This window comes from Hordeum vulgare, chromosome 2H (assembly GCF_904849725.1).
Source record: "Hordeum vulgare subsp. vulgare chromosome 2H, MorexV3_pseudomolecules_assembly, whole genome shotgun sequence".
Taxonomy (NCBI): domain Eukaryota; kingdom Viridiplantae; phylum Streptophyta; class Magnoliopsida; order Poales; family Poaceae; genus Hordeum; species Hordeum vulgare.
In genome coordinates this window covers 590843805-590915893 of record NC_058519.1, presented here as the reverse complement: position 1 = coordinate 590915893, position 72089 = coordinate 590843805, and the positions used below count along the sequence as shown (strand labels likewise).

At 45.7% G+C, this 72089-nt stretch overlaps 2 protein-coding genes across 2 annotated transcripts in view; both read left to right on the top strand.

Annotated features, from left to right (window-relative positions):
* The first annotated feature begins 37052 nt into the window (after window positions 1-37052).
* Window positions 37053-38481, top strand: LOC123430667. The gene is made up of 3 exons (XM_045114517.1): window positions 37053-37306; window positions 37522-37664; window positions 38101-38481. The coding sequence occupies exons 1-3, from the start codon at window positions 37193-37195 to the stop codon at window positions 38252-38254; spliced, it is 411 nt and encodes a 136-aa protein (XP_044970452.1). The 5' UTR covers window positions 37053-37192; the 3' UTR covers window positions 38255-38481.
* A 31131-nt stretch (window positions 38482-69612) lies between these two features.
* Window positions 69613-72089, top strand: part of LOC123430666 (mechanosensitive ion channel protein 5-like) — a 3343-nt gene continuing 866 nt past the window's right edge. The window contains exons 1-3 of the mRNA XM_045114515.1: window positions 69613-71500; window positions 71579-71702; window positions 71811-72089. The exon at window positions 71811-72089 is cut by the window's right edge and continues 15 nt beyond it. Of these exons, the coding sequence (XP_044970450.1) occupies window positions 69732-71500; window positions 71579-71702; window positions 71811-72089 (2172 nt within the window). The 5' untranslated portion in view covers window positions 69613-69731. The remainder of the gene's footprint in view (window positions 71501-71578; window positions 71703-71810) is intronic.

The window sequence follows — 72089 nt, the reverse complement described above, 5'->3', positions numbered from 1 at the left end:
CATTGGAGGAGCGATGATGATGATGAAGAAGCCCTCCAACTCCGAAGTCCCCTTCGGCAGGGCACCGGGAAGGGTCTCGAGATGAGATCTTGCGGAAATGGAAGCTTGCGGCGGCGGAAAAGTATTTTAGTGGATCCCTTGATTTTTTTTCTGATTTTTAGGGAATATATAGGCGCAAGATCTAGGTCAGGGGGGCGCCAGGGAGGCCACAAGCCTGCCCACCGCCGCCTTATTGGGGAACGTCGCATGGGAAACAAAAATTTTCCTACGCGCACGAAGACCTATCATGGTGATGTCCATCTACGAGAGGGGATGAGTGATCTACGTACCCTTGTAGATCGTACAGCAGAAGCGATGTGAGATCGCGGTTGATGTAGTGGAACGTCCTCACGTCCCTCGATCCGCCCCGCGAACAATCCCGCGATCAGTCCCACGATCTAGTACCGAACGGACGGCACCTCCGCGTTCAGCACACGTACAGCTCGACGATGATCTCGGCCTTCTTGATCCAGCAAGAGAGACGGAGAGGTAGAAGAGTTCTCCGGCAGCGTGACGGCGCTCCGGAGGTCGGTGATGATCTTGTCTCAGCAGGGCTCCGCCCGAGCTCCGCAGAAACACGATCTAGAGGAAAAACTATGGAGGTATGTGGTCGGGCAGCCGTGAGAAAGTCGTCTCAAATCTGCCCTAAAAGCCCCATATATATAGGAGGAGGGAGGGGGACCTTGCCTTGGAGTCCAAGGGACTCCAAGGGGGTCGGCCGAGCCAGGGGGGAGGACTCTCCCCCCCCAAACCGAGTCCTACTTGGTTTGGTGGGAGGGAGTCCTTCCCCCTTCCCACTTCTTCCTTTTTTTTTCTTTCTTCCTTTGATTTTTATTCCTTGGCGCATAGGACTTGGTGGGCTGTCCCACCAGCCCACTAAGGGCTGGTGTGACCCACCCAAATACCTATGGGCTTCCCCGGAGTGGGTTGCCCCCCTCCGGTGAACCCCCGGAACCCATTCGTCATTCCCGGTACATTCCCGGTAACTCCGAAAACCTTCCGGTAATCAAATGAGGTCATCCTATATATCAATCTTCGTTTCCGGACCATTCCGGAAACCCTCGTAACGTCCGTGATCTCATCCGGGACTCCGAACAACATTCGGTAACCAACCATATAACTCAAATACGCATAAAACAACGTCGAACCTTAAGTGTGCAGACCCTGCGGGTTCGAGAACTATGTAGACATGACCCGAGAGACTCCTCGGTCAATATCCAATAGCGGGACCTGGATGCCCATATTGGATCCTACATATTCTACGAAGATCTTATCGTTTGAACCTCAGTGCCAAGGATTCGTATAATCCCGTATGTCATTCCCTTTGTCCTTCGGTATGTTACTTGCCCGAGATTCGATCGTCAGTATCCGCATACCTATTTCAATCTCGTCTACCGGCAAGTCTCTTTACTCGTTCCGTAATACAAGATCCCGCAACTTACACTAAGTTACATTGCTTGCAAGGCTTGTGTGTGATGTTGTATTACCGAGTGGGCCCCGAGATACCTCTCCGTCACACGGAGTGACAAATCCCAGTCTTGATCCATACTAACTCAACCAACATCTTCGGAGATACCTGTAGAGCATCTTTATAGTCACCCAGTTACGTTGCGACGTTTGATACACACAAAGCATTCCTCCGGTGTCAGTGAGTTATATGATCTCATGGTCATAGGAATAAATACTTAACACGCAGAAAACAGTAGCAACAAAATGACACGATCAACATGCTACGTCTATTAGTTTGGGTCTAGTCCATCACGTGATTCTCCTAATGACGTGATCCAGTTATCAAGCAACAACACCTTGTTCATAATCAGAAGACACTGACTATCATCGATCAACTGGCTAGCCAACTAGAGGCACGCTAGGGACGGTGTTTTGTCTATGTATCCACACATGTAAATGAGTCTTCATTCAATACAATTATAGCATGGATAATAAACTATTATCTTGATACAGGAATTATAATAATAACTATACATTTATTATTGCCTCTAGGGCATAATTCCAACAGTCTCCCACTTGCACTAGAGTCAATAATCTAGCCCTCACATCACCATGTGAATTACATTGTAATGAATCTAACACCCATACAGTTCTGGTGTCGAACATGTTTTGGCCGTGGAAGAGGTTTAGTCAGCGGGTCTGCTACATTCAGATCCATGTGCACCTTGCATATATTTACGTCCTCCTCCTCGACGTAGTCGCGGATGAGGTTGAAGCGTCGTTTGATGTGTCTGGTCTTCTTGTGAAACCTTGGTTCCTTTGCTAAGGCAATGGCACCAGTGTTGTCACAGAACAAGGTTATTGGATCCAGTGCACTTGGCACCACTCCAAGATCCGTCATGAACTGCTTCATCCAGACACCCTCCTTAGCCGCCTCCGAGGCAGCCATGTACTCTGCTTCACATGTAGAATCTGCTACGACGCTTTGCTTGGAACTGCACCAGCTTACTGCACCCCCATTTAGAATAAATACGTATCCGGTTTGCGACTTAGAGTCGTCCGGATCTGTGTCAAAGCTTGCATCGACGTAACCTTTTACGGCGAGCTCTTCGTCACCTCCATACACGAGAAACATCTCCTTAGTCCTTTTCAGGTACTTCAGGATATTCTTGACCGCCGTCCAGTGATCCACTCCTGGATTACTCTGGAACCTACCTGTCATACTTATGGCCAGGCTAACATCCGGTCTAGTGCACAGCATCGCATACATGATAGAACCTATGGCTGAAGCATAGGGGACGGAGCGCATATGCTCTCTATCTTCATCAGTTGCTGGGCACTGAGTCTTACTCAATCTCGTACCTTGTAACACTGGCAAGAACCCTTTCTTGGACTGTTCCATTTTGAACCTATTCAAAACTTTATCAAGGTATGTGCTTTGTGAAAGTCCTATCAGGCGTTTTGATCTATCCCTATAGATCTTAATGCCTAGAATGTAAGCAGCTTCTCCTAGGTCCTTCATAGAGAAACTTTTATTCAAGTAACCTTTTATGCTCTCCAAAAGCTCTACGTTGTTTCCAATCAGTAATATGTCATCCACATACAATATTAGAAACGCCATAGAGCTCCCACTCACTTTCTTGTAAATACAAGATTCTCCAACCACTTGTATAAACCCAAATGCTTTGATCACCTCATCAAAGCGTTTGTTCCAACTCCGAGATGCTTGCACCAGTCCATAAATGGATCGCTGGAGTTTGCACACTTTGTCAGCATTTTTAGGATCGACAAAACCTTCGGGTTGCATCATATACAACTCTTCCTTAAGGAAACCGTTAAGGAACGCCGTTTTGACATCCATCTGCCAAATTTCATAATCGAAAAATGCAGCTATTGCTAACATGATTCTGACGGACTTAAGCATCGCTACGGGAGAGAAAGTCTCATCGTAGTCAATTCCTGGAACTTGTGAAAAACCCTTTGCCACAAGTCGAGCTTTATAAACGGTCACATTGCCGTCAGCGTCCGTCTTCTTCTTAAAGATCCATTTGTTCTGAATAGCCTTGCGGCCCTTAGGTAGTACTTCCAAAGTCCACACTTTGTTCTCATACATGGATCCTATCTCGGATTTCATGGCTTCTAGCCATTTGTTGGAATCTGGGCCCACCATTGCTTCTTCATAATTTGCAGGTTCATTGTTGTCTAACAACATGATGGATAAGACGGGATTACCGTACCACTCTGGAGCAGCGCGTGATCTCGTCGACCTGCGTGGTTCAACAGAAACTTGAACTGGAGTTTCATGATCATCATCATTAACTTCCTCCTCAACCGGCGTCGCAATGACAGGGGTTTCCCCTTGCCCTGCGCCACCATCCAGAGGGATGAGAGGTTCGACAACCTCGTCAAGTTCTATCTTCCTCCCACTCAATTCTCTCGAGAGAAACTCCTTCTCGAGAAAAGTTCCGTTCTTAGCAACAAACACTTTGCCCTCGGATTTGAGATAGAAGGTGTACCCAACTGTCTCTTTTGGGTAACCTATGAAGACGCACTTTTCCGCTTTGGGTTCCAGCTTTTCAGGCTGAAGCTTTTTGACATAAGCATCACATCCCCAAATTTTAAGAAACGACAATTTTGGTCTTTTGCCATACCACAGTTCGTATGGTGTCGTCTCAACGGATTTCGATGGTGCCCTATTTAAAGTGAATGCAGCTGTTTCTAATGCATAACCCCAAAACGATAACGGCAAATCAGTAAGAGACATCATAGATCGCACCATTTCTAACAAAGTACGATTACGACGTTCGGACACACCATTACGCTGTGTTGTTCCAGGCGGTGTCAACTGCGAAACAATTCCACATTGTCTTAAGTGAGTACCAAACTCGAAACTCAGATACTCACCCCCACGATCAGACCGTAGGAACTTGATCTTCTTGTTACGATGATTTTCCACTTCACTCTGAAATTGCTTGAACTTTTCAAATGTTTCAGACTTGTGCTTCATCAAGTAGACATAACCATATCTACTTAGATCGTCAGTGAAGGTGAGAAAATAACGATATCCGCCGCGTGCCTCCACGCTCATTGGACCACACACATCGGTATGTATGATTTCCAACAAGTCATTTGCACGCTCCATTGTTCCGGAGAACGGAGTCTTAGTCATCTTGCCCATGAGGCATGGTTCGCACGTGTCAAGTGAATCAAAGTCAAGTGACTCCAAAAGTCCATCAGCATGGAGCTTCTTCATGCGCTTTACACCAATATGACCCAAGCGGCAGTGCCACAAAAATATGGCGCTATCATTGTTTACTCTAACTCTTTTGGTCTCAATGTTATGTATATGCGTATCTCTATCAAGATTCAATATGAACAATCCTCTCACATTCGGTGCATGACCATAAAAGATGTTACTCATAGAAATAGAACAACCATTATTCTCAGACTTAAAAGAGTAACCGTCTCGCAATAAACAAGATCCAGATATAATGTTCATGCTCAACGCAGGCACTAAATAACAATGATTTAAGTTCATCACTAATCCCGATGGTAGTTGAAGTGACACGGTGCCGACGGCGATTGCATCAACCTTTGAACCGTTTCCTACGCGCATCGTCACTTCGTCTTTCGCCAGCCTCCGTCTATTCCGCAGTTCCTGTTTCGAGTTGCAAATGTGAGCAACAGAACCGGTATCGAATACCCAGGCACTACTACGAGAGCCGGTTAAGTACACATCAATAACATGTATATCAAATATACCTGATTTTTCTTTGCCCGCCTTCTTATCTGCCAGATACTTGGGGCAATTGCGCTTCCAGTGACCCATACCCTTGCAATAGAAGCACTCTGTTTCAGGCTTAGGTCCAGCCTTGGGTTTCTTCGGCGGATTGGCAACAGGCTTGCCGCTCTTCTTCGAATTGCCCTTCTTGCCTTTGCCGTTTCTCTTGAAACTAGTGGCCTTGCTCACCATCAACACTTGATGCTCTTTACGGAGTTCAGACTCTGCGACTTTCAGCATCGCAAACAACTCGCCGGGAGACTTGTTCATCCCTTGCATGTTGTAGTTCAACACAAAGCCTTTATAGCTTGGCGGCAGTGATTGGAGGATTCTGTCAGTGATAGCTTCTTGCGGGAGTTCAATCCCTAGTTCAGCTAGACGGTTTGAGTACCCAGACATTTTCAGCACATGTTCACTGACAGACGAGCTTTCCTCCATCTTGCAAGCATAGAATTTATCGGAGGTCTCATACCTCTCGATCCGGGCGTTCTTCTGAAAGATAAACTTCAACTCCTGGAACATCTCAAATGCTCCATGACGCTCAAAGCGACGTTGAAGTCCCGGCTCTAAGCCATACAAGACTGCACATTGAACTATTGAGTAGTCCTCCTTACGTGCTAGCCAAGCGTTCTTAACATCCTGATCAGCCGTAGCGGGTGGTTCATCTCCTAGCGCAGCATTAAGGACATAATCCTTCTTTCCAGCTTGTAAGATTAGCTTAAGATTACGAGCCCAGTCTACAAAGTTGCTTCCATCATCTTTCAACTTAGCTTTCTCTAGGAACGTATTAAAATTGAGGATGACACTTGCGTGAGCCATGATCTACAACACAAATATATTCAAAGTGGACTTAGACTATGTTCAAGATAATTAGAGTTCAACTTAATCAAATTATATGCTAAACTCCCACTCAAAAAGTACATCTCTCTAGTCATTTGAGTGGTTCATGATCCACTTACACTATCCCAAGTCCGATCATCACGTGAGTCGAGAGTAGTTTCAGTGGTAAGCATCCCTATGCTAATCATATCAACTATATGATTCATGATCGACCTTTCGGTCTCATGTGTTCCGAGGCCATGTCTGCACATGCTAGGCTCGTCAAGCTTAACCCGAGTGTTCCGCGTGCGCAACTGTTTTGCACCCGTTGTATGTGAACGTTGAGTCTATCACACCCGATCATCACGTGCTGTCTCGAAACGACGAACTGTAGCAACGGTGCACAGTCGGGGAGAACACAATTTCGTCTTGAAATTTTAGTGAGAGATCACCTCATAATGCTACCGTCGTTCTAAGCAAAATAAGGTGCATAAAAGGATTAACATCACATGCAATTCATAAGTGACATGATATGGCCATCATCACGTGCTTCTTGATCTCCATCACCAAAGCACCGGCACGATCTTCTTGTCACCGGCGCCACACCATGATCTCCATCATCATGATCTCCATCAACGTGTCGCCATCGGGGTTGTCGTGCTACTTATGCTATCACTACTAAAGCTACATCCTAGCAAAATAGTAAACGCATCTGCAAGCACATATGTTAGTATAAAGACAACCCTATGGCTCCTGCCGGTTGCCGTACCATCGACGTGCAAGTCGATATTTCTATTACAACATGATCATCTCATACATCCAATATATCACATCACATCATTGGCCATATCACATCACAATCATACCCTGCAAAAACAAGTTAGACGTCCTCTAATTTTGTTGTTGCATGTTTTACGTGGTGACCAAGGGTATCTAGTAGGATCGCATCTTACTTACGCAAACACCACAACGGAGATATATGAGTTGCTATTTAACCTCATCCAAGGACCTCCTTGGTCAAATCCGATTCAACTAAAGTTGGAGAAACCGTCACTTTCCAGTCATCTTTGAGCAAAGGGGGTTACTCGTAACGATGAAACCAGTCTCTCGTAAGCGTACGAGTAATGTCGGTCCAAGCCGCTTCAATCCAACAATACCGCGGAATCAAGAAAAGACTAAGGAGGGCAGCAAAACACACATCACCGCCCACAAAACCTTTTGTGTTCTACTCGAGAAGACATCTACGCATGAACCTAGCTCATGATGCCACTGTTGGGGAACGTCGCATGGGAAACAAAAATTTTCCTACGCGCACGAAGACCTATCATGGTGATGTCCATCTACGAGAGGGGATGAGTGATCTACGTACCCTTGTAGATCGTACAGCAGAAGCGATGTGAGATCGCGGTTGATGTAGTGGAACGTCCTCACGTCCCTCGATCCGCCCCGCGAACAATCCCGCGATCAGTCCCACGATCTAGTACCGAACGGACGGCACCTCCGCGTTCAGCACACGTACAGCTCGACGATGATCTCGGCCTTCTTGATCCAGCAAGAGAGACGGAGAGGTAGAAGAGTTCTCCGGCAGCGTGACGGCGCTCCGGAGGTCGGTGATGATCTTGTCTCAGCAGGGCTCCGCCCGAGCTCCGCAGAAACACGATCTAGAGGAAAAACTATGGAGGTATGTGGTCGGGCAGCCGTGAGAAAGTCGTCTCAAATCTGCCCTAAAAGCCCCATATATATAGGAGGAGGGAGGGGGACCTTGCCTTGGAGTCCAAGGGACTCCAAGGGGGTCGGCCGAGCCAGGGGGGAGGACTCTCCCCCCCCAAACCGAGTCCTACTTGGTTTGGTGGGAGGGAGTCCTTCCCCCTTCCCACTTCTTCCTTTTTTTTTTCTTTCTTCCTTTGATTTTTATTCCTTGGCGCATAGGACTTGGTGGGCTGTCCCACCAGCCCACTAAGGGCTGGTGTGACCCCCCCAAATACCTATGGGCTTCCCCGGAGTGGGTTGCCCCCCTCCGGTGAACCCCCGGAACCCATTCGTCATTCCCGGTACATTCCCGGTAACTCCGAAAACCTTCCGGTAATCAAATGAGGTCATCCTATATATCAATCTTCGTTTCCGGACCATTCCGGAAACCCTCGTAACGTCCGTGATCTCATCCGGGACTCCGAACAACATTCGGTAACCAACCATATAACTCAAATACGCATAAAACAACGTCGAACCTTAAGTGTGCAGACCCTGCGGGTTCGAGAACTATGTAGACATGACCCGAGAGACTCCTCGGTCAATATCCAATAGCGGGACCTGGATGCCCATATTGGATCCTACATATTCTACGAAGATCTTATCGTTTGAACCTCAGTGCCAAGGATTCGTATAATCCCGTATGTCATTCCCTTTGTCCTTCGGTATGTTACTTGCCCGAGATTCGATCGTCAGTATCCGCATACCTATTTCAATCTCGTCTACCGGCAAGTCTCTTTACTCGTTCCGTAATACAAGATACCGCAACTTACACTAAGTTACATTGCTTGCAAGGCTTGTGTGTGATGTTGTATTACCGAGTGGGCCCCGAGATACCTCTCCGTCACACGGAGTGACAAATCCCAGTCTTGATCCATACTAACTCAACCAACATCTTCGGAGATACCTGTAGAGCATCTTTATAGTCACCCAGTTACGTTGCGACGTTTGATACACACAAAGCATTCCTCCGGTGTCAGTGAGTTTTATGATCTCATGGTCATAGGAATAAATACTTAACACGCAGAAAACAGTAGCAACAAAATGACACGATCAACATGCTACGTCTATTAGTTTGGGTCTAGTCCATCACGTGATTCTCCTAATGACGTGATCCAGTTATCAAGCAACAACACCTTGTTCATAATCAGAAGACACTGACTATCATCGATCAACTGGCTAGCCAACTAGAGGCACGCTAGGGACGGTGTTTTGTCTATGTATCCACACATGTAAATGAGTCTTCATTCAATACAATTATAGCATGGATAATAAACTATTATCTTGATACAGGAATTATAATAATAACTATACATTTATTATTGCCTCTAGGGCATAATTCCAACACGCCTCCCCTGGTGGCGGAGTGGGGGCTTGTGGGCTCCCTCTAGCCCTCCTAGCTTGGCCCACAGGCCCCCTGATCTTCTTCCATTCAGGAAAAAATCATTTCGGGGATTTTACTCCGTTTGGACTCCGTTCCAAAATCAGATCTGAAAAGAGCCAAAAACACAGGAAAAACAGGAACTGGAACTTGGCACTGAATTAATAAGTTATTCCCAAAAAAGATATAAAAGGTACATAAAACATCCAAAGATGACAAGATAACAACATGAAACCATCAAAAATTATAGATACGTTTGAGACGTATCAAGCATCCCCAAGCTTAACTCCTGCTCGTCCTCGAGTAGGGATGTGATAAAGAATGAATTTTTTGATACTTTCATGCTACCTAGCATAGATGTCCTTTGTAACTCCTCTTATGTGACGTGAATGTTCAGATCCATTAGATTCAAAACAATAGTTTGCTATTGACGTGGAAACAATAATAATTCAAGCAAACTAGCAAGGTAATCATGAACTTCCAAAATAACAAGGCCAAAAAGAAAGTTATCCCTACAAAAGCATATAGTCTGGCTATGCTCTATCATCATTGCAAAACGAATTTAAATCATGCACAACCCCGGTATTGGCCAAGTAATTGTTTCACACCTTTACTTTCTCAAACCTTTTCAACTCTCACACAAAACATGAGCGTGAACCATGGTTTTAGCACTATAACTGGTGTGGAGTGTGGTGGAGGTTGCAAGACAAAAAAAAGGAGAAGATAGTCACATTAACTAGGCATATCAATGAGCTGTGGGGATGCTCATCAATAGATATCAATGTGAATGAGTAGGGATTGCCATACAAATGATGCACTAGAGCTAAGAGTATGTGAAAGCTCTTAAGGAAAACTAGTGGGTGTGCATCCAACTTGCTTGCTCACGAAGACCTAAGGCAATTTTGAGGAAGCCTATTATTGGAATATACAAGCCAAGTTATATAATGAAAATTTCCCAATAGCTATATGGTGGTGACAAAACGAGAGACTCTCAATCATGAAGATCATGGTGCTTAATATGCACAAGTGTGGAAAGGTGGTAGCATTGTCCCTTCTCTCTTTTTCTCTCATTTTTTTATATATTTTGTTGGTGGGCTCTTTGCCTCTTTTTTTATTTTGGTGGGCATCTTTGGCCTCTTTTATTTCCTCACATGGGACAATGATCCATTAATGATGATCATCACACTTTCAACTCAAAACTTAGAGCAACGATGACTCTATATGGAATGCCTTCGGTAGTGTACCGTGACAATGATCTAACATGGCATAGACATCAGTGGAAACATCATGCTAGCTATCTTACGATCATGCAATGGCAATGTAGATGTGGTGGCACATGTCATGGTGGTAGTTGCATGGCAATATATCTTGGAATGACTTTGAAAACGCCATAGTAGGTAGGTATGGTGGCTGTTTTGAGGGAGGCTAATGGTGGGTTTTGTGCACCGGCGAAAGTTGCACGGCACTAAGAAGATAGTGATGGTGGAAGGTGAAAGTGCATCTAAACCATAGACTCAACATTAGTCATGAAGAACTCATATACTTGTTGCAAAAGTTTTATTAGTAATAGAAACAAAGCATTCAACGCATACTCCTAGGGGAAGGGTTGGTAGGTATAAACCATCGCGTGCATGCTACGGGAATCACAAACTTCAACACAAGTATTTCTAGATCCACAACACCTTACTAGCATGACTTCAATATTACCATAACCACAACTCAAAACTAATTGAGATGAATCAAACTTCTCTAACTATTCAATGCACATGAAGGTGGAAGTTTTCGTATCCCGTTGGATAACTACCCCCTTTGAGACTACTTTCAAAGCATAGATCAACTACCAAGCCACGCACTGCTGTGCTCTAAAAGATATAAGTGAAGCACATAGAGCAAAAGTATCTAGCTCAAAAGATATAAGTGAAGCACATGTGAGCTGAATTGTCTACCAAAAGATATAAGTGAAGCTCGACAAAATCACGGTGAGTGCATGTCTCTCTCTCTAGGTGTGCAACAAGGATGATTGTGACACAACAAAAATAAAAGACTCCTACGATACAAGACGCTCCAAGCAAAAACACATAACATGTGGTGAATAAAAATATAGCCCCAAGTAACGTTACCGATGGATTGAAGACGAGAGAGGGGATGCCTTCCCGGGGCATCCCCAAGCTTAGGATTTTACGGCATCCTTGAATCTCTTGGGGTGCCTTGGGAATCCCCAAGCTTGAGCTCTTTCCACTCTTTATCTCTTTGTCCATAAGAACTTCAGCCAAAACTTGAAAACTTCACAACACGAAACTTAAACAGAAACTCGTGATAACATTAGTATGAGAAAGCAAACCACCACTTCCTTAGATACTGTAGCAAACTTAAATTCTACTTATGCTGATGCTGAGTTAATTTTTTTCAATCTTCCATGGCTAATACCCCCCGATATTATCCATAGTTTCATCAAAATAAGCAACCAACACAACAAAAACAGAATCTGTCAACACCACACCGGTCTGTAGCAATCTGTATATTTCGTATACTTCTGGTACTTCAAAAATTCTGAAAATTACAACAGTCTGAAGAATTTGTGTACAATGAGAAGCAAAAAGAATCAACTCAAAAGGTCTTACAGAAAAAAAAATGAAAATTCGTTTCGTGAGCAGAAAGTTTCTGCCTTTTCCAGCATGACCAAACGATCATCCCCAAGACTAATCATAACGGTTTTGCTTGGCACAAACGCAAAAAGAAACACAAAAAACACAATCATAACATAATTATGAAAGTGTGAAAACACAAAACAGAAAGAAAAAGGATAGATTCATTGGGTTGCCTCCCAACAAGCACTTTTGTTTAACGCCCTTAGCTAGGCAAAAGGTGATGGAATCACGTATAGACATCTTGGTGCTCAAACCATAAGTAGCCCTCATCATAGTTCATAAGGCAATCTTATTTTCTTTCTAGGAAAGTGCTCCATGCCCTTCTTTAAAGGAAATTGAAATCTAATATTCCCTTCCTTCATATCGATGATATCACCGATAGTCCTTAGGAAAGGTCTACCAAGAATAATGGGACATGAAGGATTGCAATCTATGTCAAGTACAATGAAATCCACGGGTACATAGTTCTTATTTGCAACAATAAGAACATCATCGATCCTTCCCATGGGTTTCTTGACAGTAGAATCCGCAAGATGCAAATTAAGAGAACGCTCTTCAATCTCATGAAAACCAAGAATATCACATAAATACTTTGGAATCGCGGAAACACTAGCACCCAAATCACACAAAGCATTGCACTCATAGTTTTTGATCTTGATTTTGATAGTAGGTTCCCACTCATCATGAAGTTTTCTAGGTATAGAGACTTCTAATTCGAGCTTCTCTTAAAGAGACTTCATCATAGCATCTACGATATGCGTGGTAAAGGCTTTGCTTTGGCTATAAGCATGTGGAGAGTTTGCAATGGATTGCATCAAAGAAATGCATTCAAACAAGGAGCAATTATCATAATTGAATTCCTTGAAATCCAAAGTGGGAGTTTCATTACTACCCAAAATTTTGATTTCTTCTACTCCACTCTCCACACATTTATCATCAAGATGGGTGGACTCCGAATCATTGGGGCGTTTTTTAACCAAAGTGGATTCATATCCAGCCCCTCCATAAATAGGTTTGACACGCGAAAACAAAGATTCAAGAGGAGACACACCAAGCACTTTAAGATCTTCGTGATTTGCATAACTAGAACGCACCCTTTTAAACCATTCGTGTCTAGCGCGAATTTGGGCGGTTCTTTCTTTGCTCTCATTCAAGGAGATACGCATAGCTTTCAAAGTTTCATCCAAGTTGACCTTGGGAGGAGCGCATCTAACTTTCAAAGCATCAATATCACAAGACATCCTATCAACGCTCTTAGCCAAATCGTCTATTTTGAGTAGTTTTTCCTCTATGGACGCATTGAAAATCTTTTGAGAGTTGATGAACTCTTTGATATTACTCTCTAAATCAGAGGGTAATTTGTTGTGATTTCCATAAGTGTTGTTGTAGGAATTGCCATAATTGTTAGAGGAGTTACTAGGGAAAGGCCTAGGAACATAGTTTCCTCTAAAAGCATTGTTGTTGCCAAAATTGTTCCTACCAACAAAATTCACGTCCAAACTAGCGTTGCTACTCTCAATCAAAGAAGATAGTGGCATGTCATTAGGATCTACGGTAGCGTTTCTACTAGCAACCAAATTCATCAACTCGTCCATCTTAGCACTAAGCGAGATAATTTCTTCTATAGCGTGCACCTTTTTGCTAGCAGGCGACCTTTCAGTGTGCCACTGAGAGTAGTTGGTCATGATATTGTCTAGGAGTTTTGTAGCGTCTCCTAACGTGATTTCCATGAACGTTCCACCTGAGGCGGAGTCCAAGATATTGCGAGAAACGAAATTCAAGCCAGCGTAAAAGATTTGTATAATCATCCACAAACTCAAGCCATGAACGGGACAATTTCTAATCATAAGCTTCATCCTCTCCCAAGATTGTGCAACGTGTTCATGATCAAGTTGCTTGAAATTCGTGATATCGTTATGTAAGGACATGATCTTAGCCGACGGAAAATACTTGGATATGTAAGCATCTTTGCACTTATCCCAAGAATCGATACAATTTTTAGGCAAAGAAGAGAACCAAGTTTTTGTGCGATCTCGCAACGATAAAGGAAAAAGTTTCAACTTAATCATGTCATTATCCACATCTCTTTTCTTTTGCATATCACAAAGCTCAATGAAGGTATTGAGATGGGATGCGACATTGATACGTCCATTTTGCATCATGCTTTCATGTTGATATTTATTGCTTTATGGGTTGTTATATTACTTTGTGGTACCATATTTATGCTTTTTCTCTCTTATTTTGCAAGGTTTATTTGAAGAGGGAGATTTCAGGCAGCTGGAATTATGGACTGGAAAAGGAGCAAATCTTAGTCCACTATTCTACACATCTCCAAATGCCCTGAAAAGTTACGAGGAATTTTTTGGGATTATATAAAAAATACTGGGCGAAAGAAGTACCGGAGGGGAGGCTGCCAGGGCGCCACAAGCCCTGCCAGCGCCACCCCCGTGGTGGCGGAGTGGGGGCTTGTGGGCTCCCTGACGGTCCACTAGCCCCCCTCTTTTGCTATATGAAGGGTTTTGGTCCAGAAAAAATCATTCGGGAGCTTTTTCGTGGTTTCGCCGCCGCCGCGAGGCGGAACTTGAGCAGATCCAATCTAGAGCTCCAACAGGACGATCCTGCCAGGGAAACTTCCCTCCCGGAGGGGAAAATCTTCGACATCGTCATCACCAACACTCCTCACGTCGGAGGGGAGGCATCTTCATCAACATCTTTATCAGCACCATCTCCTCTCCAATCCCTAGTTCATCTCTTGTAATCAATCTTCATCTCACGACTCCGATTGGTACTTGTAAGGTTGCTAGTAGTGTTGATTACTCTTTGTAGTTGATGCTAGTTGGATTACTTGGTGGAAGAGTTTATGTTCAGATCCTTGACGCTATTCATTACACCTCTGATAATGATTATGATTATGCTGTGTGAGTAGTTACTTTTGTTCCTGAGGACATGGGATAAGTCATGTTGATAATAGTCATGTGAATTTGATATTCGTTCGGTATTTTGATATGTTGTATGTTGTTTTTCCTCTAGTGGTGTTATGTGAACGTCGACTACATAACACTTCACCATATTTGGGCCTAGAGGAAGGCATTGGGGAGTAGTAAGTAGATGATGGGTTGCTGGAGTGACAGAATCTTAAACCCCAGTCTATGCGTTGCTTCGTAACAGGCTGATTTGGATCCACTAGCTTAATGCTATGGTTAGACTTTGTCTTAATTCTTCTTTTGTAGTTGCAGATGCTTGCGAGAGAGGTTAATCATAAGTGGGATGCTTGTCCAAGTAAGGGCAGTACCCAAGCGTCGGTCCACCCACATATCAAACTATCAAAGTAACGAACGCGAATCATATGAACATGATGAAACTAGCATGACAGAAATTCCCGTGTGTCCTCGGGAGCGTTTTTCCTCCTATAAGACTTTGTTCAGGCTTGTCCCTTGCTTCAAAAGGGATTGTGCCACTTGCTGCACCGTTGCTACTACTTGTTACTTGTTACTTTTTGCTTGCTACGTTTCACCTCGCTACACAATCACTTATTACCGCTACTTTCAGTGCTTGCACTTATTACCTTGCTGAAATCCGTTTATCAGAGCCTTCTGCTCCTCGTTGGGTTCGACACTCTTACTTATCGAAAGGACTACGATTGATCCCCTATACTTGTGGGTCATCAAGACTCTTTTCTGGCACCGTTGTCGGGGAGTGAAGCGTCTTTGGTAAGTGGAAATTGGTAAGGAAACATTTTTATACCGTGCTGAAATTTATTGTCACTTGTCACTATGGAAATTGTTCCTTTGAGGAGTTTGTTCGGGGTATCTTCACCACGAACGGAAGCACGAGGAGTTGTTCCTCAACCTGAGGTACCTACTGAAAATATCTTTTATGAAATTCCTTCGGGTATGCTTGAGAAACTGCTGGCTAATCCTTTCACAGGAGATGGATCTTCACATCCAGACTTGCATCTGATCTATGTAGATGAAGTTTGTGGTTTATTTAAGCTTGCAGGTTTGCCCGAGGATGAGGTAAAGAAGAAAGTATTTCCTTTATCTTTGAAGGATAAGGCGTTGACATGGTATAGGCTATGTGATGATATTGGATCATGGGGCTACAATCGGTTGAAATTGGAATTTCATAAAAAGTTCTATCCTATGCATTTAGTACATCGTGATCAGAACTTTATTTATAACTTCTGGCCTCGTGACAGGGAAAGCATAGCTCAAGCTTGGGGGAGGCTTAAATCAATGCTATATTCATGCCCCAATCATGAGCTCTCGAGAGAAATCATCACTCAAAACTTTTATGCTCGGCTTTCTCATGAAGATCGTACCATGCTTGACACTTCTTGTACCAGTTCTTTTATGAAGAAGGAAATTGATCACAAGTGGAATTTATTGGAAAGAATCAAACGCAACTCTGAAGATTGGGAGCTGGAGGAAGGTAAGGAGTGAGGTATGAATTTCCAGTTTGATTGCGTTAAATCTTTTGTTGAGACAAACACTTTTAGAGATTTTAGCACTAAGTATGGACTTGACTCTGAGATAGTAGCTTCTCTATGTGAATCTTTTGCTGCTCATGTTAATCTTCCCAAAGATAAGTGGTTTAAATATCATCCTCCTGTAGAAAGCAACATAGCCAAAACCAATCTAGTTGAGGAGAAAGTCATTGCTTTTAGTGATTCTGTTGTTCCTTGTGCTTACACTGAGAAACCACCATACCCTGCTAGGATAAATGATTATTCTAAAGCTCCAACTGTGATACGTAGGGGTTACATTAGACCACTTGCACCCCCTGAGGAGATTAGAGTTGAACCTGGTGTTGCTATTATTAAAGATCTCTTAGCCGAAGACATAGATGGGCATGTTATCAAATTCTGTGAGGACTCTGCTAGATTGTCTAAACCTCACGCGAAAGACAAACACGGACCTGTAGTTGGCCTGCCCATTGTTTTTGTCAAGATAGGACATCACTGTTACCATGGTTTATGTGATATGGGAGCTAGTGTTAGTACAATACCCCGTTCTCTATATGATGAAATCAAAGATGAGATTGCACCTGCTGAGTTAGAACCCATTGATGTCACTATTACGCTAGCTAATAGAGACACTATCTGCCCTCTGGGAATTGTGAGAGACGTAGAAGTCCTGTGTGGTAAGACGAAGTATCCTACTGATTTCCTCGTCCTTGGTATTGCACAAGATAGCTTTTGTCCCATCATATTTGGTAGACCCTTGCTTAACACTGTCAATGCTCACATTGATTGCACTAAGCAGACCGTCACAGTTAGTTTCGAGGGTGTGTCTCATGAATTTAACTTCTCCAAGTTTGGAAGACAACCCCATGAAAGAGAGTCGTCTAGTAGGGATGAAATCATTGCTCTTGCCTCTATTGTTGTACCTCCTACGGATCCTTTAGAGCAATATCAGCTTGAGCATGAAAATGATATGCATATGGAGGAGAGAGATGAGATAGATAAAATTGTCTTAGAACAATATCCTATTCTCAAGAATAATTTGCGTGTTGAACTGCTTGGGGATCCTCCCCACCAAAGGGTGATCCTGTGTTCGAGCTTAAACAGTTGCCTGATACTCTTAAGTATGCCTATCTTGATGAGAAGGAGATATATCCTGTCATTATTAGTGCCCTCCTCTCAGAGCACGAAGAGAAGAAGTTACTAAGAACTCTGAGGAAGCATCATGCTGCTATTGGATATACTCTTGATGATCTTAAGGGTATTAGTCCTACTCTATGTCAGCACAAGATTAAAACCAATCCTGACTTTAAACCAGTTGCTGATCATCAAAGGAGATTAAATCCTAAGATGAAAGAGGTCGTTAGAAAAGAAATATTAAAGCTTCTAGAAGCATGAATCATTTATCCTGTTGCTCATAGTGATTGTGTAAGTCCAGTACATTGCGTACCTAAGAAGGGAGGTATCACCGTCATTCCTAATGATAAGGATGAACTAATCCCACAAAGGATTATTACCGGCTATAGGATGGTGATAGACTTCCGGAAACTGAACAAGGCAACCAGGAACGATCATTATCCTTTGCCGTTTATCGACCAAATGCTAGAAAGGCTATCAAAACACACACACTTCTGCTTTCTAGACGGTTATTCAGGTTTCTCGCAAATACCTGTTGCACAATCTGATCAGGAGAAAACCACTTTCACGTGCCCCTTAGGTACCTTTGCCTATAGACGTATGCCTTTTGGCTTATGCAATGCACCTGCCACCTTCCAAAGATGTATGATGGCTATATTCTTTGACTTTTGTGAAAAGATTGTCGAGGTTTTCATGGATGACTTCTCCGTTTACGGGTCTTCCTTTGATGATTGCCTCAGCAACCTTGATCGAGTCTTACAGAGATGTGAAGAAACCAACCTCGTCTTGAATTGGGAGAAGTGCCACTTTATGGTTAATGAAGGTATCGTCTTGGGACACAAAATCTCTGAAAGAGGCATTGAAGTTGATAAGGCTAAGGTTGATGCAATTGAGAAAATGCCTTGCCCCACAGATATCAGAGGTATACGAAGTTTCCTAGGTCATGCTGGTTTCTATAGAAGGTTCATTAAAAACTTCTCTAAGATTTCTAGGCCTCTTACCAACCTCTTGCAGAAGGATGTTCCTTTTGTTTTTGATGAGGATTGTGAGGAAGCCTTCGAAATACTTAAGAAGGCTTTGATAACCGCACCTATTGTTCAACCACCTGATTGGAACTTGCCCTTTGAAATCATGTGCGATGCTAGTGATTATGCTGTTGGTGCTGTTCTAGGACAAAGAGTTGACAAGAAGTTGAATGTTATTCACTACGCTAGTAAAACTCTAGACAGTGCCCAAAGAAACTATGCCACTACGGAGAAGGAATTTTTAGCAGTCGTGTTTGCATGTGAAAAGTTCAGATCTTATATAGTTGACTCCAAAGTCACTATTCACTCTGATCATGCTGCTATTAAGTACCTTATGGAGAAGAAGGACGCTAAGCCTAGACTGATCAAATGGGATCTCCTGCTATAGGAATTTGATTTGCACGTCGTTGACCGAAAGGGTGCTGATAACCCTGTAGCAGATAACTTGTCTAGGCTAGAGAATGTCCTTGATGACCCACTACCTATTGATGATAGCTTTCCTGATGAGCAATTAAATTTCATCCGCACTTCACATAGTGCACCGTGGTATGCTGATTATGCAAACTATATCGTAGCCAAATACATACCACCCAGTTTCACCTATCAACAAAAGAAGAAATTCTTCTTTGATTTGAGACACTACTTTGGGGATGATCCTCACCTTTATAAGGAAGGAGTAGATGGTGTTATTAGACGTTGTGTGCCTGAACATGAACATGGACAGATCCTGCAGAAGTGTCATTCTGAAGCCTACGGAGGACACCATGCTGGAGATAGAACTGCCCATAAGGTATTGCAATCAGGTTTCTATTGGCCCACTCTCTTCAAGGATGCCCGTAAGTTTGTGTTGTCTTGTGACGAATGCCAAAGAATAGGGAACATCAGTAAGCGTCGGGAAATGCCTATGAACTATTCACTTGTCATTGAACCATTTGATGTCTAGGGCTTTGATTATATGGGACCCTTCCCGAGTTCCAATGGGTACACTCACATCTTAGTTGTTGTGGATTACGTTACTAAGTGGGTAGAAGTTATCCCCACTAAAAATGTTGATCACCACACCTCTATTAAGATGCTTAAAGAAGTCATTTTCCCAAGATTTGGAGTCCCTAGATATCTGATGACTGATGGCGGTTCACACTTCATTCATGGTGTTTTTCGCAAGATGCTCGCTAAGTATGATGTCAACCATAGAGTTGCATCTCCTTATCATCCTCAGTCTAGTGGTCAAGTGGAGTTGAGTAATAGGGAGATCAAATTGATCCTACAAAAGACCGTCAATAGATCTCGAAATAACTGGTCTAGCAAACTTGACGATGCACTATGGGCTTATAGGACTGCTTATAAGAATCCCATGGGCATGTCACCGTATAAAATGGTTTATGGTAAGGCCTGTCATTTACCTCTTGAGCTGGAACACAAAGCTTATTGGGCAATCAAAGAGCTCAACTTTGATATCAAACTTGCCGGTGAGAAGCGGTTGTTTGATATCAGATCGTTAGATGAATGGAGAGCCGAGGCATATGAGAATGCCAAGTTGTTCAAGGAAAAGGTTAAGAGATGGCACGATAAACGAATACAGAAACGAGAGTTCAACGTAGGTGATTATGTCCTGATATACAATTCTCGTTTGAGATTCTTTGCACGCAAGCTTCTCTCTAAATGGGAAGGTCCCTATGTTATCGAGGAAGTATATCATTCCGGTGCCATCAAAATCAATAACCCGGAAGGAAATTTTCCTAGAGTGGTAAATGGGCAAAGCATCAAGCATTACATCTCTGGTACTCCCATAAATGTTGAGAACAATATCATCAATGTCATACTCCAGAGGAGTACATAAGGGATGTTTATCAGCCTGTTTCAGACCCTGAAAACGAAGAGGTATCTGTTTCGGTAAGAAATTGGACTCCGATGCTTTTCCAATAGGAAATTTCCTTCGTTTTGGAATTTTTGGAAAAATAGAAAAATAAAAAGCAGTCCGGAGAGCGAACGAGGCGGCCACAAGCCCTCCCACCGCCCGCTACCCCCTGGTTGCGGAGGGCAAGCTTGTGGGCACCTCGTGTGCCTCCCGAACTCCGTTTTCTTGCGGAGCACTCCTTCTGGTCGAGAAAAAAATCAATATATACTCACCCGAAGGTTTTGATCTCCGTATCGCGCAGTTTTCCTCTGTTTTCGTTTCGAGCCTGTTTCTGTGACAGATCTAGATCATCATGACTTCCCCAAACGCTCCTAAGGACAAGATCTTCGAGAAGGTCATCAATCCCTACCTCACGAAAGTGCTGAAACACCCTCAATCTATCAAGATGAGCGAGGGGATGTTGCACATCCGTGATGTTGAGGGGCCTAAGAAGACCGGAAGCATGGAGACGAGGCTCGAAGCAATGGAGCAACAAGTCTTCAAGTGCCAGGGGATGGTGGAGCGTGGACTCAACGCCAACCACATGATGATCACGGAGTTCACTAGCAATCACAAGATGGATGCCATTGACATTGGGAAACACCTCTCCAGTCTCTATGATAGGGTTGATCAACTTCAGCGCCAGATCTATGACCCGCAGAACCAAAACTGTGAGTATGAGTACAGATTTAAATCAATAAGGTTGGCTGCAGATTTGAGGATTCCGACGACTCGTTAATCCTGCCATGATGGAGCACCTATGCCTTGGAAGACGGAGGATCAGACTACTTCAACAACTCCACCACTAGCACCACCGAAGGAAGACAACTAAGCATTGGTATGGGCAATCCCCTTGGCTTCTGCCAAGCTTGGGGGAGTTGCCCTGGTATCGTATGACCTTTATATCTTTTGCTTTTACCTTTGTTTTAGTTCTTTCCTTTTCAGTTTTTATTTCTTCTCTTAGAGGAATAAGTCTTTAGTGTTTAGTTTGAGTCTTTTGCTTTTGTCTCTCCCCCGATGTATTCGAGCTTACGAGCTATATAATAAAGAGTATCTTAGTCAAGGGCTTTGCTTTGTGCCATGATCAAAAGTATGAAAAGAACGATAGCATGAAAGATCATGAGACGATCTTATGGAAAGTGATAGCTTCACATATGACACGTATGATGATTGAAACTTGTTGAGAATAAACGAACATAGACCTCACTCATTGTTGCAATTAATAAGAAGTAATAAAGAAAGAGAGGTTCACATATAAATATATCATCTTAGACACTTTTTACAATTGTGAACACTCACCAAACTATTACATGCTTAGGAGTAGATGTTGGACAAGGAAGACAACATAATGAATTGTGTTTGCTTGGTTCCAAACAATGTTATATGATTAGAGATCCCTTAGCATGTGACGATTGCTTCCACCTCATATTAGCCAAAACTCCCGCACCAAGTAGAGATACTACTTGTGCATCCATAAACCTCCAACCCAGTTTTGCCATGAGAGTCCTCCATACCTACCTATGGATTGAATAAGATCCTTCAAGTAAGTTGTCATCGGTGCAAGCAATAAAAATTGCTCTCTAATATGTATTATCTATTAGTGTGTGGAAAATAAGCTTTGTACAAACCTGTGATGAGGAAGACATAAAAGCGACAGACTGCATAATAAAGTTCTTTATCACAGGAGGCAATATAAAGTGACATTCCTCCGCACTAAGAGGACACACATTCAAACCTCAAAAGCGCATGACAACCTCTGATTCCCTCTGCGAAGGGCCTATCTTGTACCTTTACTTTTTGCCCTTGTAAGAGTCATGGTGATCTTCACCAAATCCCTATTTTGCCTTTGTCTTGGCTACCGTCACATGCTTGGAAAAGATCTATATTCATATATCAACTTGGAGTTGAGTACATATGCTTTATTATTGTTGACTTTACCCTTGAGGTAAATCGTTGGGAGGCAAAAACTATAAGCCCCTATCTTCCTCTGTGTCGAGCTGAAACTTTGACACCATGAGTACCACATGAGTTGTAACAATTGTGGAAAACAAAGAGATGATTGAGTATGTGGATTTTCCTTACAAGCTCTTATTTGACTCTTTCTGATGTTGTGATAAATTGCAATTGCTTCAATGACTTTGGACTGTTGTTGGTTACTTCTCGGTAAGGTTTTTGCTTCATGCTTTTCTTTGTGAAGGAATTGTTACTTTCCCATAAGAATCTCTATGATGTATTGTTGTTCTATGTGTGATCATGATGCCCTCATGTCCGTATTATGTTTTATCGACACCTTCGTCCCTAAACATGTGGACATGTTTATGGAACTTGGTTTTCGCTTGAGGACAAGCGAGGTCTAAGCTTGGGGAGTTGATACGTCCATTTTGCATCATGCTTTCATGTTGATATTTATTGCTTTATGGGCTGTTATATTACTTTGTGGTACCATATTTATGCCTTTTCTCTCTTATTTTGCGAGGTTTATTTGAAGAGGGAGAATTCAGGCAGCTGGAATTCTGGACTGGAAAAGGAGCAAATCTTAGTCCACTATTCTGCACATCTCCAAATGCCCTGAAAAGTTACGAGGAATTTTTTGGGATTATATAAAAAATACTGGTCGAAAGAAGTACCGGAGGGGGGCTGCCAGGGCGCCACAAGCCCTGCCACCGCCACCCCCTGGTGGCGGAGTGGGGGCTTGTGGGCTCCCTGACGGCCCACTAGCCCCCCTCTTCTGCTATTTGAAGGGTTTAGTTCCAGAAAAAATCATTTGGGAGGTTTTTCGTGGTTTCGCCGCCGCCACGAGGTGGAACTTGAGCAGATCCAATCTAGAGCTCCGGCAGGACGATCCTGCCGGGGAAACTTCCCTCCCAGAGGGGGAAATCGTCACCATCGTCATCACCAACACTCCTCTCGTCGGAGGGGAGGCATCTTCATCAACATCTTCATCATCACCATCTCCTCTCCAATCCCTAGTTCATGTCTTGTAATCAATCTCTGTCTCACGACTCCGATTGGTACTTGTAAGGTTACTAGTAGTGTTGATTACTTGGTGGAAGAGTTTATGTTCAGATCCTTGACGCTATTCATTACACCTCTGATCATGATTATGATTATGCTTTGTGAGTAGTTACTTTTGTTCCTGAGGACATGGGATAAATCATGCTGATAATAGTCATGTGAATTTGATATTCGTTCGGTATTTTGATATGTTGTATGTTGTTTTTCCTCTAGTGATGTTATGTGAATGTCGACTACATAACACTTCACCATATTTGGGTCTAGAGGAAGGCATTGGGGAGTAGTAAGTAGATGATGGGTTGCTGGAGTGACAGAAGCTTAAACCCCAGTCTATGCGTTGCTTCGTAACGGGCTGATTTGGATCCACTAGCTTAATGCTATGGTTAGACTTTGTCTTAATTCTTCTTTTGTAGTTGCGGATGCTTGCGAGAGAGGTTAATCATAAGTGGGATGCTTGTCCAAGTAAGGGCAGTACCCAAGTGTCGGTCCACCCACATATCAAACTATCAAAGTAACGAACGCGAATCATATGAACATGATGAAACTAGCATGACAGAAATTCCCGTGTGTCCTCGGGAGCGTTTTTCCTCCTATAAGACTTTGTTCAGGCTTGTCCCTTGCTGCAAAAGGGATTGGGCCACTTGCTGCACCGTTGCTACTACTTGTTACTTGATACTTTTTGCTTGCTACGTTTCACCTCGTTACACAATCACTTGTTACCGCTACTTTCAGTGCTTGCAGTTATTACCTTGCTGAAATCCGTTTATCAGAGCCTTCTGCTCCTCGTTGGGTTCGACACTCTTACTTATCGAAAGGACTACGATTGATCCCCTATACTTGTGGGTCATCAGGCATCTTCACTAGGAAGGCCAGAGAATTGCTCTTTCATAACAAGATTCAGCAAAGCTGCGTTGATTTCATACGATTCCGCACTAGTTGCGTGAGCAATCGGAGTACTAATAAAATCATTATTATTAGTGCTTGAGAAGTCGCAAAGTTTGGTGTTTTCAGCCATGATGACTTCAACAAACAAACAAGCACACAAGCAAGCAAGAAAACCGGCAAAGGAAAACGGCAAAGGCAAGAGAAAACGGCAAAGGAGAAAGGCAAATATTAGTGGCAAATGTGAAGTGGGGGAGAGGAAAACGAGAGGCAACTGGCAAAAAAGTAAATGCAAGAGATGAGTTTGTGAGACCTACTTGGATAGATCTCTCCTTCCCCGGCAACGGCGCCAGAAATACTTCTGCTACTGCAACAAAAGACCTTCCGAAGGTGCCAGAAATAGGTGTGTCGACGGCACGAGGAATCCTTCTTCTACGGCTACGCCTGAAGGGACTTCCTAGGCAAATATGCAAAGGATTTCCCACGTGGCCTTGGAGCCTTGCGTTGGTGTTCTCTCGAAGCGGAAAGGGTGATATAGCGCAGCGGTGGTAAGTATTTCCCTCGGTTTGAGAACCAAGGTATCGATCCAGTAAAGGAGTATCACAAGAGCCTGCACAAACACAAAAAGCTTGCTCCCAACGCTATGAAGGGGTTGTCAATCCCTTATAGATTGTTCGCCAAGTGAGAACTGAAAGCAACAAAGTAACAAAGCAAAGTAAAAGCGAAAGTGGAAACGATAGATGTGAATAGACCCGGGGGGCGTAATGTTTACTAGTGGCTTCTCTCATGAAAGCAAGTAGACGGTGGGTGAACAAATTACTGTCGAGCAATTGATAGAACCGCGCAAAGTCGTGACGTCATCTATGGCAATGATTATATCTATAGGCATCACGTCCAAAACAAGTAGACTGATACTTTCTGCATCTACTACTATTACTCCACACGTCGACCATTATCCAACATGCATCTAGTGTATTAAGTCCAAAAGAACAGAGTAACTCCTTAAGCAAGATGACATGATGTAGATGGACAATCTCATATCAACGACAGAGCCCACCTTGTTACCCTTGATGGCAACTACTCAATATGTGCATTGCTGCCCCTACTGTTACTAGGAAAGGTCACCACATGGTAAGAACCCAAAACCAAGCACTTCTCCCATTGCAAGAATCATAGATCTAGTTGGCCAAACAAAACCCATGACTCGGAGAGACTTACAAGGATATCAAATAATGCATATAATAAATCAGCAAAGACTCAAATATATATCATAGATAATCTAATCACAAATCCACAATTATCGGATCTCGACAAACACACCGCCAAAGAAGATTACATCGGATAGATCTCCATGAAGATCATGGAGAACTTTGTATTGAAGATCCAAGAGAGAGAAGAAGCCATCTAGCTACTAACTACAGACCCGTAGGTATGAAGTGAACTACTCACGAGTCATTGGAGGGGAGATGATGATGATGAAGAAGCCCTTCAACTCCAAAGTCCCCTCCGGCAGGGCACCGGGAAGGGTCTCGAGATGAGATCTTGCGGAAACGAAAGCTTGCGGCGGCGGAAAAGTATTTTCGTGGATCCCTTGATTTTTTTCTTCTGATTTTTAGGGAATATATAGGCGCAAGATCTAGGTCAGGGGGCGCCAGGGAGGCCACAAGCCTGCCCACCGCCGCCTCCCCCTGGTGGCGGAGTGGGGGCTTGTGGGCTCCCTATAGCCCTCCTGGCTTGGCCCACAGGCCCCCTGATATTCTTCCGTTCGGGAACAAATCATTTCGGGGATTTTATTCCGTTTGGACCCCGTTCCAAAATCAGATGTGAAAAGAGCCAAAACACAGAAAAAACAGAAACTGGCACTTGGCACTGAATTAATAAGTTAGTCCCAAAAAAGATATAAAAGGTACATAAAACATCCAAAGATGACAAGATAACAGCATGAAACCATCAAAAATTATAGATACGTTTGAGTCGTATCGGGTACCACCTCTTATGGGCGGTAGTACCGCTCTTTAGAGCGGTAGTACCATTTGTGTGCGGGTTGAGGGGGCAACAGTTCTTCGTGCTTCTTATTCCCCATTGAACCCTATCCTTTGAGTTCGTGTTTGCCCCCCATTATTGATCTTCTTCTAGCTTGCTAACTCTCATCCCTCCAATGATTCTTGCAAGTTCTTGAGGGAAAGGAGAGAGGAGATCTAGATCCACATTTCCACCAATCACTTTATCCTCTTTGTGAGGGGAACCCCTTGGATATAGATCTTGGAGTTCTTCGTGTTCTTCTTTATTCTTCCTCTCATTTTCTTCCATAGCATTAGTTGTTGTGGCGGGATTTGGGTGAGAAGGACTTGGGCACCCCGTGTGCCCTTGCCATTGCATTTGGTGCATAGGTTTGAGTTCTCCAGGGTGATGCGTGGAAGTGAAGTTTGAGAAGCTTATTACTCTTCGATGTTTGGGCACCCTAGAGATTGTGCCTCTTGGGTGCTTTGGTGCCCTAGATGGTTGGTGGTGCCTCGGAGCTCAATCATAGTGGTGTAAAGCTCTGGGCAAGCATTGGGGTCTCCAATTAGGTTGTGGAGATTGCCTCGAGCAATTGAGGTCACCCTGGAGCCACAATCCATTATGGTGAAGCTTCGTGGTGTTGTTGGGAACATCCAATTAAGTTGTGGAGATTGCCCCAACCTTGTTTGTACAGGTTCGGTGACCGCCCTCGAGGTTCCTTTAGTGGAATCACGACATCTTGCATTATGCGAGGGTGTCAGGAGATTACGGTAGCCCTAGTGGCTTCTTGGGGAGCATTTTTCCTCCACACCGCTCCAAACAAAGATTAGCATCCGCAAGGGTGTGAACTTCAGGATACATCATCGTCTCCGCGTGCCTCGGTTATCTCTTACCTGAGCCCTTTACTTATGCACTTTACTTTGTGATAGCCATATTGTTTCTTGTTATATATCTGGCTATCACTTACTCCCTCCGTTCCTAAATACAAGTATTTTAAGAGATTTCACTAAGGGTCTACATACGGAGTAAAATGAGTGAATCAACCCTTTAAAGTATGCCTATATACATCCATATGTAGTCCTCTAGTGAAACCTCCAAAAAACTTATATTTAGGAACGGAGGGAGTAGTTGTTTATCTTGCTTAGCATAAGTTGTTGGTGCACTTAGGTGAGCCTATTGTTTTTAGGTTTTGTACTTTACTAATTAAACGCTAGTTTTATTCTGCATTTATTCAAGCCTAAACCATAATTATTTTAAATCGCCTATTCAGCCCCTCAAGGAGACATCCATGTCCTTTCAGCTATGATGATTCCTTTCACTTGGGGATTATCAACCTCTTTTCTCGCGCCTTTGCTGGGGAGCAATAGCGTGGGGTTAATATTGTCGTGTATGCTTGTTTTCTTTTATCACAAAGTAGATTTTGTTTTTACTTTTTTTTCTCTTTTCTTGTTTTGTTTCTTTAGTTGTGGGTGAAACAAAAAAAATTGAAAAATTGAAAACACAAAAATTACTTGCCTATTAAAAGAGAAGCGATTGGAAAGTTATGCATTGCAGAAGTAAGGGTCGACCTTGAACACCTGTGTTCATGCTCATGGAAACAATGTAAAAAAATTCATGAAAGTTTCTCATAAAAATAATTATTCACTTATATATTACCACTATATCATAAAAATAATTTGCTTGTCATAATATTCATGGTAATCTTTTGCATGTTTCTTCTACTATTCTTATGTGAGCATCATTGATATCAACATGCCTAGCTAAAAGGCTTTAAAGAAAAGCGCTTGTTGGGAGACAAACCCAACACTTATCATTTCTGTTTTTGTGTGTCCACTTGATTAATCTACTGTAGTAACCATGTTTTGTGTCTTTTATTTCAATAATGTGCCAAGTAAAGCCTTTGGGATGAATTGGATTATAGTAGATTTGATCATGTGCAAAAACAGAAACTTTTGCGTCCAGTGCAGAATTTCTCTCATTTTACTAGAATGTCTTTTTGATCTATTTTTTTAGACAGTATTGTTATACAAATTCCCAGGTTATCCTAAGTTTTCAGAATTTTTGGAGTTACACATGTATGGTGTTTATGCTGATCATCACAGAGTGTTCTGTTTTAGACATATTCTGTTTTTGCTTGCATACTTTGCTTGTTTTGTTGACGCTATGGATTATACCGGGGGGTATAAGCCATGGAGAAGTTATCAATTTATAACAGTACCTAAAGTTTATGATTTGCCTATTATATTAACGGATCTCACGAGGTTTCTGTTAAGTTTTGCATGATTGAAGTTATCAAGTTTTGGGTGAGATACCGATATGAGGAGAATAAGGAGCATCAAGACCCTTAGCTTGGGGATTCCCTAGGAACACCCAAGGTAATATACAAGGAAGACTCAAGTGTCTAAACTTGGGGATGCCCCGGAAGGTATCCCCTCTTTCGTCTGCAATACTATCGGTATACCTTACTTGGAACGATATTTTTATTCATCACATAATATGTGTTTTCCTTGGAGCATCATTTTATCTTGTTATTCTCTATTAGATGCTATTCATAATCATGTTTCTCAATAAAAGGTTCCAAGAATTGCCTTTAGAATGCTTCAATTGCATGTGTTAGGAGTATTGTGTGAAAACATAAACTTTTGCTATAGTGTTTGAATTATCATATTTTACTAGAACGTGGAAATTTTCTGAATTTTCACACACCATTTTCATACAAATTATTTATCATGTCCTATTTTTTCAGGATTTGTTGAGTTATAGAGGTAGACATTTTGAATTTATTGCTACAGACTGTCCTGTTTAGACAGATTGCTGAAGTAGTTTTGTTATCTACTTATCCTAGTATTTTCATAGCTTATATTGGTAGATATAAACTGTGGAAATGATAGTATACATTACCTAATGTTTGAAAATTATTATTCAATTTGTCTTGGCAGTACATGAAGTGTTGATTTATTTTTATGTGTACTAACCTATCTCACGAGTTCTTTTCAAGTTTTGTGTGGATGAAGTTTTTGGGACTTAGCTGAAAACTGGATATGAGAGGATTGAACGATATAGAGAAGCTCAAGCTTCGGGATTCCTAAGGCACCCAAGTAAATATTAGAAGAAGTATCAAGCATCTAAGCTTGGGGATGCTACGCGTCCCACCTCTCTTCATCAACAATTATTGGTTATCTAATGTTGATCCTAAGTTTTCATTCGTTCACATGTGCTATTCTTGGAACATATTTTGTGTTTATTATTCCCTTTTATTTTATGCACCATGATGGTATGATATAATCTTGGGTTAATTTATAGAATGCTTCATGTGCCTCACTTAAATCTATTGAGTATGGCTTTATAGAATGCTTCACGTGCTTCACTTATATATTTTGAGGTTGGATATTGGTATCTATGTATTCATTAAAAATGCTCTATGAACTTCACCTATATATTTTTGAGAGTAGTTTGATGATCACTCTTGTTCTTCACTTATATCTTAAGAGAAAATGTTGAATGAATTAAATGTCATAAAACGCAAAATTATACATGCTTCATATGCTTATCCCATGGGGAGTAGTGACTTCACATACTAAGAGTATAAGCAATAAAACTTATTGGAGGTTAGCAAACATATTATTGGTCACTTGAAAAATTCATGAAAGAATATTGAAGGAAGAGAGATTTCACATATAAATATACTATCTTGGACACCTTCTATGATTGTGATCCCCCATTAATTATTTTCAAACTTGGTCAAGTAGTTGACGTTGGACAAGGAAGACAACATAATGGTTATGTTTGCTTATATTCACATAGTAGTTATATTGTCATGGATCCTTTAACATGTGGTGCTTGCTTTAGATACTTTGCTAGCCCAAATTTCGCACTAAGTAGAGATACTACTTGTGCATCCATAACCCTGAAACTCAGTTTCTTGCCATAAGAATCCACCATACCTAACTATGGATTGAATAAGATCCTTCAAGTAAGTTTTCATTGGTGCACAAAACAATATAAATTACTCCTAAACATGTATGATCTTTTATTGTAAGGGAAAATAAACTTTGTACAATCTTGTGGTGGCAAAGAAATAAAAGCAATGAACTGCATAACAAAGTTTGCCATCACAAGGGGCAATATAAAGTAATGTTCCTTTACATCAAGAGTTTCCACATCAAAAAATAAACATCACATGACAACCTCTGCTTCCCTCTTCGAAGGGCATATATTTAACTTTTCTTTATTTAATTTTATGCAAGATTCAATAATGTTCATCCCTATTCTAATCTCTTAATTCTTTAGTTGGCAAGCATCATGTGGTGGGGAAAGATCCAGACACATATATCCACTTGGATATAGGTAATCATGATTAATTACCGTTGACATTATCTGAGATAAATAAGTTGGGAGGTGGAACATTAAGCCCCTATCTTCCTATGTGTTTGATTGAAACTGCTTATTCTAAAAATATGTCTTGAGTGCCAGCAATCATGGAAGACTAAATGATAGTTGAGTATGTGGAATTTGCTAAATCAAAGCTCTAACATAGACCCTTCCTGAAAATAAGATGAATTGTAATTGTTTGATGACCAAAAACATAGTTTGCTAGTTTTCAAGAAAGTTTATGGTCTATACTTTAACATGTGAATAGCTTGTTACTTGATCATGAGAAGTTCTATGAAAAAAGAGTTATTGTTTTATGATGCTAGAAAAAGTGATTGGAAGTAACATTGATCAAACTTATATACTATGCTAGCATTCACACTTCATAAATTATATCTTTTATCATTTACCTATTCGAGGACGAGCAGGAATTATGCTTGGGTATGCTAATACGTCTCCAACATATCGATAACTTATGAAGTATTCATGCCAATATTCTACATCTTTCATATACTATTGACAACATTTTATATTATTTTTGGGACTAACTTACTTATCCTGTGCCTAGTGCCAGTTCATGTTTTTTGTGTGTTTTTTGTTTTGCATAAAATCCATATGAAACAAAGTCCAAACGCGATTAAAATTTATGGATATATTTTTCGAATATATGTGAATTTTGGGAAGAAGAATCAACGCAACACGGTGCCCGATGGAGGCACGAGGCAATAGGGTGGGGCCAAGGGGGCTGGCCGCGTGCTGTTAGCTCGTGGCTCTACCTTAAGTCGGTTGGGGCCCTTATTTTTCCGCAAGAAAGATATTTTTACGATAAAAGTCCCCTCAAAATTTGAGCCCGATCGAAGTTACGGATCTCCGGATATGTAAGAAACGGTGAAGGGCCGAAAAACATTAGCGAAAATAGGAGAGAAACAGAGAGAGATCCAATCTCGGAGGGGCCCTCGCACCTCCGAGAGCCATGGATGCCAAGGACCACAGGGGATAACCTCTCCCCATCTAGGGACAGGCCATGGACGAGGAAGCCTAGGGGGGATACTCTCTCCCCCCTCTCTCGGTGGCGCCAGAGTGCCGCCGGGGGAGCCTGTTGGGGAACGTTGCATGGGAAACAAAAAATTTCCTACGAACACCCAAGATCTATCTATGGATATCAACAAGCTACGAGAAGGAGAGTGGATCCACATACCCTTGTAGATTGCTAAGCAAAGCGTATATAACGCGGTTGACATAGTCGAACATCTTACGACCCGTCCCGCGATCTTATCACGATCCGTCTCGATGTAGCGCCAAATGGCTAAAACCTCCGTGTTCAGCACATGTGCATCTTGATGACGTCTATGCCTCCTTGATCTAGCAAGCGAGGGCAGAGAGGTAGATGAGTTCTCCGGTAGCGCGTCGGCATGGTGGCAGTGGTGGTGGAGCTGTCCCGACAGGGCTTCACCAAGCGCTACCACGACGATCTAGAGGAGAAACTGATCTAGAGGGAGAGGGAGAGGTTGCGCCGTGGCTTATGGTGCAGCTGCCGTCTCTCCTCTACACTATATATAGGGGAAGAGAGGAGGGGTGTCTCCCAAGGGTTTCCCCCTGGGACCGGCGGCCAAGGAGGTGTCCACCTCCTACAAGGGAGGTGGGGCGCGCCCCAGGGAGGATTCCCTCTCCTCTGGGACTCCTCCCACCTACCACCATTGGGGCGCATGGGCCCTTGGGCTCGGCTACCCAGCCCACCAGGGGTTGGTGGGCCACCTCTTCAACCCATGTGCACCCTCCTGGATGGGTGGCCACCTCCCGGTGGACCCCCGGAACCATTTCGACACTCCCGGTACAATACCGTAAACACCCGAAACCTTTCCGAAAGCCGAATAGCTCTTTCCTTCATACCAATCTTTGTCTCGGGACCATTTCATAAATACTCGTGATGTCCAGGATCTCATCCGGGACTCCGAGCAACTTTCGGTCACCATCATACATAACTCATTAATACCAAATTGTCACCGAACCTTAAGTGTGCAGATCCTGCGGGTTTGAGAATTATGCAGACATGACCGAGACACTCTCCGGTCAATAACAAATAACGGGACATGGATGCCCGTATTGGGTCCTACAAATTCTACAAAGATCTTTGCCGGTCGAAGCACGATGTCATGGATTCAATCAATCCTGTATGCAATTCCCTTTGTCCATCGGTATTTTACTTGTCCGAGATTCGATCGTCGGTATCTCCATACCTAGTTCAATCTCGTTACCGGCAAGTATCTTTACTCATTCCGTAATACAAGATCCCGTGACTAACTTCTTAGTCACATTGTTTGCAAGCTTCTTGTGATATCGTATTACCAATTGGGCTCAAATATACCTCTCCATCATATGAAGCGACAAATCCGAGTCTCTATCCATGCCAACCCAACACACACCCTCGGAGATACCTGTAGAGCACCTTTATAGTCACCCGGTTATGTTGCAATGTTTGATACACACAAGGCATTCCTCCGGTGTCAGTGAGTTGCATGATCTCATGGCTGTAGGAATAGATACTTGACATGAATAAAGTAGTAGCAATAAGCCAACACGATCATATGTTATGCTTATGGTTGGGTCTTGTCCATCACATCATTCTCGTAATGATGTGATCCCGTTATCAAATGACAACTCATGTCTATGGCTAGTAAAACTTAGCCATATTTGATCAACGAGCTAGTCTACTAGAAGCTCACTAGGGACATTGTGTTTGTCTATGTATACACACATGTATCTGAGTTTTCAATCAATACAATTCTAGCATGGATAATAAAGATTATCATGAACAAGGAAATATGATAATAACTAATTTATTATTGCCTCTAGGGCATATCTTCTATATCTGAATAGCTAGCCCACACTAACATATTTCTCTCAACATGCAAACATGCCACCACACCATTCAACATGCATAGGAAAAGGCCCACCTCAACATGCAACTATGCATATTAAAAATCCACTTCATATCTAAATAGCTAGCCCCAACTAACATATTTCCGTCAACATGCAAGCATGCCACCTCATCATTCAACATGCATAGGAAAAGGCCCACCTCAACATGCAACTATGCATATTAAAAGTCCACTTCAATATGCAAACATGCACGCATGTCAAAATCCATTGTATTATACTATTTACATTTAATTCTTATATACTTTCAAAATCTATAATTTAAAATATTTATGTTTTGTATAACCAAAGCCTTATTGTAATATTGCAAAATATTTCCGCAACAACGTGCGGGGCATCATTTAGTTTCCAACAGAGCCATCACCGCGGTGATCGTCTTCATCAACATCACTGTCTTCATCACCTTCCTCATCTCTTTTTAGCGGTCCACTTTCTCGTACACCGTGTAATCCCCTACATGAAAATGGTGTTTCATGACACATATTATTAATTAATGATGTGTTGCCATCCTATAATGTTTGAGTAGATTTATGTTGTTCTTTGGGTTGATTGATGATCTTGATTGGTTTGAGTGTATGTTTTATTTTGGTTCTGTCTTATATTGCCCTCCGTGGCCCGAACACATGAGGGATTCTCGCCGTGACATAGAGTGACGGAAGCTTACAATTGAGTAAGGGGATTGTTGCAATACGTTCATGATTCGCTTACAATGAGGGGCTAGAGTGACAGAAGCTTACAACCATGTAAGGGGATTGTTGCATATGGGAGTAAAGGGGAGTTGATATTTAATGCTATCGTTGGGTTTGCCTTAATGATTTCTAGTAGTGGCGGATGCTTGCTAGAGGTCCAATCATATGTTCATATGATCCAAGTACATAAAGTATGTTAGCTCATGCCTCCCCCTCATATAAAATTGCAAGAATGATTACCGATCTTATTATTAACTACCTAGGATGATTCCGCACACCATACCATCATTATTCCACACTCGTTATTTGTAATATATTGTAATATTCTAACTTTATTTAGGCAGCGATAATTTTCATATTTTTGTTCACCAATATCATGCAAAACTACCCTTTTTATACCCATAACACAATTTTATTTCTCGTTACTAGATAGAAGCAAACGTTTGGTGTATGTAGAGTCATATCGGTGGTAGATAGGACTTGAGAGAACATTGATCTTACCTTTAGCTCCTTGTTGGTTCGACACTCCATACTTATCACTTCCATCTTTGTAAAATGCTACGATGATTCCTTGCACTTCGGGATTATTATCCCTTGAGCCCCTCTAAATAGTTCAAAATCCCAATAACTCAAGAGCCAAAAAAGAAAGATATCCATTATCACCTTCAAAGCATATGTCTCGAGTCTTCTCAATTTGGGAGGGGGGGAGGGGGTTGGCAATTCTTGACACCTTTTGCATAAGGTGCTAAAAATTGATAATTCACTTAGAGAACTCATCAACTCCTATAATTCCATGTCATCAACACGAGAAATGTCATTAGGGGCCTAGATGCACTTCCAGGAATACAATGACTTGGAGAATGACAAGAGACAAACTTGGGTAGCGGGCTGGTCTATGGACAGAGACGCTCAATCATGAGTGGGCTTTTGCTAAGTTAATACATAATACTCACTTTGTTCTTCTCGAAATTCTGGGTGGGCTAAGGCCCGCTCTACCTACATGCTAGGTCAGCCCATGGCACAACCAAACCATGAGAGCTATATCTCGCTTATAGTGAGACGGTTGGAACTTTCGCGAAAAGCATTTGTAGTAACGGGCCGGTCCATAATAGCCTACTTAAAAGAAATAGAGTAGAAAAAAGCGAACGAGTGGAAACGGACCCAAGGATCTCTTGGTTATTGCATAGCCCTCCTATCTAGTAAGGCACCATCATGTTTGTGTCAAACTAGTACGACGGGGCCAACTTGAAGGAAGAGTCGGGTTTTCACTGGTTTGTGGGTTATTTTCTTGTTTTTTGCATTGATTTTTCTTTCATTTTTTTCTCCATTTGTAGTATTTTTCTTTTCTTTGTTTCTTTCTCGGTTTTGACCGCCTTTTTCTTTTTCTGCCTTTTTTTCTTCGGTTTTGTTTGCTATTTTCTCCTTTTCATCAGTTTATTTTGTTCTCTCTCGGGTTTTCACTGTTTTTCTATACACATTTGTGTATGTAGTGTATATCAAATACATTTTTCTAATACAGGTTTAACATTTTTCAAACACAAGATCAACATTTATTGACTACATGGTAAATACTTTTTCTATACACATTAAATTTTTCTAAAATACTTGATTAACTTTTTAAAATAGCAGATTAACATTTTTTTAATACATGGTCACCTTTTTTTATATGCACGTTTACCATTGTTTTCAAATGCTTGATTAGCATTTTTTGAATACAAGTTATTATTTTTAATACATGTCCAACATTTTTCGAATGCTTCATTAATATTTTCAAATACCAAATTAAACATTTCTTTAATATATGGTCATCAGTTTTTCCATACGCGTTTAACATTTTTTTTCAAATGATTGATCAACATTTTTGAAATACATATTCACGGTCAACATGTTTCTATACATTTTAATATTTTTAAAATGGTTGATTAATATTTTTAAAATACTTGATTAATTTTTTTAAATACATGATCAAATCTTTTCACACACATTGTATTTTTTTATACATTTTTCATATACAGGAGAAACAGTTTTTCTATACACATTTGATATTTTTCATATGCATGATAATATTTTTCAAATGCTCGATTAACATTTTTTTTTGTAAAAGTATTTGGAAGTATGAACGAAAGTAAAAATAATAATCAAGAAACATGAAAAAAAACATAAAAGCGAGGTTGTGGCCTCCTGTATGCCTGGGCCGGCCCATCTCGTGTTCGCTAAAAAAACAAGAACTCCTGCAAGTCTTGTTTTCACCAAAGAGAGAGACACCAGTTTCTGTGAAGCCCGGCTAAAAGAAAAGTCCCTAAAAGCTAAATCATGTTTATCTGAAGCTTAGTCAGCACTCAGCAAAAACAAGAAGGGGCATGCGAAGTGATTACTTGCAGTCAAAGCCAAGGAATCACTTTGTGTGACGCTTCTTGCTTGTTAAGATTACCAGCTCTATCCAGTTAACCAATTAGAAACAGATACAAGTGTCGATGAATCTTTTTGTTGACGCAGACCCAGTCTTATTCTTTACCACAAGCCTCAAAGTCATTATCCTCCCTATCTATTCTGGCCACATCAGTTTACAAGGCATTGACTCAACTAACGACACATAAAAAAAATGCACAAGCTGCAAAACCCATGGGCGGCGATCGATGGTTGTTGGTTGAGAAGAGTAGACGGCCCGGAACGGGACCCAACTCCCGACCTATCATTCTCACGTCCACTGTAGCTCAGATGACTTGTGAGTTGAGACTAGGTTTGCTTATCAGTAGGTGACGCACCCGGAGAGTGTATATGTATGAGGTGACCCTGCGCGTCCCTGTTACACCTCAGTCGTCTCAACACTCCACCTGGGAAGAGGAAGAGGAAGAGGAAGAGGAGGGACGCTAAGTTTCAGCCACCAAGTCGGCGATCCAGGCAGGAAAGATGGCGCTCAGCATCACCAGGAAAGAGATCGAGGGGTTCTGGAGGAGGAAGGAGGAGGAGGGCCGCCTCGCCGCCGAGAAGGAGGCCGCCAGAGCCAAAGCCAAGACGCTTAAGGTCAGACCCCTGCTGCTGATCAACTGTATTTCTCCAGTATATATCTGTTTATAAGGTCAGATCCTGCCGCTCATCTCCTTAGTCGGCTGAAGAAGACACCGAGAGCTCTGTTATGTCATTTATCCTGTTACGATCATGAAACCTCTGGCTTTGATTTTAAATTAAAAGAAGGCATGATTGAAATGGTTTGGACTGGCTGAATTTTTGGAAAGCAGATGGAGGATTATATGCTCTTCGAGCAAATGATAAGGGAGATTCTCGAGGAGGGGGACGATGGAGAGAAGGGCATCATCAAGAACCGCATGATGGTGGCACCTTCCACCATGGTCGCCGAATTACGGATTGGGATCAAGCACTGGTAAACCTCTTCGCACAACTTTCCCGTAGCATTTCCAGCACCGAGAGCGCGACCTTTTTTCTGAACAGTGCCTTTAGCCGCATCTTTTCTGAAACTGTATACTGGTAGCCGGCGCGATGTGGGAGACAATCTGTACCCCACCCCATCCAATTCCTTTCCCATAGTCGGATGCCCTGTCACAACCCACAATGCCGCCGTCCTAGCACCATAACTTATGGCCAACAAGCGTACGGCATAGGTGATTGGAAAATAAAAGGCATTACGGGCCATACCACAAGCATACGTACGTACACGCTAGCTAAAAAATGTTTCTGGTGGTATCTATCTTCTTACATTTGCTTAACGTCTACGGGGAAGCTTCTTAGTCTAGTGCGGTATTTAATTAGGTGGTGCTACATGTGGATTATGATGTGACATCTTCTCCAACTGGGTGCAGGTGGAAAAAAAGCACCTATGCTTATCTGAATGAGCCGGCAGTGACGGCATCGGTGGATGACAACGGCAGAAGCAGACGCGCCGTCACTTATATTCCGCAAGACAGATGCCTCAAAGTCCGCTCGGCAATTCCTGCTTCATTTGTCATCTTTTAGGCGCTCTGTGTCCGTGGTAAGGACGTGCCGATGCGTGTGTTACTTATATGTGTGTGTGTGCGCGCCCATCAGCTATTGTGTTAAGGACGAAATAATTTATGATGTGTACAAATATGTCTGTTTGCAAGTTTTTGTTGGTAGCTTACCAAGCTAGCTGCGTGGTGTGTATAAATATGTCTGAATGGTACTGATATCAAATTAAGTGGATGACCGTGTTGCTTGGTGCATTGCGTCAATTTTTTACTTTACTTTTTGGCCTGGCGACTGGTGTGTGGTTTAACCACAACAAAAGTAAAAGCATTGCCTGTGCTGACGGTCACTACTTGGCTGCTTCTTAAACTGCCATCATCCGGAAATTCAAATTGCGAGCGTCCTGGGTGCAAAAGATAAAATTAAATATCCAGCAATGCCCTGAGCAACAAGGTTTTCCACTTAATTTGAGTGGAGTGACGGTGCCCTAGACCATTGATGGCGGTAGCACCAGGAGCATGACGAAGGTGAGATGGAGATGGAGATGGAGATGGAGATGGGTGGGGAAGAAGAGCGAGATTTTAGTTCATAAATAGAACCGGGCATTTCCCTTTTTTTATTTTTGAACCAAGAACCGTAGAACAATCATTCTATGACAAATTATATTAATAAAATATATACAACGTACAAATATATTACAATTATCCTATGCCAGCTCGAGGAAACATCATGCAATTCATAATAATCGTTTCACAATTTATCTATACTTTTAATTTTTAATAATAGAGAGGCTATTGTTTCTGTCGGAAAACTCACTGTGATATTTTTATAAAAAAAACCCTGTAATTTTTGTTATTCAACCCGCACTCCATCACTTATCTGCAACGCAAAAGAAAAAAAAACGATTCGCTGTAAAAATTATACCCCGTACGCATCGACTCCTCCCGTCGACCCTGGGCCACCCTGGCTTGTGCCCAGGCCGCCGCCACACCACTCGCCGCCGCGGCCGACCTCAACTCAACCCACCCGCCTCCGCGGCCGTACCTCTCCCCGCTCACTATCCCCGTTGCGGCGCTCGAGCGCATCGCGTCGACCCTGGTCCACCCTGGCCTATGCCCAGGCCGCTGCCACACCACTCGTCGCCATGGTCGATCTCAACCACCACTGTTGTCGATCTCAACCCACCCGCCTCCGCGGCCGTACCTCTGCCTGCTTGCTGCCCCCGTTTCGGCGCTCGAGCACAGCTTCTGGATCAAATCAACGCGGCAGCTGCAGTGACTGGGATGATGCGTCTACTCGATGCAGTACGGTGGCGGCGCGCGGAGCGAAGTACTTGCAGGTGGAGGCGGGCCTCCATGGCTCACACGGGGAACTCCGAGGTTATGGCGCCGCAACGGCGACTCCTTATGGCCAGATAGAGGCGCCTAACCCTTGCTCCCCTCATCGTATCCCCTCCTCCGACAGGAACTCATCATCTGGTGAGATCCCCTCCCCATGCCTCCAACCGTGTGCCAAGCACCGGCAAGAAATTTTGTTTTGTGGGGATTTGTTTGCTGATGAATGAATGCATTGAATGTAAGATTGTATTGTTGTAGAGACAAAGAATGGAACACCACCTTCAGTTTGTCATCTGATCCCACATTCTCTACCCCATGAGTGAAATAAGATAACAGTCCATTGATCAATTTGCGTAGCCTCTTTGTTTTGCTTTGCTTGTCCCGCTCAATTTCTCATCATGGTGGAATTAACAATGGACGGGTTGATTTCTCAACAAAATAGGATATGACCGGCTACATTAGTTAGTTAGCTTATTATTTTAATAAATCAAAATGATTATAAAAAGATTAAAAGCGTGTGGTATTTTTTTCTCCCGTTGCAACACACGAGCCCTTTTGCTAGTAATAATAAAGAGGCTGATGGGGGCATAGTCCTAGGGTAGGGTCATAGGCCTGCCCTACATGTCCTACCCAAAGACTACCCCACACAAGGGACATGACCTTAAGTATGCCCCGACTGAATTAAGGTGCCCCCATCATCCAGTCGGTAACAGGCCCAGAATCATCCAATCGGAGACTAACATTCGGAGAGCACCGGCCCTGCCGTCTGGATACACTCGGTACGTCGTAACCTCTCTGGAGGGAAACTGCTGTACGCTTCCGGGTGCATTTACTAGCATTTAGAGCATACATTACCTGTAACGTATGCATTCAATCGCCACTACTCCACCCCTGAATCAGAACCGTTGTGGAGGGCAGCGCACTCTATATAAGCCGCCCTCCCCCACTGGTAAAGGGGTTAGCAAATCTTTGTACTCCATATCACACTCGGTAACAAGCTCCGAGAGCACTGAGACGTAGGGCTGTTACCTCCACCGCAGAGGGGCATGAACTCATACAACCTCGCCGTAGCTAGGACTCTGCCCATCTCATTCGTACCCTACACATCTACTGTCAGGCTTATACCCACGACAGTTGGCGCCCACCGTGGGGCAGGTGTCTAAGCGACTTCCGGCGAGTTTGCGACTACTTCCTTTCGTCATGTCGTCCGGTGGAGGTTCGAGCATGGGTCACCAGATCCTCTTCGGCGCTCTCTCCTTCGTCGTCGACGATTCGGCGTGGCTTCGGGAGGCACCTCTCGACGTCGAGGCGCTTCCCCGTCGCGGGGCCACGCACTTCCGTGCCGGCGCTCGCGGCGTTCTTCTTCTCCAACAATCGGCTCCATTGCTGGCTTGCACCTTCGTCACGCGCCGCAGCAAGCGATCTCGCAGTCCGCGTCTACAACGTTGGGTGCAGCATGCCCGAGCGCGTCAGTTCGCGTCCTCTCAAGTGGCGGTTCTGGAGTCTGTTGTGGTTGCGCCGCGTCCCCAGTGCTTGGGCTCGGTTCCGACTAAGCTCCCTTCCGAGTACGTGGGCCGCGGGCCTGCAGCAGAAGTTCACATGGCCAACACCCATGAAGATCCCCATCAGGCCGGCCGGAACGAGCGCGAGGTCGGTGAAGCATCCGGTGCACGCCGTCCGCCTCGCCGTTCTGCCCGTCGGCACACCCGGCAGAGCAACATAGAGTTGTTCCGCACACCTCTCCTCAACTTGGCTGCAGCAGCCAAGATCGCCGATTCCCTCCAGCCGACTGATTCAGAGGCAGGAAGAGGAATCGAGCAGATCCGTGCTCTGTTGCACACGGCGCAGCAGCAGAATTCGGCAGTCTCCCAGTCGCACAATCGGATCCACAATAGTTCCGTCCATGCAAACACGCATCGGTCGGTTCACAGCCCCGGCTCCTATCAGCACCACAGGGGAGGCAGTCGTTCCATGGTCCGTGAAGATCGCCGCCGTTCGCGCACCCCTCCGCGGGGTGGGCCCTATGCGTCCCGACATGATAATGATCGGCGTTCAGTCGGCAACACTTACGACCCGAGACCCGACGCAAGAGGGCGAATCGCCCAGCGAAGAGTCGACAGGGGTCGAGCCCACCGCGATGGCCACGATCTGGATCGTCCGAGTGGCAGCAGGACCATCGTGTCCGGCCCCGAGTGTTTTAGTCAAGCCATCCGCTCGGCTGACATCCCGCCCAACTTCCGATTGGCAGCGGGAATCAGTAAATTTACGAGGGAATCCAAGCCTGAAACATGGCTAGACGACTACCGAGTGGCAGTCCAGATCGGAGGAGGGGACGACCATGTCGCTATGAAGCACCTCCCTCTGATGCTCGACGGCTCGGCGCGAGCTTGGCTGAACCAGTTAGCCACCTCAAGCATTTACAATTGGGCAGATCTGGCCCGAGTGTTCATCAGGACCTTCGAAGGGACATGCAAACGCCCTGCAGGCCTTGTGGAGCTTCAGCACTGTGTCCAGAAGCCGAATGAGCCCTTGCGCGACTTCATCCAGCGATGGACAACTCTCTACCACACGGTGGAGAACGTCACCGAGCATCAAGCAGTCTGCGCATTCAAGGCAGGCGTACGGTACAGAGAGTTGTACCTAAAGTTCGGCCGGACAGGCGACATCTCCATGAGCAAGATGATGGAGATAGCAGCTCGTTATGCAAATGGCGAGGAAGAAGACCGCATCTGGAGCGACAAACACAAGACAGTCGGCGATGCCGACGGAGGTAACACTCGGAAGCAGAAACAAAAAGTTCCACCCACTCCGCAGGCAGAAGCTGCAGCTGTGACCAGCGCCAAGTTCAAGGGCAAAGGGAAAGCGCAATCTGCCCCCAAGAAGAAGCCGTTCAACAATCCCATTCTGGATCAGCCTTGTCCAATTCACACGAAGATGGACGAAGAAGGCAATCCCATATACGCGAAGCATACCACTCGGCAGTGTCGTCTCCTGATCCAGGGGTTCAGCGAAGGACAATCGAGTGAGAAGAATCCTGAACAAGATGAGGAGGATAAGGAGGATCCGTTCCCCCAAGTCCATGCAACCCTCATGATTTTTGCTGACGTCGAAAGCAAGAGTCGACTGAAGCTAGTGAACAGAGAGGTCAACATGGCCGTTCCGACTGCTCACAAGTTCCTTAGATGGTCTCAGACTGCGATCACCTTTGATCAGTCGGACCATCCAACGCATGTCCCCACTCCAGGAAGACAGGCTCTGGTCGTCGACCCGGTGGTGGAAGGAGTCCGACTGCGCAAAGTCCTCATGGACGGCGGTAGCGGACTGAACATCATGTACGCCGACACCCTCAAGGGAATGGGCATTCCGATGTCCAGACTCAGCGAGAGCAATATGCAGTTCCACGGAGTCGTCCCCGGGCGGAAGGCCAAGTCACTCGGCCAGATCGTGTTGGACGTCACTTTCGGCTCCGACAAAAACTTTCGCAAGGAGAAGCTCACATTCGAGGTGGTGGATTTCCAGAGCGCTTACCATGCAATTCTGGGCCGCCCGGCGTACGTGAGTTTCATGGCACGCCCGTGCTACGTGTACTTGAAGTTGAAGATGCCAGGTCCAAAAGGCGTTATCACCATCACCGGCAACCGTCAGCGAGCCGAGGAGTGTCTACAAGAGGGATCAAGGATCGCCGACCAGTAGATGGCTGTACTCGAGCTCAAAGAGTACAAGAAGACAGTCGACCCTGCCGACTTAATGCGCTCAAAGAAGCCAGCTTCTGAGTCCGCGTTCCAGTCGGCGGGAGAGACAAAGAAGGTCAGCATCCACCCGACGGACGAGTCTGCCGCCCCGACGAACATCTCCACCACCCTCGATCCTAAATAGGAATCCGAGCTCACCCAATTCCTCCGTGAGAACTGGGACATCTTCGCATGGAAACCTTCTGACATGCCGGGTGTACCCAGGGAGTTGGTTGAGCACCGACTGCATGTGGATCCCGTCGCTCGGCCCATCCGAGAGCGCCTGCGTCGGTCCGCCGCGCACAAGAGGAAGGTAATCGGAGAAGAGGTGGCCAAGTTGCTGGCTGCCAACTTCATTCGCGAGGTTCACCACTCCGAGTGGCTCGCCAATGTCGTCATGGTGCCCAAGAAGGACAAGTCACTCCGAATGTGCATTGACTTCAAGCACCTCAATAAGGTCTGCCCGAAAGACCATTTTCCGCTCCCCCGCATAGATCAAATTGTCGATTCGACTGCGGGATGCGAGCGTTTGTCATTCCTTGATGCCTACTCGAGTTATCATCAGATCCGTCTGTATGGTCCCGATGAGTTGAAAACAGCCTTCATCACCCCGTTTGGGTGCTTCTGCTACATCACTATGCCTTTCGGTCTGAAGAATGCAGGAGCTACCTTTATGCGCATGATCCAAAAATGTCTCCTCGACCAGATCGGTCGCAATGTGGAGGCATACATGGATGATATCGTAGTCAAGTCACGCAAAGGTTCCGACCTGCTGACTGACTTGGCAGAAACATTCGCCAACCTTCGTAGGTACGATATCAAGCTAAACCCAGCCAAATGTTCATTCGGTGTTCCCAGCGGAAAGTTACTCGGTTTCTTCGTTTTCGAACGAGGGATCGATGTTAACCCCGAAAAGATTGGGACCATCGTCCGAATGGATAGGCCAGTCAGAATACCCGATGTTCAACGGCTCACAGGTTGCCTAGCGGCTTTGAGAAGGTTCATCAGTCGGCTCGGCGAAAAAGCACTTCCTCTGTACCGACTCATGAAGAAGTCAGATACCTTCGAGTGGACAGACGAAGCCCAAGTCGCATTCGATGACCTCAAAGTCCTACTTTCCACCCAGCCGGTTCTTACTGCTCCGCTCAGTAAAGAGCCCCTTCTTCTATATATCGCGGCTACAAATCAAGTCGTCAGTACTGTTCTTACAGTCGAGCGAGAAGAAGAAGGCAAAGCATACAAAGTTCAGCGGCCAGTGTACTACGTCTCCGAAGTCCTGACCCCTTCCAAGCAGAGGTATCCCCATTATCAGAAGCTTATCTATGGGATCTATATGACTGCGAAGAAGGTGGCCCATTATTTCCAAGACCACTTGGTATCTGTCGTTTCTGATGCTCCTTTGTCAGAAATTCTCCACAATCGAGACGCGTCAGGCCGAGTGGCGAAGTGGGCAATGGAGATGTTGTACTGTGACATCAAGTTCGAGGCCAAGAAAGCTATTAAGTCTCAAGCCCTGGCTGACTTTATAGAAGAATGGGTAGAACAACTGCAACCGACTCACATCTACTCGGCTCATTGGACAATGTTCTTCGATGGGTCTAAGATGTTGAATGGATCCGACGCTGGTGTTGTGATCATATCGCCAAAGGGTGACAAGCTCAAGTACGTGCTTCAGATACACTTTGATTCCTCTAACAACGAGGCAGAGTATGAAGCTCTTCTCTACGGATTGCGCATGGCCATCTCACTCGGCGTCCATCGCCTGATGGTCTACGGCGATTCGGACTTGGTGATCAACCAAGTGATGAAAGAGTGGGACGTAAGGAACCCCACCATGACAACATACTGCAATGCAGTCAGGAAGCTGGAGAAGAAGTTTGAAGGTCTAGAACTTCATCATGTTCCAAGACTGAAGAACCAAGCAGCTGATGAGTTGGCGAAACTAGGATCCACTCGGAGACCAGTCCCGAGTGACGTCTGCCTCGAGCACCTCCATCTTCCCTCAGTCAAAGAAGATCCCTTCACTGAAGAACCAGTACAACCCAAGAGCGCAACAGATCCGACTGAAGTCGATGTGCCTGCTGTGGTTGATCTGGTCACAGAGATTCTGGTAGTCGTTCCCGATTGGACTGTGCCGATCATGGCATTTATCTTGAGACAAGAACTTCCAGAAGATGAAGTCCAAGCCCGACAAATAGTTCGCAGGTCGAAGGCATTCACTGTCATTGACGGTCAATTGTACAAGGAGAGTGTTTCAGGCGTCCTCCAACGTTGCATTTCCCCAGAGGAAGGACAGTTGATCCTAGAGGATATCCACTCAGGAACCTGCGGCCATCACGCTTCTTCGAGAGCAATCGTCGCCAAGGCGTTCAGAGCTGGATTCTTCTGGCTGCAGGCTAACGAGATGGCCAAAGCTATGGTCGACCGATGTGAAGGCTGTCAGTTCTACTCCAACAAGTCCCACAAGCCAACATCTGCACTAAAGACAATCCCACTTGTGTGGCCATTTGTAGTTTGGGGGTTAGACACAGTCGGACCATTCAAGACAGGCCAAGGAGGCTACACACATCTGTTGGTGGCAGTCGACAAGTTTACCAAATGGATAGAAGCCAAGCCCATCAAGAAACTCGATGCCTCAACAGCTGTCAAGTTTGTCAGGGACATCATTTCCAGATTCGGGGTGCCTCACAGCATAATCACAGACAATGGGACAAACTTCGACTCGGATAGATTCAAAGGCTTCTGTGCGAGTCAGGGTATCCGAGTGGATTTTGCTTCCGTAGCACATCCTCAATCCAATGGTCAAGCTGAGAGGGCGAATGGGCTTATCCTTCAAGGTTTGAAGCCTAGACTCTTGCGAGAGGTAGGACATGCTGCTGGTGCATGGGTCACCGAGTTACCTTCAGTACTTTGGGGCCTCCGCACCACTCCAAACCGATCAACGGGGCGATCGCCATTCTTCCTCGTCTATGGAGCAGAAGCGGTCCTTCCGAGTGACCTGCTTCACAATACCCCGCGAGTCGAACTCTTCTCCGAAGCCGAAGCGGAACAAGCAAGGCAAGATGGAGTCGATCTTCTGGAGGAGGAACGCGAGATGGCACTCACTCGTTCAACAATTTACCAACAAGATCTGCGACGCTTTCATGCACGTCATGTCAGGAGCCGCACATTCCAAGCAGGCGATTTAGTGCTCCGAGTGGATCAGCAAAGACCCCACAAGTTGGCTCCGGCCTGGGAAGGGCCTTTCATCATTTCCAAGGTGCTGAACAACGGAGCATACAGACTATACAACATTCAGAGGGAGACAGACGAGCCGCGTGCATGGAACGGAGATCTCCTCAAGCGTTTTTATACGTGATCGTCGACTGAAGCAGTGTAACGAACAAGTTTGAAGAAATAATATATTCAGCAGATTCAGTTTTGTGCAGATTCAGAGTTCTCACACACACAAAAAAAACTTAGCTGCGGTCATGCATCGCCTAAGTACTCACTTCCTCCGAGTGTGCACTATACGTCACACTCGGGGACTTAGCTGCGATCCTGAATCGCCTAAGTACTAACCTCCTCCGAGTGTGCACTATACGTCGCACTCGGGGACTTAGCCGCGATCCTGCATCGCCTAAGTACTCACTTCCTCCGAGTGTGCACTGTACGTCGCACTCGGGGACTTAGCTGTGATCAAGAATCACCTAAGTACGCACTTCCTCCGAGTGTGCACTATACGTCTCACTCGGGGACTTAGCTGTGATCACGCATCACCTAAGTAATAACTTCCTTCGAGTGTCCACTATACGTCGCACTCGGGGACTTAGCTGCGATCCTGAATCGCCTAAGTAATAACTTCCTCCGAGTGTGCACTATACGTCACACTCGGGGACTTAGCTGTGATCAAGAATCACCTAAGTACGCACCTCCTCCGAGTGTGCACTATACGTCGCACTCGGGGACTTAGCCGCGATCCTGCATCGCCTAAGTACTCACTTCCTCCGAGTGTGCACTATACGTCACACTCGGGGACTTAGGTGCGATTCTGAATCGCCTAAGTACTAACTTCCTTCGAGTGTGCACTATACGTCACACTCGGGGACTTAGCTGCGATCCTGAATCGTCTAAGTAATAACTTCCTCCGAGTGTGCACTATACGTCGCACTCGAGGACTTAGCTGCGATCCTGAATCGCTTAAGTAATAACTTCCTCCGAGTGTGCACTATACGTCGCACTCGAGGACTTAGCTGCGATCCTGAATCGTCTAAGTAATAACTTCCTCCGAGTGTGCACTATACGTCGCACTCGAGGACTTAGCTGTGATCACGAATCACCTAAGTAATAACTCCCTCCGAGTGTGCACTATACGTCGCACTCGGGGACTTAGCTGCGATCCTGAATCGCCTATGTAATAACTTACTCCGAGTGTGAACTATACGTCACACTCGGGGACTTAGCTGCGATCCTGAATCGCCTAAGTCTTAATCTTCTCCGAGTACGCACTAAGTGTTGCACTCGAAACATCATTCCAACAAAAGACTAAATGCTTTCATTCCGACAACATAAGTCCAAAAACGATAGCTGACTCAGTGCGGATCAAGATTACCCGCACCGATTTAAAAGTATGACCGCCAACATAAGTGGCCAGAGTATCTTACAGGTAAACACTCGGCATACCGAGGATAAAGTTTGATCACCCGTCAGCTGGGTCGGCGTCAGGACTGGAGGGCTCCACAAAAGTGTCCAAGTCGATTCCATCAGCGATGCGGGTAGCAGTCTCAAGGAACGTCTCCATGAAGTCTTCCAATCGAAGCTTCTTCGTGTTGGCGACCTTCAATACTTTCAGCTTATCTTCCCGCACCTCCTTGCAATGGACTCGGACCAAGGACAGTGCAACGTCAGCACCGCAACGCGCTGCCGATTTCTTCCAGGATTGCACTCGGTCCGGAATCTCCTCCAGTCGCCCCAACAGAGTCTCCATCTCCTGCCGCGACTCGTCTTCCGGCCAAAGCTCCTTCTCAATGCGGCCGATGACTTCTCTCAGTCGGCTGATGAAAGGACCCACTTTGCCTACGCGGATATGCGCCCGGAGCAGATCCCGGTTGGCATCCTCGCCGAGTGGCACATTGTCCTTCATGGACCGCTCCACAGCCGCCGCTTCAGCTTCGGCGTCACCGCAAAAATCTGCACCAAACGAGCAAACAGACAGTAAAAACCGAGTGTTCGTCACACGGTACAACCACTCGACAAAGCATAAGACTTACCAGCTAGACGAGTCATCATCTGGACAGCCCAGTCGTTGACATACTTCTCCTGAGCTGTCCATCGTCTGTTCCGAACAGCCATTTGATTGTGCAGTTCAGTCCTCTGTTTCTTCAGTCTCTCCACCTCCGCCACCAACACCCTGTTTGCCTCCAGCGCCTCCTCCAAGGACTTCTCTCGAACTTCCAGCGCGTCCTTCATGCCGGCCATGGCGAGCATTGCAGCTTCCAGTTCACCAGCATACTGGTTCCTCTCCGCTCTCAAGGCTTCATAAGCAATTCCCATTTCACAAGTTTTCTGCACCAACAAACAAAGGGTAATCAGCAAGTTTATCAGTTCACAGGCTAAGTTCTTCAGACCCCTGCCTACACAACCAGTCGACAGCGGTCTCGGGGACTACACCCAGTGGGTTCACTAAGAGTGACCCCACTGGCATGCACCTCAAGCAGGCCCGCCCTATTGAGATGCATGTTTTCACCTACGCCTCAAGGGCTAATACTACTCCACCTGCGTGCAACTTACTCTCGGAGACTCTTACCGCAAGAGCGCTCCGACTGCAATAAGTACTCGCACTCGGAAATCTTGTCTACGGACACAACCAAACTAAAGACCAAATGTATAAAGACAACTGTCGGTGCAAGCACTCGACAGAAGTCTCGGGGACTACACCCACTGGGTTCACTCGGAGTGAACCCATTGCAAACAACAGACAACACCCAGTGGGTTACAGAAGAAAAGTAAGTACTTACTAGACTACTTACTCGGATGTCATCGCGAAGCTCCAAGCTCCGCTGGTACAAAGCCGCAACAGAGTCATAAGCCCTCTTGGCATCTCCGGCCATCAGCTCCGCCTAGATCATGGCCCCCTTGGCCGCTCCCACCTGCTCCTCTGGGACACACCGAATGCTGAATTCAGCATTCGACGAATCAGGAATCGTGGGAAGTTCCTGGGGCATCCCAAGGTTCGCCCCAGTCGATTCCTCACCCACCGGCACCGGTTCAGTCGGTGGAGGCACTTCGGTCGGTGGAGCGTCGGCGGCAGGGGAGGCAGCAGGAGGAGCAGCCTCAGGGACAGGTTCCACAACAGGCTCCACGGTCGGGTCGGCTCTCCCCTGGTCGTCCCCGTCCAGGCAAGTCGCCCCTGACAAGCCGAATAACACGGCGCCTCAGCAAAAGAAAAGGATGGCGCAGTCTACAGGAATAAAATACCCGACTCTCCCACAACATACCTGGCTGGGACGAAACGACGTTGTCCGTGTCCATGGGGTCGTCCCCTTGGCGGGCCGGCGAGGTCGCAGAAGTGGCAACCCTGTCGAGTGAAGTCCATTCGACTTGTAAAGCAGGAGTTCACTCGGTCAACAGAAAGAGCCGAAGGTTAGATTCACTTACGTGGAGGCGACGGCGAGCTCTCGAGGAGGAGGGGAAGAGAAGGGTGTATGAGCGCAGGAGGTGGCGAGGAAGACGGAGCAGGCAAGAGCAAAGGATTCAGCGAGCGTAACCGAAGGGTCTCGTCGCCCAGAGTTAAATAGAGCACCGGCTGGGTCGCTGGCGAGCGGGCCCGAAATCTTATCTGCCCAACCAGCCGCGGCGATATCAGTGGAGGAGTTGAAGGCGCGAGGATCGAGGAGTCAGGCGCTACTCGAGCGCGCTGACCTCGTCCCCGCTAAGCGCGTGGAACCCGAAATTTGAGATCCCGAAAAATCCGCCGCTGTCAGTTGACCGGTCGCATCAAAAGATGCCGCGAAAGCACTCGGTTCCCGACAGTCTGTTTCGCAAAACACCTCCACTCGGATCATTGGTCAGGAGAGATAAAATGGATAGAGGCAAGCAACGCCCAAGATGAACCTAGTCCAGTCGGATCTGAACCTCGAGCACTGCTTCGATGTTTCAACCCCAATCCATTCGGGGACTAATGATGGGGTCATAGTCCTAGGGTAGGGTCATAGGCCTGCCCTACATGTACTACCCAAAGACTACCCCACACAAGGGACAGGACCTTAAGTATGCCCCGACTGAATTAAGGTGCCCCCATCATCCAGTCGGTAACAGGCCCAGAATCATCCAATCGGAGACTAACATTCGGAGAGCACCGGGCCTACCGACTGGATACACTCGATACGTCGTAACCTCTCTGGAGGGAAACTGTTGTATGTTTCCGGGTGCATTTACTAGCATTTAGAGCATACGTTACCTGTAACGTATGCATTCAATCGCCACTACTCCACCCCTGAATCAGAACCGTTGTGGAGGGCAGCGCACTCTATATAAGCCGCCCTCCCCCACTGGTAAAGGGGTTAGCAAATCTTTGTACTCCATATCACACTCGGTAACAAGCTCCGAGAGCACTGAGACGTAGGGCTGTTACCTCCACCGCAGAGGGGCCTGAACTCATACAACCTCGCCGTAGCTAGGACTCTGCCCATCTCATTCGTACCCTACACATCTACTGTCACGCTTATACCCACGACAGAGGCTATTGCTTCTGTCGGAAAACTCACCGCGACATTTTTATTTAAAAGCCCCTGTAATTTTTGTTATTCAACCCGCGCTCCATCATTTATCTGCAATGCAAAAGAAAAAAAAACGATACGCTGCAAAAATTATACCCTGTACGCATCGCCCCCTCCCGTCGACCCTGGGCCACCCTGGCCTGTGCCCAGGCCGCCGCCACACCACTCGCCGCCGCGGCCGACCTCAACCGCCACCGCTGCCGATCTCAACCCACCCGCCTCCACGGCCGTACCTCTCCCCGCTCACTGCCCCCGTTGCGGCGCTCGAGCGCATCGCGTCGACCCTGGTCCACCCTGGCCTGTGCCTAGGCCGCTGCCACACCACTCGCCGCCGCGGCCGACCACAACCACCACTGTTGTTGATCTCAACCCACCCGCCTCCGCGGTCGTACCTCTGCCAGCTTGCTGCCTCCGTTTTGGCGCTCGAGCACAGTCAAATCAACGCGACAGTTACAGTGAGTGGGGATGATGCGTCTACTCGATGCAGAACGGCGGCGGCGCGCGGAGCGAAGTACTTGCAGGTGGAGGCGGGCCTCCATGGCTCACACGGGGAACTCCAAATTATGAAATCCAATTTTTTTACCAAAAACCGAATTAAAATACACACTGAACATTTTCATAGTATATGGTGAACTGAATTTAAATACACACTGAATGTTTTCTAAAGTATATGGTGAACTTTTTCTAAATACATGTTGAACAAAATTTGTATACACGATGAAAATTATTCATAAACAGTGATTCTTCAGTGTACGCTGAACAAAATGTTAAATAAATGTCAAGCGAACAAATTTCTTTAACACGGTGATTTTTTTTAACACATGAGTAACTTTTTGAAAATGAACAAAACTGGAATTTATAACTTTTATTGGAATATGGAATTCTGAACTTTCTTGAAACGTGAATAAATTTGGAATTTTATATTTTTCAAAATTCTAAGCATTTTTTAAAATTTATGTTTATGGAAACAAAAAGGAAACAGAAATGGAAAAAAGGTAGAAAAGAAAAGAAAACTGAGAAATAAGCAGAAAATGAAAATGAAAAACAGAAACATGACGGCGGACTGTGCGATGGTGGACGTGGGTGAGAGGGTTGATGGTGATGGCGGACTGTGCAACGACGGACAGTGCAACGGAGGACGGGGGTGAGAGGGGTTGGCAGACTGTGTGACGGCGGACGCGGGCAGGGGGGGGGACGTATGGACGGACTAGGGCAATGGCGGAAGTACGAACGTGATAGGGCTAGATCATGACGACGGCAGCGTGGAGGGTTATGAAAAAACAATTACATGTACCTCGGTTATGCACGTCACATACGAGTAACCGACGGGCGCAAATCTCTCGTAACGATGGTGAAAGGATCGATATGGTTGGCTAGAGGGGGGGTGAATAGACAACGACCACTTTTTAATTAATCTTAGCAAGTTAAGGTAAACAACATACGGGTTCACAAATAATACGACAATGAGGTGAACCCTAAAGAAGCTAACAACGAGAGCTATTAAGATAAGTAAGATATAGTCACAAGCATAAGCAAATACAAAGTAAAGGATAGAGATAACCACAAGTGGAACTGATGGAGACGAGGATGTGTTACCGAAGTTCCTTCCCTTTGAAAGGAAGTACGTCTCCGTTGGAGCGGTGTGGAGGCACAATGCTCCCAAAAAGCCACTAAGGCCACCGTATTCTCCTCACGCCCTCGCACGATGCTGTTGGAATTATGCCCTAGAGGCAATAATAAATATAGTTATTATTATAATTCCTGTATCAAGATAATCGTTTATTATCCATGCTATAATTGTATTGAATGAAGACTCATTTACATGTGTGGATACATAGACAAAACACTGTCCATAGCAAGCCTCTAGTTGGCTAGCGAGTTGATCAAAGATAGTCAGTGTCTTCTGATTATGAACAAGGTGTTGTTGCTTGATAACTGGATCACGTCATTAGGAGAATCACGTGATGGACTAGACCCAAACTAATAGACGTAGCATGTTGATCGTGTCATTTTGTTGCTACTGTTTTTCTGCGTGTCAAGTATTTGTTCCTATGACCATGAGATCATATAACTCACTAACACCGGAGGAATACTTTGTGTGTATCAAACGTCGCAACGTAACTGGGTGACTATAAAGATGCTCTACAGGTATCTCCGAAGGTGTTCGTTGAGTTAGTATGGATCAAGACTGGGATTTGTCACTCCGTGTGACGGAGAGGTATCTCGGGGCCCACTCGGTAATACAACATCACACACAAGCCTTGCAAGCAATGTGACTTAGTGTAAGTTGCGGGATCTTGTATTACGGAACGAGTAAAGAGACTTGCCGGTAAACGAGATTGAAATAGGTATGCGGATACTGACGATCGAATCTCGGGCAAGTAACATACCGAAGGACAAAGGGAATGACATACGGGATTATATGAATCCTTGGCACTGAGGTTCAAACGATAAGATCTTCGTTGAATATGTAGGATCCAATATGGGCATCCAGGTCCCGCTATTGGATATTGACCGAGCAGTCTCTCGGGTCATGTCTACATAGTTCTCGAACCCGCAGGGTCTGCACATTAAGGTTCGACGTTGTTTTATGCGTATTTGAGTTATATGGTTGGTTATCGAATGTTGTTCGGAGTCCCGGATGAGATCACGGACGTCACGAGGGTTTCCGAAATGGTCCGGAAACGAAGATTGATATATAGGATGACCTCATTTGATTACCGGAAGGTTTTCGGAGTTACCGGGAATGTACCGGGAATGACGAATGGGTTCCGGGAGTTCACCGGGGGGGCAACCCACCCCGGGGAAGCCCATAGGCCTTGGGGGTGGCACACCAGCCCTTAGTGGGCTGGTGGGACAGCCCAAAAAGGCCCTATGCGCCATAGGAAGAAAATCAAAGAGAAAAGAAAAAAAGGAGGAGGTGGGAAAGGGAAGAAGGACTCCACCTTCCAAACCAAGTTGGACTCGGTTTGGGGGGGGAGACCTTCCCCCCTTGGCTCGGCCGAAACCCTTAGGGGTCCTTGGACCCCAAGGCAAGGCTCCCCCTCTTCCCCCTATATATACGGAGGGTTTAGGGCTGATTTGAGACGACTTTTCCACGGCAGCCTGACCACATACCTCCACGGTTTTTCCTCTAGATCGCGTTTCTGCGGAGCTCGGGCGGAGCCCTGCTGAGACAAGATCATCACCAACCTCCGGAGCGCCATCACGCTGCCGGAGAACTCTTCTACCTCTCCGTCTCTCTTGCTGGATCAAGAAGGCCGAGATCATCGTCGAGCTGTACGTGTGCTGAACGCGGAGGTGCCGTCCGTTCAGCACTAGATCGTGGGACTGATCGCGGCACGGTTCGCGGGGCGGATCGAGGGACGTGAGGACGTTCCACTACATCAACAGCGTTCACTAACGCTTCTGCTGTACGGTCTACAAGGGTACGTAGATCACACATCCCCTCTCGTAGATGGACATCACCATGATAGGTCTTCGTGCGCGTAGGAAATTTTTTATTTCCCATGCGACGTTCCCCAACAGATGCAAGGTACCGTGATTCCACTATAGGTGCCCTTGAAGGCGGCGACCAAACCTTTACAAACAAGGTTGGGGCAACTCCAGACAAAGCTTGGAGGCTCCCAACTAGACCACGAAGCTTCACCACAATGGAATATGGCTTCGAGGTGACCTCAACCGTCTAGGATGCTCAAACACCCAAGAGTAACAAGATCCGCAAGGGATTGGTGGGGGAATCAACTTTTCTCTTGGTGCAAGTGTGGATCTAGGCCTTCTCAACCAATCCCTAAAGAATCAACAAGTTTGATTGGCTAGGGAGAGAGATCGGGCACTTTTGAGCTTGGGGCGCAACAATGGAGCTTAGAGAGGTAAGAGATAAGGTTCCTCAGCTAGAAGAACCCTTTATATAGTGGGGGGAAAAATCAGACCGTTTTCCCACTCTCTGCCCGAGCTCCAGCGGTACTACCGCTGTCTGCAGCGGTACTACCGCTGGCACTCCAGCGGTACTACCGCTGACCAGGGGCGGTACTACCGCCGCCTAGCGGTACTACCGCTGGCTGCAGCGATACTACCGCTGGCACTCCAGCGGTACTACCGCTGGGCCCCTGGTAGTGCAAAAAGCACTACCACCGCCAAGAAAGTCTTCGCAAAAAGGTCTGTCCATGAACTACCGCTAGGCAGGCGGTACTGAGCTCCTAGAGCGGTACTACCGCTGACCAGGGGCGGTACTACCGCTGGCTGCAGCGGTACTACCGCTAGCATTCCAGCGGTACTACCGCTGGGGACCAATTTGCAAGGAGGACAGAAACACAGTGGCGGGGCCCGCTCCAATGAAGAAGATAAGGGAGAATATGTGAAGTGTGCGCGTGCAAAGATAGATTCCACCCAAACCTTTCCACTACGGATCCCCTCTTAATAGTACGGCTTTCCTATGACTCAAATAAAGAGAATCGTAGAGAGCGCCGTGCTTCCGTTCCATGAATGAGGAGATGAGTCGTCTTGTGCCGTTGACGTGTGTTATCTGAAACCTTAACACACACGGTTAGTCCTTTACGGTACTGTCATCAATCACCAAAATTACTTAGGCATAAACTATGCCCCAACAATCTCCCCCTTTTTTGGTGGATTGATGACAATACCGGATTTGCACAGAGAATAATATGAGAACAAAAAGATAGAGATATATGACAATACGGGGCATATGACTCACAACGTATGATGGAAATAAATCTCACATAAGTTCATGTCTCACAAATGATAGCAAACTAGAAGCAAACCAAGTTCGAAGCAAACCACACGAAAGAAAGCAAAGCAAAGCAAAGTTCGACTATGAAAGCAAATCCAGCTCCTAGACTCTCTCCTCCTTTGGCACAAGACACCAAAAAGGGGCACACCTAATGCCACAGGTAGCTACTCCTCATCCTCAGCATCGCCAGACTCGTCGGTACCCTCCTGATCGTCCTGCTCCTCCTCTTCCGCCTCATCGCCAGACCACTGGTATCCTTGAGCCTGCATCCAAGTAGCCTCTGGAGTGATGTCGTCCTCTGATCCGCTGGAGATGTCCACATCAAGAGTCCTGAGAACACGCTTGTGCCTCTGGCGGCTCTCCTTCTGAGCCACGTGCGTCTGGTACTGGCCCTTAGCCTGCATACAGAATAGAGTCTTCATCTTATCCTGCAGTTTGATGGCCCAAGATGGCATGACAGAAGAGCGGGACTGAGAGGCGGTTCCTCTGTCAGTAGCAGTCTCTGTGTCAGTATCCATGTGCTGAGAGGAAGTTGATGGGTTGGCCCATTTCTCCTTGACGCGAAGCTTGATCGGGTCGTGCACAATGTAGTCAGACTGAGCGTAGAGCACCTCCTCCGGAAAAACCTCTTGCCACTTATGACGAATATATGCGAACAGATAGGGCCCATAGATGGGAACGTTACGCATGATGATGCAGTTCCAGAGCTCCGTGAACATCACATCAGAAATATCCAGAGGGACAGACTCCTTAGACATAGCCTCCTCACAAAGCAGCAGCATCTCAGCCAAGGAGCCATGAACCTCGTCGAAGTTACCAATGCGAGGGAAGAGGGTGTTGCGAAGGATCCGATGCATGATGTCCAGATGCTTGGGGAGCACACCCTTCCTCACATAGAGTTTCTGCAATCTGTCCTTTGCGGGGGCCCTATCGATGGGGGCTGCAGCATGAGGACGCAACCCAAGTGGAGTGTCAGCTCCCTGGAAGTCAATGTTGAGGAATTGCATGATTTCACGCCAGGTACCGGTCATCTTCTGAGTCCCAGTCATCCACACCATAGAGCGCTCTTCATCAGGAGAGAAGTGGACCGTGACATAGAACTGAGCAACAGCAGTGGGGTCAAAATCTGTCTTGTAAGTGATGATGTCCTTGATGCCAAGTTTGTCAATCAGAGAGAGGGCATCACCAAAATAGTCCAGGTTCCGCTGAAGATGAGCTAGGTCAATCCACTGAACGGAGACATAGTTTTTCTTGAAGTGCGCGACAACATCACGGTAGATCCTGCACTGATCCTTTGCCCAGACATGGTCAACATCCTTGATCACAGCCCTCTCGTTGAGATAATGGTTCTGAGTGCGAAACCGCAGAAAGTCCTTGGGGGACATTGTACGGACATTGATCCTTTTGTCCTTGCTTGCGGTCTTCTTGAAGGACTGCCTTTTGGGTTGAAGACCTGAGGTGGCAGACCCCTCAGGAGCCTCTGGGTTGCGAAACTGCTTTGACTGCATGTCCCGTGGGGGGTTCGAACGGCGAGCACTACCTGTGACACAAAGCACACAGCAAAAAGAAGCGACAAAAAGAGTCAAGGCAATGAACTAGAAAAAGCAGAAAAATAAACACTCATTGCCAAGCACATGAAAAGAATGCAAAGTGAATCCTCCTGGCGGTAGTACCGCTACCCCTGGCGATAGTACTGCTGGGGGTCCTAGCGGTAGTACCGCTACCCCTGGCGGTAGTACCGCTGGGGTTTGACTTTCAGATCTGACAGATAAAAATAGACCTCATGTATAGGGCTACACGAATTTTACGAGGGCATGGGCTGTATATGAGCACTAAGAACACCACCCCAGCCCTACTCACATGAGGATCACACATAACACCGAAATAAGTACATGCCTAGGCAAGAGAGAGCAAGTTTTAGATCTAATCCAAACATAGTTCAAGTGCTAGATCTAAAACAAGTAAATCCTAGGGCATGGCAACATAATCAACAACGATTCATAGGACCTACACTCCCCTCAAATATCTCCTTCATGCCATCCAAGAACAAGGCACAAGGTCAAAGACATGGATCCAATCCCCAATGCTCCTAACCCTAGAACAAGAACATCAACCAAATAGAAGAAGGGCAGGAGCTTTACCGGGATTCATGGCCCTTGGAGAAGGAAGGAGAGGTGGAGCAACCCTTCCAATCCAACGGAGAGAAGGAGCTCCACGAAACGAGATCCAAACAGGGAGATTTCGGGCTAGGGGAGGGAGGAGCCGCGAGAAAGAAGAAACAGACTGAGAAAAACGGGCTCCCCCTCCTTTATATAGCCCAAAGGGTACGGGCCAGCGGTAGTACCGCTGAGAACCTAGCGGCAGTACCGCTGCCTGGCGGTAGTACCGCTGGATGCAGCGGTAGTATCGCTGGGGTCCTGGCGGTAGTACCGCTCCCCCTGGCGGTAGTACCGCCCCCCCTTGAGACAGCCCTAAAAAATTCCTAGCCGGTCGTGTTAGATTGGGATCCTGGCGGTAGTACCGCTATCCCTAGCGGTAGTACCGCTGGGGTCCTGGCGGTAGTACCGCTGCAAATGTCACAACGCGGCCTAGGATAAGAGAAGAACTCGGGAAAATGACAAGTAAGTAAAAACGAGATAGCACCTAGAAAAATGTACTGACTTGTCATTGTATATCCTTTCTTCTATACAAAAGAAAGGGGCGGTGGCCGAGGCCACCTATGTTTGAGATAATGGTATGACACCACGAAGAATTATCCTTGGGTTCATGACCAATGCTCGTCTTTGAAGCACAAGTGCCATTTGACAATGGCTAAAGTGAAAGACTAGATTGATTTATGCATAATGGGGGGAGGGAAAGTTCATTAAGAGAACAACACTCCCCCTATGTCCATGCCTACATCTAGACCAAGATGGAATGCAAAGTGAGGTGCAATATGCCTAGTTTCAATCCACATTACTTGAATCAACGATATTTAGCTCATGCCTTAACTCCTGGAACCTTGCTTCATCTAGAGGCTTAGTGAAAATATCTGCAAGTTGCTCTTCAGTGTGGATGAAGTGAACCTCAATATCACCTAGCTTGATATGTTCACGAATGAAGTGATGACGAATATCAATATGTTTGGTTTTGCTATGTTGCACTGGGTTGAGGGAAATCTTGATAGCGCTTTGATTGTCACACAGAAGAGGCACTTTGTCACAAGTGACACCATAATCCTTTAAAGTTTGCCTCATCCATAGCAATTGTGCACAACAACTTGCAGCTGCCACATACTCAGCTTCGGTGGATGATAAGGAGACACAATTCTGCTTCTTTGACGACCAACTTACCAATGAGCGACCAAGGAATTGGCATCCTCCACACGTTGACTTCCTCTCTACACAATCTCCTGCCCAATCTGAGTCAGAATAGCCAACTAGATTGAAGTTTGCTCCTTTGGGATACCAGAGGCCAAAGTTTGGGGGTATGAGCCAAATATCGAAAGATTCGCTTAACAGCCATGTAATGACTTTCTTTTGGTGCGGATTGAAACCGTGCACATATCCCTACACTCAACATAATATCCGGTTTGGATGCACAAAGGTAAAGGAGGGATCCAATCATGGAGCGGTATACCTTTTGATCCACTGCTTTACCATTGGGATCACTGTCAAGCTTGCATCTTGTTGGCATGGGGAACTTGACCGGTTTGACATGTTCGAGCTCGAACCATTTGAGCATGTCTTGAGTGTACTTGGCTTGTTTGATGAATGTCCCTTCTAGACCTTGTATAATCTCGAACCCGAGGAAGAACTTCAACTCTCCCATCATGGACATCTCAAACTTCTCAGTCATTAGTGCAGCAAATTCTTCATTGAATGAAATGTTAGGAGAGCCAAAGATAATATCATCAACATATAGTTGGCATATGAACAAATCCCCTTTAACCCTCTTAGTAAAAAGAGTGGGATCTATCTTCCCAATTTCAAACCCACGATCTTGTAACAACTCAGTAAGATACTCATACCATGCGCGTGGGGCTTGTTTAAGGCCATAGAGTGCCTTATTAAGTTTGTACAAATGATTGGGGAGCTTGGGATGTTCGAATCCCGGGGGTTGTTTGACATAGACCAACTCATTCAAAGGACCATTAAGAAAGGCACTTTTCACATCCATTTAATGTAATTTGAAGTTATGATGAGAAGCAAATGCAAGCAACATGCAAATAGATTCTAGACGAGCAACAGGGGCAAAGGTTTCACCGTAGTCGATACCCTCTACTTGGGAGTAGCCTTGAGCCACCAATCTTGCCTTGTTTCGAATCACAATTCCATTGGCATCTTGCTTGTTCTTGAATATCCATTTGGTCCCGATGACATTATGTTCCTCCGTTGGCCGAGGTACTAAATCCCAGACTTGGTTGCGCTCGAAGTTGTTAAGTTCTTCGTGCATGGCCATAAGCCAATCCTCATCATCGAGCGCTTCCTGTACCTGTTGAGGTTCACAATACGAGACAAACGCGTGATGCTCACAATAATTCCAAAGCTGTTAACGGGTGGATACTCCCTTTTTTAAACTACCAAGTACATTCTTCATAAGATGTGACTTGACTCTCAGCTTGTTCGCATTCTTGGCTGCTCGACGCTCCAAGAGTTCTTCATTAGATAACGGGGGAGCATCGACTTGTTTCCTTTGCTTGCCCTTGCATCTTGAGCCGGCTGTTAGAGCTCCAGAGGGGAATTGTGAGACAGTCTCCTGATCATCTTGTCCTTCGACTTGAGCAGGTTCACTAGTTTGTTCTTGTATTAGTGGTGGCTCTTGATCTTGATCTTGCTCTTCTACTTGGTATGGATCTCGGGGATGCACTTGATCTTGATCATGAGCAGGTTCGGAGTCTTGGGGTAGTGCTTGAATATCATGGGACACATCATCATTGTTGGGCAATTGATCTTGACCTTGAGCTTGTTCAACTTGTTGAGAGTCTTCTCTTTGTTCATCGGAAGCGTGTGGGGCTTGTGGGGGTGATGGCTCCACGTGAGTAGAGCATTGTCCTTCTCCTTCGGCCACAAGGGGTTCCTCAATGGGGAGTATTTGACCAATCCCCATTCTTCTTATGGCTTGGGGAGGAATTTCATCACCTACATCACAAAGACCACTTTGCTCCACTTGGGAGCCATTATTTTCATCAAACTCTACGTTACACGTCTCCTCAATTAGTCCGGTGGACTTGTTGAGGACACGGTAAGCATGAGAGTTTGTAGCATAACCAACAAAGATACCCTCATGTGCTCTAGAATCAAATTTAGCTAGCCGTGCTCCTTTCTTGAGAATGAAACACTTACAACTGAATACCCGGAAGTACTTGAGATTGGGTTTGTTTCCAGTTAAAATCTCATACGGAGTCTTGTTCAAGCCTTTGCGAATGTAGAGCCGATTGGATGCATGACATGCTGTGTTGATGGCCTCTGCCCAGAAGTTATATGGAGATTTGAATTCTGCCATCATTGTCCTTGCAACGTCTATCAAGGTCCGGTTCTTCCTTTCTGCCACGCCGTTTTGCTGAGGGGTATATGGTGCAGAATATTGGTGCTTTATTCCCTCATCACCTAGAAACTCATCTAAGGTGTAGTTCTTGAACTCTGTGCCGTTGTCACTCCTAATCATCAAGATCTTTGCTTCATGTTGACGTTGCGCTTCATTAGCAAAGTTGATGACCGTTTGCTGAGTCTCACTCTTCTTTTTAAAGAAGTATACCCAGGTATATCTTGAGTATTCGTCAACAATCACTAAGCAATACTTTCTGCCTCCAAGACTATCAAATGATGGAGGACCAAACAGATCCATATGGAGAAGTTCCAATGGACTCTTAGTGTAGATAAGAGTCGTTGGACGATGAGCAGTTTCATGAATCTTTCCTTCAATGCAGGCACTGCAAACACGATCTTTAGCAAAGCTCACATTTGTTAGTCCTCGAACATGGTCCCCTGTCAGAAGACTTTGCAAAGATCTCATATTGACATGAGCTAAACGGCGATGCCAAAGCCAGCCCACGTCAACTTTAGCCATTAAACATGTCGCAGTCTTAGCGGGTCGCTTTGAGAAGTTCACCACATAAAGACCATTTTCGACATGTCCAACATAGGCTACTTTAAGAGTCTTGCTCCTCAGGAGGACCACAGTGTCAATATTAAAGAATGTGGAAAAACCCAGAATTGCAAGTTGACGAACCGAAAGTAAATTGTAGGCAAGTGACTCAACAAGCATGACCTTCTCAATAGATAAATCTTGAGAGACGATCACCTTACCAAATCCCAATACCTTTGAAGAGGATGCATCGGCGAATTGGACATGGGTGGGCATAGATGGAGAAGGACGCACATCCACCACTAAGTCCTTGCTTCCGGTCATATGATTTGTTGCTCCACTATCGAGCAACCATGACAACCCACCGGAAGCAAACTCCTGCAATAGATCAAGGCTTGGTTTTAGGTACCCATTTTTTAATGGGTCCTTTCATGTTAGAGACAAGGGTCTTAGGAACCCAAATAGCCCATTCAATATCCTCATCGTAGGAACCAACAAATCTGGCATAAACATGCCCATCACTAGCACAACACAAAACATAAGAAGAATTGAGTTTGCCGGTTGTGTTAGTAGGAACGGTTTTGCCCTTCTTGGGGTTCCCATAGTCCACCTTGTTCCTGTTCACCTTCTGAGTCCCCTCACCCTCTTTGACAAAGATGTCCATGAGGGTGAGAGATCGTTTGTTCTTGTTCTTCCTTTTACCTTTTGACTTGGAGGTAAGTCCAAGTCCTTCCTTTCCTACAACACCCTTTTGAGTGCTCAAGAGATCGTTCAGACTCTTCTCACCTTGTATGCATGCCACAAGACCCTTCTCAAGTTTCTCCTTTAACTTGGCATTTTCCTCCACAAGATGTACATGCTCACAACAGGGGTTAGTTGCACAAGCATTATCAATTAACACAAAGGGAGGACAAGTAGAGATCTCCTTGGTAAGCTTTGCTTGGAGTTGATCATGAGACTCTTTTAGAGAGAAATGAGCACCTTTCAAGGCTTTGTGGGCCTTGTCAAGTATGTCAAACTCCTTTTTGAGTCTGTCATGGCCAACCTCAAGAGCATACTTTTCAGATTTAAGCATACGAGTAAGAACAACATCATGATCTAGTTTCTTTTGCATTTTAGCGCAGCCATCGTTATATGACTCCTCAAGAGCCAAACGAAGAGTGCGCTCCTCTTCTAGAGCACTAGATAATTCGGCAATCTCATCGGCATAGTCATGACTATGTCCCTGAAGCTCAGAGATGGTCTCCTCATGAGACTCAATGAGGTCAGTGGCCTCACCCAGTTGTTCCAAGAGAGCAACAAAGTGCTTCTTGGGTTCTCCCTTAATAGTGCACAGAAACTTGTCAAGATCATGCTCATTAAGTTCCCCAACATCACTATCTTCAACGCAATTTAACAATGAAGGAGCAGAAGCAATGTTGGTCTTAATGATGGGAGTTACCTGATTGATACCTTTTGCCATGAGGCACTTGGTGATGTGGTTCTCGTTGGGGGCGTTGAAGAGAGACACCTTCTGGGGAGAGGTAGTGGCAATAGCAACAGTTGCCGTTGCCACTGTATGATCATCATCATCATCATCTGAAGGATACTCTTCAAGGGCCACCATCCCTTTTGGGTGAGGTTTCTTCACAAAGTTGTTCTTGATTGGAAATGATTTGGTTTTGTCTTTGCGAATGAGCTTGCCTCCGTTGTCTTCCCTTTTCTCATAGGGACATTCGGCCACGAAGTGACTCACGTTACCACAGTTATAGCATGTCCTTACTCGTTGTTTGGGTTTGAATCCACTTGAGTTGTTCTTGGTGAAAGTGGGTCTTGAGTTCCTCTTGTTGCCCCAGAACTGCCTTGATGTAAGAGCCATGTGCTCATGATAGGCATACTTTGTGTCCTCAGGGCAGCCCTCCTCTTCCTCATCTTCTTCTTCTTCTTCAAGCATTGCTTTTGCTTTCAACGCATGGTTGGGTGAAGTTGTCTTTGATCGAACACGAGCAAGTGCATTGTCGGCTGTTTCGTTCATGATTGACATTGCAATGAATTCATCCAACACCTCACCGGAAGACAAGGAGTGAAAGTCTGGCCGCTGACGAATGACTGATGACATAGCTTTGTTGAAAGGCATGATGGCTTTAAGGAACTTGCGTTTGACCCATGTGTCATCCACATCCTTGCTCCCATGATCCTTGAGTGCCACAACAATAGCAGTCACCCTCCGATAGAGATCACGAGGGTCCTCGTCTTCCTTCATCACAAACTCATCGGGCTTATCAAGTATCACTTCATAGTTGGATCGTTGAATGCTTGAGCTTCCCTTGTACAACACCATAATATGCTCCCAACAATCCTTGGCCAAAGTGAAGGGACGCAAGTGAGGAAGATCTTCAGGTGGCACTGCAGACTGGAGAATAAACAAAGCAGAGTGATTGTATTGATTGTCTGCATCTTCTCTCGGAGTGAGGTTGCTTGGATCATGGGGATAATACCCTTGCTCAATGATTCTCCACAAATTTGTTGAGCTGTGATTCAAATGAGACTTAATAGAAAATACCCAGTTAGCAAAGTCACTTTTCACAAGCTTAGGAGGAGGACCAACATGATTAAGATGTGGTGCGGGAACGGATCCTCCATAGACCATGGGGGGTGGAACTGAGGCATATGTTCCAGTCCCATCCTTTTCGTGAGACGAGGGAGGTTGCATACCTTTAGCCGCTTCCTTAGAGGAGTTGGCCTCCGAATCGGAAACAGTGGGTTTAACCACTATAGCCGGTTCGGGTGAACTTTTAAATCCCTCAATTAACTCTTTAAGCATGGTCTTGACCTCGTTCGTCAAGGACGTCTTGAGAGCGGCCATAGCCGTACTCAAGTCGTCCCTTGTGACCGAAGTCAAGTCCATGGCCTCGGGTTGCCCATGGTTAATTCCCTCTTCGCCTTCCATACTCTTCGGGTGGTTAAACCCTTAATAAAGAGACGTGGCTCTGATACCAATTGAAAGGATCGATATGGTTGGCTAGAGGGGGGGGGGTGAATAGACAACGACCACTTTTTAATTAATCTTAGCAAGTTAAGGTAAACAACATACGGGTTCACAAATAATACGACAATGAGGTGAACCCTAAAGAAGCTAACAACGAGAGCTATTAAGACAAGTAAGATATAGTCACAAGCATAAGCAAATACAAAGTAAAGGATAGAGATAACCACAAGTAGAACCGATGGAGACGAGGATGTGTCACCGAAGTTCCTTCCCTTTGACAGGAAGTACGTCTCCGTTGGAGCGGTGTGGAGGCACAATGCTCCCCAAAAAGCCACTAAGGCCACCGTATTCTCCTCACGCCCTCGCACGATGCAAGGTACCGTGATTCCACTATAGGTGCCCTTGAAGGCGGCGACCGAACCTTTACAAACAAGGTTGGGGCAACTCCACACAAAGCTTGGAGGCTCCCAACTAGACCACGAAGCTTCACCACAATGGAATATGGCTTCAAGGTGACCTCAACCGTCTAGGATGCTCAAACACCCAAGAGTAACAAGATCCGCAAGGGATTGGTGGGGGAATCAACTTTTCTCTTGGTGCAAGTGTGGATCTAGGCCTTCTCAACCAATCCCTAAAGAATCAACAAGTTTGATTGGCTAAGGAGAGAGATCGGGCACTTTTGAGCTTGGGGCAAACAATGGAGCTTAGAGAGGTAAGAGATAAGGTTCCTCAGCTAGAAGAACCCTTTATATAGTGGGGGGGGGGGAAATCAGACCGTTTTCCCACTCTCTGCCCGAGCTCCAGCGGTACTACCGCTGACTAGGGGCGGTACTACCGCCGCCTAGCGGTACTACCGCTGGCACTCCAGCGGTACTACCGCTGGGCCCCTGGTAGTGCAAAAAGCACTACCACCGCCAAGAAAGTCTTCGCAAAAAGGTCCGTCCACGAACTACCGCTAGGCAGGCGGTACTGAGCTCCTGGAGCGGTACTACTGCTGACGAGGGGCGGTACTACCGCCAGCCATCGGTACTACCGCTGACCAGGGGCGGTACTACCGCTAGCATTCCAGCGGTACTACCGCTAGGGCCAGCGGTACTACCGCTGGGGACCAATTTGCAAGGAGGACAGAAACACAGTGGCGGGGGCCGCTCCAATGAAGAAGGTAAGGGAGAATATGTGAAGTGTGCGCGTGCAAAGATAGATTCCACCCAAACCTTTCCACTACGGATCCCCTCTTAATAGTACGGCTTTCCTATGACTCAAATAAAGAGAATCGTAGAGAGCGTCGTGCTTCCGTTCCATGAATGAGGAGATGAGTCGTCTTGTGTCGTTGACGTGTGTTATCTGAAACCTTAACACACACGGTTAGTCCTTTACGGTACTGTCATCAATCACCAAAATTACTTAGGCATAAACTATGCCCCAACAGATGGGCCTACTAACGTCGTTGTCAAGGGTAAATATTCTTTAATATCTTTGTCCACTTGATACGATTATGCGATGATATTATTTTGATTCATGAAACGGACCTCTTTTCACACGCCCTAGTGAACATCACAAGGCGGTAACATTTCATGCATTTTTTATGATTTTTCATGCGAAAACACAGAAAATCAGTTCTCGCACAACAATTCATTCGATAAACTGAAAGTGATGAAGAAAACTTTTACAAACTCTTTTGTTCTCGTTGCCATATACTCCCTCCGTCGCAAAATAAGTGACTCAAAAGTAACTCGTTGCCATATACTAATAGTATAAAGTTGAGTCATGTTTTAGTCACTTATTTTGAAACGGAGGGAGTATATGCTTAGCTAGTGTTCAGGTTTTCAGCATAAGTCATAAGTAATCGTATACGTGATAACAATTAAGCATCATATTTAATCATGACAATACATAACCAACTAGCAATCAATAATAAGATATCTTACCTACCAACAATTTGTCAAAATAATCATGATATAATATGGTGACATGGTATCTCGCTAGCCCTTTATGAGACTGCAAAACATAAATGCATAATACCTCTTAGGTTCAAGCAGCGATTAACCATTATAATTCAGTGTAGAAAAGATCCAGTTCATGCTCACATCCAACATTAACTAGACCCAATGCATAAGAATGACAATAGTGCTCTCCGGTCTGGATCTTTTAGTAAGAGGATGATGACTCAACATAAAAATAAATAGATAGGTCTTCAAAGAGGGAAGCGGTGATTTGCAAAGGTGCGAGAGCTTAAGTTTTAAAGCGGGATTGAAAATATAGTCTTTTGGGGGGTGTACTTTATTGTCAACGTTACGACAAAGGTTTTTAGTATCTTCCGTGGTAAACTCATCACTGGTGGTTTCCAAAGAGAATTGTAAAGTTTAATCCTTTCCACCATCCATACACAAAGCATGGCTAGTCGAATTCTCGGGTGCCCTCCAACATATCAGTTGTCCCAAGAAGTTTTGTTTAATTTAATTTTGATTATGGAGGACTGAGCATCCTTTCTACCAACCTCTCTCGTGCAATGACGACGAATAAACAACTGTCTTGAGAATAACTTTCTTAGCATGGAAGATAACAATCGCCTCTCGCTCCATGAGCTGTACGAGTGCACAAAACAGAAGTTTATTTGAATATTAGAGGTGACACATACATATTTACTTCGAACAACACAGTAACACCTTATATAGGTTGGTATGGTGGACTCATGTGGAATAACTTGGTTTTGAAGGATTTTGGATGCACAAGCAGTATTCCTGCTTAGTACATGTGAAGGCTAGTAATAGATTGAGAAGCAACCAGCTAGAGAGCGAAGACGGTCATAAGCATGCATTGTGAATGATTAACATTGGACATAGCATGAATAGGATATAAACACTCTGAATTTAAACATCATGATGGCTGCACTGGGTTTGAATCAACTACATGTTTGCACATGGGCCATGTCAAGCCATTCGAATTACTGAGAGGGAAATACCATACTACCATACCACATCATAACCGTTTTAATGCATGTTGACACATAAGATAAATCATTATCCATTCCTAGCTATTTAGGCATGGCACGAGAAACTCTAATCTTTAATTTTCATCATAACATATTCACTCATTATATACGAAATCAAGATTGAACGAGCTAAACATATTTACAAAAACGAAAAACAAGAATAGTTCATACCAACTTTCTTTGCCACGATCACTTCATCAAATATCGTCATTATTGTCTTTCACTTTGCACGACCAAATGATGTGATAATAATAATAATAATGCAAGATGTCGTGGACAAAGTTGAAACCTCCAGGGTGGTTTTATATAAAAGAGAAGACAAAGTAATATTGGCTCTTGGTTAGATAAACAATAATGTGTATGAGAGACACTCAATATTTTCATGGTGGTCTTCTCCTTTCGACGACTCAAACAAAAGAAAAGAAATTCAGAGAAACAACTGAAATATTTTTGGAGTTTTTTTATTTTTCTCGAAGAAAGCGAACCAGCAAAGAAAAACAAAAACAAGTAATGAAATCTTGTGGGGCTTTATTTTAATAATAAAACTAATTAAGCGGAAAAGGAATGCAAAAAAAGTAAGAAATATTCTTCGATTCTCTAAAAATATTCAAACACATAAGAGGAAAGCTGAAAAATGAAGTTAACATGGATATATAATGAAAGAGAATGAACACCGATAATTTATATGAACTATGTGAACATGAATGTAATATCGGTGAAAAATACATACTCCTCCAAACTTAGTCATTTGCCTAGCTCGGTAATCACCACCAGTGGTCTGAATAGTAGTCGAAGTGGTAGCTCGTGGAGGCGTTTCGAGCCGCCTCCTCTATCAAGCTAGGGAATAACTAGGTGACATTAGCACATGCATGCGCACAAGCACTCGTTAGCACATGCACGTGGGCTTGGTCTCTAGACACTCCAACCATCTGTTGTGTTAAATAGTCACAACGTCGGCACATACAAGCATCAGAAAGCTCTCATATCTGCGATCGTCTTCATCGAATAGTACAATTGCACTTGAAAACAATAAATATCAAACATCATGACATGCAATAGTGCAACACAACCGAATGCAGCAAACCAACCTTTGGTTGGATGGTAAGACGGACATTGGTATCCTTAGTTCATTGGGATTTAAATCCTGATGCTTGCATTATTTCTGAATTTATTTTAGGATTTTCGACGATACGCTTTTAGTGGAAGGAGACATTTTCGTCGACGACGAGGTGCCTACGATGACTTTGTAAATTTTAAGATGATATGCCATCTTAGTTTCTCGGACGTGTTCATAAGGATATGGTGTGTGTGCCTTCATAGAGATGAATGTATGCACGTGTATGTGAGCGCTTGCGTTTGTATTATGTTAAAAAAAACACATCCGAATGCAACCAAGGAGGACGGTTTGGCTGAGTGGCTGCCCGCGTGGATCGCACATCAGCACTCAGCAGCGTCCAAAATAACCAGCACTAGCCCTAGCCCACCACACTGGAGAGAACCTTTCCCTTCCGTTCAGCAACACGTCTTCAGCGCCCCCAAATTTATCCACTGCCGACGAGGCTCCCGTAGCCACACGTCCAAAATTCTCCACCTTGACCCGGGCGACGACAACGCTAACGCCGCTCCTTTTAGCTCGGTCGCCTGACCGATCGACATTTTTTCGCCGCAGGGCGGCCGGTACGTGCATGCAGGCGTGCATGGTGCGCACGGCCATGTCGCGCCGTGAGGATAGTGCCGCATGAACATGCCCGCCGCGCGGTATGCGCGCGCGTGCCCGGAGGTGGCCTGAGCATCCGGCGCCGCCGCGCGTTTCATGCGCCAGTCTCCCCATCGGTGACCTGCGAACCAGCTCGTCTAGGAGTTGCTGGTCAGCCCGCCGGGTGGTTCTCCCCACCCCGGCCGCGCAATGGATCATCAGGGGAAGGCCAGCGCCCAGTTAGTCGGGTCGAACAAGTCGTCACAGTCGGGCTCGTTCGATTTCGAGCAAGACAATGGCCGCGACACCGACCGCCGGGAGGTTGTCGTCACGATCGATGCCGACGACGCCTCGGCCTCACATGCGGCAGGGTCCGGGTCGGGGTCGAGCGTACCGAGCTCGCCCAGCACCCGGAACCGCATGGGCGAGACGTTCAGCTTCAAGAACCGCCCATCGCAGTCGCCGCCGTCCCCGCCCGTCGGAGCGGAATGCGGCGATGACCCCGCGGGACGCCTCATCGGCAACTTCCTACGGAAGCAGGCGGCGGCCGGCGGCGAGTTGTTGCTCGATCCCGACCTGGAGGTAGACGATAATCACGAGACAGGGAGGCCGCCGCGCGCACCCACGTCCATCGCAAATTCTCGGGAGCTCCGCGTCTCGTTCCAAGATACGCACAAGCGTCTAGGCCCGTCATCGTCGTCGGCCTCCTCCTCGGACGCCACCGCAGAAAATAATCAAAGCCAGGCTGCCAACACAGGGGCCGACATCGCCGAGGTGCTACGCTGCACGTCGACATCAACCGGGAACAGCCTGTTGTCGCGCAGCAGGACGCGTTCCCGGCTGATGGATCCCCCTCCGCCGTCCAACGGCACCGCCGGTGCCGACGGGGAGCGCAACGACCGCAAGTCATTCGTCATGAAGGGGCTTCCCAAGTCGGGGCAGTTCAGGTCGGGCCTCATCGGAAAGTCGGGTTATATCGGCAAGTCAGGCGGTGCGTTCGATGACGAGGACGACGACCCATTCATCGACGAGGGCGTGACAGCCGACTTCAAGCGCGAGAGGACGGGCTGCCTCATCATCCTGGAATGGATCGGCCTCCTGATCATCGTGGCCACGTTGGTGTGCAATTTCACGGTGCCAAGGCTGGAAGGGAAGGAGTTCTCGGGGCTCCCACTTTGGAAGTGGGAGGTCCTCGTGTTCGTGCTCATCTGCGGCCGCCTCGTCTCCGGCTGGGTCCTCCGCATGACCGTCTTCTTCGTGGAGCGCAACTTCATGCTCCGCAAGAAGGTGCTCTACTTCGTGTACGGCGTGCGCCACGCCGTGCGCAACGTGCTCTGGCTCGGCGTCGCGCTCGTCTCCTGGCACCTGCTCTTCGACAACGACAACAGGCAGGAGACGCAGACACTGGTGCTGCACTACGTGACCAAGGTGTTGTTGTGCCTCCTCGTGGCCACCGTGATTCGACTGGTGAAGACGCTGCTGGTCAAGGTGCTAGCCTCCTCCTTCCACGTCTCCACCTACTTCGACAGGATCCAAGACGCGCTCTTCAACCAGTATGTCATCGAGACACTCTCCGGCCCGCCGCTGGTCGACGAGAGCCGGATGCTAGCCGACGTGCAGCGGCTGCAGAGCGCGGGGGCGGCCATGCCGAACGTGCTCCAAGCGGCAACCATCCCGAGGGAGTCCACTGTTTCCGTGCCCAAGAGCGGGCGCCTGAGCAAGCAGCTCCAGAAGCAGAATAACTTGGACGACGGGATCTCGATCGACCAGCTCCACAAGCTGAACCAGAAGAACATCTCTGCGTGGAGCATGAAGAGGTTAATGAGGATCGTTCGGTACGGAGCGCTAACGACCATGGACGACCAGATCAAGCATGACACCGGCCTGGGGGACGAGATGGCGACGGAGATCCACAGCGAGCACGAGGCCAAGGTTGCTGCCAAGAAGATTTTCCACAATGTCGCCAAACCTGGATCCAAGTAAGCAGGGAACTCCCGATCGAGCTTTGGTGGCTAAATGCTGATTAAGTTGTTGATGGTGAACGTTGGTGCACACAGGCACATATACCTGTCGGATTTGATGAGGTTCATGAGGCAGGAGGAGGCTGTGAAAGCCATGGATCTCTTCGAAGGAGCCAAGGAGAACAACAGGGTCAGCAAGAGGTCGCTCAAGAACTGGGTGGTAAGTAGTTATGCTCTGCATCGACACGGCCACCTCCCAAGTTCCAATCTCCATTTTTATTCTATCACCAACATACTCTACGTGTGGCGTGGGCTCTGACGACTGCAGGTGAACGCGTTCAGGGAGCGTAAGGCCCTGGCCCTGACGCTGAACGACACCAAGACTGCGGTGAACAAGCTCCACCAGATGGCCAACGTGGTGGTGGCGCTCATCGTGCTTGCGCTCTGGCTCCTCATCCTAGGGATTGCCACGACGCGCATCTTCGTCCTCCTCAGCTCCCAACTCTTCCTCGCGGTTTTCATGTTCGGCAACACCCTCAAGACCATCTTCGAGGCCATCATCTTCTTGTTTGTCATGCACCCTTTCGACGTCGGGGATCGATGCGAG

What these genes read in the sequence shown, in the direction of transcription:
- LOC123430667 (XM_045114517.1), top strand. Translation starts at nt 37,193, where the DNA reads ATGGCGCTCAGCATCACCAGGAAAGAGATCGAGGGGTTCTGGAGGAGG. An exon ending in CCAAAGCCAAGACGCTTAAG is followed by an intron (nt 37,307 to 37,521) that starts GTCAGACCCCTG and finishes TTTGGAAAGCAG; the next exon opens with ATGGAGGATTATATGCTCTT. An exon ending in CGGATTGGGATCAAGCACTG is followed by an intron (nt 37,665 to 38,100) that starts GTAAACCTCTTC and finishes AACTGGGTGCAG; the next exon opens with GTGGAAAAAAAGCACCTATG.